General features: G+C 42.9%; 4 protein-coding genes across 11 annotated transcripts in view; all 4 read left to right on the plus strand.

Annotated features, from left to right (window-relative positions):
• Positions 1-999: 999 nt before the first annotated feature.
• On the plus strand, positions 1,000-12,916 carry fhdc1 (FH2 domain containing 1). Its single transcript, XM_034540366.1, has 11 exons — positions 1,000-1,482; positions 3,046-3,107; positions 5,528-5,630; positions 5,772-5,857; positions 6,554-6,654; positions 7,631-7,701; positions 8,204-8,311; positions 8,956-9,026; positions 9,641-9,758; positions 9,907-10,071; positions 10,703-12,916. The coding sequence occupies exons 1-11, from the start codon at positions 1,000-1,002 to the stop codon at positions 12,914-12,916; spliced, it is 3,582 nt and encodes a 1,193-aa protein (XP_034396257.1).
• A 16,146-nt stretch (positions 12,917-29,062) lies between these two features.
• trim2a (tripartite motif containing 2a) lies at positions 29,063-46,866 on the plus strand. Of its 6 annotated transcripts, XM_034543431.1 has the most exons (14): positions 29,645-29,863; positions 34,688-34,837; positions 34,981-35,159; positions 37,246-37,424; positions 38,237-38,474; positions 38,867-39,018; positions 39,122-39,302; positions 40,536-41,259; positions 41,718-41,821; positions 42,029-42,196; positions 42,693-42,873; positions 43,282-43,352; positions 43,512-43,652; positions 45,348-46,866. In XM_034543431.1, exons 4-14 carry the CDS (start codon positions 37,291-37,293, stop codon positions 45,498-45,500), a joined length of 2,247 nt encoding a protein of 748 aa, XP_034399322.1. In that variant the 5' UTR covers positions 29,645-29,863; positions 34,688-34,837; positions 34,981-35,159; positions 37,246-37,290; the 3' UTR covers positions 45,501-46,866. The 6 variants fall into 6 exon arrangements, with proteins under 6 accessions (XP_034399339.1, XP_034399322.1, XP_034399314.1 ...); XM_034543423.1 differs by lacking the exon at positions 34,688-34,837; XM_034543440.1 differs by lacking the exon at positions 34,688-34,837 and having other exon boundaries at positions 35,039-35,159.
• A 409-nt stretch (positions 46,867-47,275) lies between these two features.
• mnd1 (meiotic nuclear divisions 1 homolog (S. cerevisiae)) lies at positions 47,276-59,027 on the plus strand. 2 transcript variants are annotated; one of them, XM_034538779.1, is made up of 8 exons: positions 47,276-47,637; positions 48,226-48,291; positions 48,911-48,968; positions 51,398-51,546; positions 52,686-52,760; positions 52,873-52,987; positions 56,218-56,262; positions 58,655-59,027. In XM_034538779.1, the coding sequence occupies exons 1-8, from the start codon at positions 47,635-47,637 to the stop codon at positions 58,759-58,761; spliced, it is 618 nt and encodes a 205-aa protein (XP_034394670.1). In that variant the 5' UTR covers positions 47,276-47,634; the 3' UTR covers positions 58,762-59,027. The 2 variants fall into 2 exon arrangements, with proteins under 2 accessions (XP_034394670.1, XP_034394661.1); XM_034538770.1 differs by lacking the exon at positions 58,655-59,027 and adding an exon at positions 56,374-58,636 and having other exon boundaries at positions 56,218-56,282.
• A 2,312-nt stretch (positions 59,028-61,339) lies between these two features.
• The window catches only part of tmem131l (transmembrane 131 like), a 30,060-nt gene continuing 20,396 nt past the window's right edge, over positions 61,340-71,003 (plus strand). The window contains exons 1-3 of one of the 2 annotated variants that reach the window (XM_034555957.1): positions 61,340-61,699; positions 62,524-62,597; positions 65,780-65,823. In XM_034555957.1, coding sequence (XP_034411848.1) covers positions 61,576-61,699; positions 62,524-62,597; positions 65,780-65,823 — 242 coding nt within the window. In that variant the 5' untranslated portion in view covers positions 61,340-61,575. The remainder of the gene's footprint in view (positions 61,700-62,523; positions 62,598-65,779; positions 65,824-71,003) is intronic. The other variant, XM_034556032.1, reaches the window with a different exon arrangement.

Consider the following 71,003-nt stretch of genomic DNA (forward strand, 5'->3'; position numbering starts at 1 on the left):
TGGTGCCCTTTGTTGTTTGTGAATAGTGTTATTACGTGAGCGGCTCCTATGGCAACAGATGATGTTGATGACAATAGTTGAGTTTTTAAGTAATTGTTGTTTTTCACTTGGTTACACCTATACGGAAATAAGTTAATTCAATTAATTAGATTAACACTGAAGAGTCAACAGACAGAAATAATTCAACAGACAGACATTTTATTGAGAATTTATTTACATTTAATTAATTAATTTGACAAGTTCACTGATGCAAGAGCGGTAGAGATCCTTTGCGCTGCATAACATTTTAAAACGAGACTTCTCGTTGTAACCTGCAGTAACGTGGTATCTCTCTGAGTGGCCCGCTACGTGAGAACTCCTGAAGAAGGAAAATGAAACCAAACTGTGTAACAGAAGCTAAGCTGTGGGTGTAATGTCTCATGACCATTACACACTCCAGAGCCCCACTTCAAAGCCTTTCAACAATAGAAAAAAAATAAAATAGGATTTGCCATTTCCCTCATTGTGAGCCCCTTTGACTGGGGACCCCTTCGCTTTTGATCTGTTGCACCCCTTAATTTCTCCTAATTTCAGATTGTCCAGGACAACACGCATGACTGCCTCCCTGTATAATCCTATCCGATGTGTGTTTTTTTTCTTCTTTCCGCTCTCGTAGCTCCATGGCCGTCGCCGTCGTCGCCGCCCGCCCTCTCCCCCTGGGAGGGGACCTTCAAAGGCTCTGCTCCGCACGGTGGATGACCAGCTGAGTGATGGAGATGGACGGAATCAAAGGACGCGCTCCCGTCATTGTGACCAGATGAAGGGACGTCTACCTTCCTCCAGCAGCGAGGGGACGTACACTGCAGCATTTTGATGTTCTTCAGAGCAAATTGACGCACATCCTCTTTGGAAATATATATATATTTTTTTAATTAAAAGAAAGAGGAACCGCAGTTGAGATATATTCACTTTGTGCACTACTTCGGCATAGAGCTCATATGCTGACGGCTCATCCCCGTGATGCTTGTTATGAGTTGTCCGTCCACAACCGATGAGCCAGAGAGCTGCAGCAGCGAGGGAAGCGGCTGCACCGCCTCCTCCATCACCACCTCTGACCCGTCCCCTATGTCCGGACACACTCGCGCCGCCCTACCTTCCGTCGGCGACGCCCCTCACACCTCGAAGCATGAAGCGCCCCCGCCTCCTCCCCTGCCGCCCCCGCCCCCGGCGACCACCCCCACCAACCACAACGCGCGGAAGAAGCGCCGCGTCCGCAGCTTCTTCTGGAAGCCCATACCGGAGGAGAAGGTGCGCGGGAAGCCCAACATCTGGACGATGGCGGTGCGGCAGCAGCAGTATCAGATCGACGTCCGCTCCGTGGAGGAGCTGTTCGGGCAGCAGGAGGACGGGGCGACGGGCGCGCGCGGCGGGGGGGCGCCGGCCTCTGGAGCCTCAACCCGTGTCTCCAGGACTCGCTCCTTCAAGGAGAGCAGCAAAGACGAGGTGAGTCTGCTGACACCAGCAACACTGGAGCATTTTGACTCAATCAGAGGTGACGTTGAGAGTTAAGAGTGCGGACACATCCATCCTCTTAAGAGTTGAAGTGGCCCGAGTCTGTTATAACAAATTCCCTGGATTTACTTTAGACCAATAAGATGACGAGATAAATGCTCTTATTTGCGTTGTGTGCCAAGTTTCAGGAAAGTGTTTTCCAGATTTAGGGTTTATATTATCTTCTTTTTGCACACCATTAAGTCTTATTGTCTCTTGAAAACTCTGAAAAACTGAGAAGAAACCACAAATCATACACAGTCTGGCCTGAATCTTACCTTGATGAAGGTCTGCCAACTAGAAATGCTTTAAATCTTGTAACGGACAATATTATATTATTGTAATTCTGCTTCAGTCTCTCATGCTGTCATTACACAACTCTGCATACGGAGTCCCACTGCCATTGTTTTTGCGATCATGTGCATAACGTGCTGCTTACCTCTGGTCCCCGAACTCACCACTGACAGGATCAGGAAGTCCCCGATTCATAACCATCCAATGCATGCAGTACAAAACTCGACCCCGCTCCCACTGCATTAAGATATCCCAGCGGGGACAAGTCATAGGCAGTCGTGCTCTTCTGCGAGTGTAAGAAATGATTTGTGTTCATAAACGCAACAAAAACATCCTTGCGCCATATTGGACTCCTGGGAAGTAACATGTGAACTGTAACTCAATACGATGCGTGAGGCGAAGGGAGATTCATGTCACACAATAACTCACGATGAGCGGGCTGCAGCCGGTCAGACCTCAAAGTGAGCAACTGTTACTAAACTCTCCTTTGGGAGTTTGAGATGATGCACAAAGAAGCACACTGTGTCTCCAGTTGCTGCTCTTTGTGTATTATATATATATATATAGGAAGTATATTGTCCCAAACTGTGCAAAGGGAAGAAGATCGATATTCAATATATTGGGTCAAAAAGTCCTCATAACTTGTTTTGTCCCGCCAACAGTCCAAAACCCGAAGATATTCCATTTTTAATGATGATGAAAAGCAGCAAAATCTTCACACCGCAGAAATAGTTGGCATTTTTGTTTGATAAATGACTTTATGAATGAATTGTTTGTATTATCGTGTATGTACATACAACAGTTTATATTGTCGGGAATCAACTCATCATTTCATTCAGCTCTATATTACATATCTTCAGGTATGTTGAAGGTAATTCTTCCGCCTCTTCACCCCTTACTTACAAAAGTGTCAAATTGCTATTTAAAATCCATAATTGTGTCTTGTCGGGGAGCCTTTTTTAGGAATGTACATACTGTACTGTCGCCTGTTGCCATTGTTGATGGAGGCTCGGTGGAGTTTCAGTGTCCCATAGTGGGACTATGGGGAGGGGGGTGTAGGTGTACTGCAGGCAACACAAGCAACAACAACCAGGAGTGGTTAAAAGAAGAGAGGGGTGTGTGTGTGTGTGTGTGTGTGTGTGTGTGTGTGTGTGTTTCATTGTGTGTTTGACCACGACTACACAGCACATTCATCAATCACTTCTCTCATTTGTTTTTCAGATCAACATCCTCGACTCCAAGAGGGGGATGAATGTGGGCATTTTCCTGAAGCAGTTCAAGAAGTAAGTCTTCCACCATGAAGCTTCAGTGGAGTATTTACAGATTTACAGACAAAATAAAATAAAAAAAACATCCTGAAACGTCTCGGTAACAGCTTCAGAAACAGCTTCGATGCTCCTCGTTATAGAGTCTCCGTGGAATAAGACTTGTTATTCCCTCGCTGGTGTTTTAATGACGGGCGCGGGGAGTGCAGACGGAAAACGTAGTCATGGTACAGATGCTGGTAGAGCAAAATATGATCACATTGCTTTTGCTTTCATTCATTTTACCCGCTGACGGTCTGAGCTCTGGAATGTGAGTGCACTTTATCAATTCGATGGGAAATGCCACTGTTCTGTTCGGTGTTATTTACACAGCCCAATATCACACATCTGACATTTACCTGTGTGGGCTTTACAATCTGTACGGCATACGACACCCTCTGTCCTCTGAACAAACATGAAAGCTAACTTCAATAAAAAAACAAACTTATTCTCATTTCTGCTTACATCCCAGACAGCAATCTGTGAAAAACTCGGGTTCCTCGGCCTCTTTTAGGTGCTTTCAACGGCCCCGGAGAAAACCAACCAATCAGAGTGGTCGTGTCTCTAAAGCAGCTGTCAATCACTGTTTGAGTAGTGGGGTTGTGGATGTGTATACAGCTCGGCTAACGGTGCTCACTGAGGAGAGAGATGTTTGAGGAGGGCAGTCAGGAACCTTTGTTTCTTCATCACGCATCACGAGGAGTAAAAAAGGACTTAAGAGCGATTTAAATAGATTGGTTTTGTTCATCCTACTTCATGTAACACATTATTATTTCTGAGCTCTCAATCGTTAATAGTTAATTGGTTCTGAAAATATCGAGATGTGTTTGTTTTCTGTCTGTCGTGAGGAGCGGAGAACAAAAAGTGTGTTGTGTGTCTTTTCTTTTTTTTTTTTTTGCATGCCCGTGTATTTGCATAGCTCCCCACTGTATTTTAATGACATTTGAATGGCAGCCATACAGGACCTCATCACTGGGAGTGTTTATTTTTGTGCGTTTATATATATATTGTAGTGTCACGGGCTGTCGCTAGGACAGGCTAGCCTGGGGCGGTGCCAAGAGAGAGATGAACACAGGCACGTCCGAGGGTATTTAACAAAAGTCCAGGTTTATTTCCCATCCCACCAGCAAGGTAACATTCAAAAACAACAAAGTATCAAAAAAAAAGGTCCCGTTAGATAACACAAAACATCCCGGAGGAGAAAGTGGTTAATTAACCAAACAAAAACTCAATCCTGGTGAATCCAGGCTACGAGGTCCTCTCCCTTGTTGTCCTCTTCCAGGTGCTCGTGGGTTCACCTTCCGCTCTCCCTTCTCCTTCCCAGGTGCTCTCCCTTAAGTCTCCCAGCCCTGCCTCAATCAGGTGCCTTAAGCAGCTGCAGCTGGGTGAGCGGTGAGGCAGGCTGGGAGATGTAGTTTTTGCACTGGTGGCCACTCTGTAGCGCCCATCCACTACCTGTCCCCTTGTGATGCCACAATATATATATATATATATATATATATATATATATATATATATATATATATATATATATATATATCCAAATGCATTTTTCTTTCATCTGTTCAGCAGTGTGTTGATCAAGGGGTGTTTATTGGAAGAAATGGAATACAATACCCATGGCTGTTATCATTTAAAGTGCATTCACCTTACATGAACATTAATATCGTATCCTCTCATATGAGTGCTGAATCAATCATGCAACAATCCCTGGATTTAAGCTAAAAAGTATGCAACTCTTGTGTCGTAACAACAGATTTTTCACGCTTTCCCAGTTTGCAAATCCATAATGTCCCAAATGTCTGTTCTACTGTTACAACTACAAAGAGTGTTGACGCCACTGTGGCCTGAAGAGTTGGACGAACGTGTATCTGATGCAACAAAGGATGAATGTTATGAGCCTCCTCGTCGTTGAGCTACTGCGTTGGGTTACATCACGTGTGTGTGTGTGTGTGTGTGTGTGTGTGTGTGTGTGTGTGTGTGTGTGTGTGTGTGTGTGTGTGTGTGTGTGTGTGTGTGTGTGTGTGTGTGTGTGTGTGTGTGTGTGTGTGTGTGTGTGTGTGTGTGTGTGTGTGTGTGTGTGTGTGTGTGAGAGAGTGTCGGCTTACTGGATGTTGTCAACGACGGCTTTTTTTGTTGATAGCAGTGGTGTAATTGGGATTGTGTTGCGGCACGAGTGACTTGGGTGTGTCACAGATCAATGTCACCGCAAAATAATGAGACGGGATTGATAATACGTGTTGAACTGTGAATATGGGAACGCTCACACACGCGGTTGAACATTGTCAACGTCAGCCTTTGGGATTTTCGGGGGAGGGTGGGGGTGGGCTTTTAAAAAGAGGGCACCTGTGCATTTTTTATCATTGAGTTTAATTGAAATAAACGTGAATGCGTTTCAGGTCCAACCGCTCCATTGTCGAAGACATCCGACAGGGAGACGGAAAGATGTACGGAGCGGAGCTGCTTCGGGACCTGCTGAAGCTCCTGCCCGACGTCGAGGAGGTCTGTGTCCACGAACGTCAACGCGGCTTTCAGCAAATCCTGAAGAGTGTGACGGGTTTATGAATCAAAAGACACAAAAACTGATGATAACAGACTGTGAATGCTGAGCTTTCTCTCTCTCGCTCTGCTTCCCCTCAACAGATCAGGAAGCTTCAGGCGTTTAAAGGAGACCCGGACAAGCTGACACTGGTGGATTCCTTTATGTTCCTCTTGATCCAGGTGCCTCGGTGAGTTGGTTTCACCGCCGTGTGTGTGTGTGTGTGTGTGTGTGTGTGTGTGTGTGTGTACTCGTAGCTTCCTTTTCAGTCAAAGGGAGAGTCGAGGAGAGAAGAAAAGGGGGTTGCGGGATACATTTTGTGAGTCAGGATTTGCATTTTGTAGGAACTTTCCACGTAAATTGTCTCTCGTTCACATGTGTTCATACCAAAGTGTTGCATCTGTCTTCGTGCATTCATGTGGCTGGGACAGTGCATTTAAAAATGTAATGCACCACAATTGGCAAAGATTGCTAATTTGTAATGTCCAAAAATGTTAAAATGACCTGCAGTCATTGGATGCACCTCCTCACTATCATGTGAATTGGAATTATATGATATGATATATTATATTGTATTATATTATATAGTTGGCCTGTGACCATTTAAAAAAAAAACATTTTTATTAACATGTGACTCAGAGGATCGGTTGGAGTCAATAAAAGAAAAAGATATTTTAATCCACTCACAACCTGTAAACGTATGTGAGGGTCACTCATAGATAATGTTCCACTAACAATCCCGCCTGTTTCCCCATCCATCATCCTGAAAATTGAACAGTGGACATAATGTTTCGGCTTCTCTGCAGAAACGTAGCCAGTTTTTGAAAAGACGTCACGTCACATCTCAACCTCCCGGGTTTAAAGCTCTCTGCTTCGCCTCCGACAGGTTCGATGTTCGGATCGAGGCCATCGTCCTCCGCGAAGAGTTCTCCCCTTCATGCGCCGTGATGAGCCGCGAGATCGATGTGGTCCGCGTCGCCACTAAAGGTAATAACGCACACACACACACACACACACACACACACACACACACACACACACACACAAGCTCAGACAGGTGACCCAGATACTTGAGCTGGGGATGTGGCGACAGAATGGAAAGACGAGTCTGTGTCATATTTGTACTGTTGATTTGTTCTCATACAGATAAATGATACATTCTCTCTGATTATTCTGTCTACGACTATATCTTCTTTTATTATTTATTTATATTTGTATTTATTATATCTTAACTGTTTATATACTCAATTATTGTATACTGTTTCTTTGTTGTTTTTTTACCGATGCCTCTTGTGGCCGCACTGTCCCATTTGCTGCTGTAATACTGCAAATCTATTAAATTCTAAATATTTACAATGAAAGTTTGCAAAAATGACCCCAATTGTTGTTTTAATTTCAGTGGACACCTGTGTGTTACCTCCGTCTTCATCTATCGCGTCGCTAATGTTGTCCTGCACATTAAACGTGACTCACACGACCCCTTGGTTGCATCTTGTTAAATGTAAAATGTAAAATGACACGCAGAGCACATATACCAAACATATTCTGGGTGTTTTATAAACTGACCAGGAAACTGTGAAAGAAATACTTAAGCCCCTTTTTTTCTTCTTCACCTGAGCCTGTGTCCTTTTAGCTGAGTCATGCTGTGCTGCCGCTCTGTGGTTTATTGGATTCTTCTTAAACCCTCTTCTACAGTACCGTGACCTTTCCACTGCAATGCAGAGCCATCTGCTAACACACCGCATGGGACAAATTAAATGACACTTTAGTGACACCGTTTAATTAAAACTTTTACCGGTATGGACTTATTTACTTTCTGTTCCTAAACGGGCAGCTGGTTGAAATGCAAAAACCCATTCATGTCAACTTTCTATGAGTAGGAGTCATTCTTCCTGCCGGCACTCCTGAGATCTGCTCCGCATTCTCTTTATTAAGTGAGTTTATATTGATCTATATCACACAGAGCTGATGAGCTGCGAGGAGCTTCATGCCATCCTGCATCTGGTGCTGCAAGCTGGAAACATCATGAACGCCGTGAGTCCAGCAGTTATGATCACTTGATACACGAACATCGTCTGATTTTAAAGGCTTTTTTACAGATATTTCACTTTCCTTAATCAGCTGGGCGCTGCAGTTTTCGTTAATTGTTTCTCAAACAGGAGTAAATTGTGCATTTGTTAGGGGTGTTTTAGCTGAGCTCAGCATAAAGACCACACTCTGAAGGTGAGGACTCACTTCTTTTAAAGCTCACTAATGTTCATGTTATTTCTGGTTCGTTCATTGTGTTGACGAATACTGCATTTTAGACAAAGACAGTCTTTTTTCTGCACCCTCAAGTCGTTAAGCTAATTGGTATAGACGGATACAAAAAAATTATGCTTATTTAACTCCTGAGAAGAAAGCAAATGTCAACATATTCCCATAAATCTGTGTATCTTTGGCACAGACAATAAATCCAGAATATCAGCGGCCTTATTCTTCAGCGTCTTGCTCTGGTCTCTGTGAGCTCTCTGATTGGTCCTTCTGTGCTCCTCAGGGCGGTTACGCCGGCAACGCCGTGGGCTTCAAGCTGTCGTCCCTCCTCTCGTTGGCCGACACCAAGGCCAACAAGCCGGGGATGAACCTGCTGCACTTTGTCGCCATGGTTAGTGAAGCGATACAATATGACGCACACAATACCTTTTTTTTTTAAGAGCTGCACTATCTTCTGTAACACGATACCGCAGAGTGGGGCGTCAGAAAATTACCATGCCAACACTTCTCTGGCACAATGTCAACATGAAATGTAACGTTGAAAGCTTCCCAGTGTTATTGATTGCTGCAGGTTTACTTAGCGAGTTGCATTACGTCAAACCTCTACTCTATATACTTTAGTAGAATGAATATTATACCTTCTATTGTGTTTTATGAAGCCGTTATCGTGTATATTTAGCACAGTTTTCACATGTGAAGAATGCATTCTTTATCTCAGGTTACTCATTATAATAGCACATTTAAATAATGCTCTGTACTATAGGAACTCTTTGCTGAGAGAACCAGACATTGATTTCATCCTATTAATATTTCATAGGCACTTAAAACACACACAACTTCAAATATGTGAAGTCAAAGTAAAGTGAGACACAGATTCTGGTCCAATAGTCACACGTTCATATTCGCATTGATGCCGAGTCATCATGCTCAGCAACAACTCAGTGTGGACATAAACCCTGTTATCTGTCTCTCTCTCTCTCTCTCTCTCTCTCTCTCTCTCTCTCTCTCTCTCTCTCTCTCTCTCTCTCTACGCAGGAGGCAAAGAAAAAAGACGAGAATCTGCTCAAGTTTCCAGAGAAACTTCAGGATGTCCAGAGCGCAGCCAGGTGAACGTCAAACTAAGTCGCAAACGTAGTCGGAAAAAACAACAAAAAGGGACATTACGTGGCGTAATTTGGTTTGTGGTATCGTTAATAAACAAAAATATGCGGTTAACTTGCAGCACGACTCGTCCCGTCACATTTAAAACCGCTTCATATAATATTAAATGACATATTATTCTAACACTTACAAGTTTCCACTTCTCCACTTCTTCCAGTTCTCCATGATAGCCTCTCTTTAATGTTTTTACATGCAGTGACCGTCATTTTTAAGTACCTATCGTTCTTTTATGTTTTATTATTGTGTTCTGTAAATGGCCAAAAGTCTGTTTGATCAAATAGTTTGACAACAATATCCGGCCTGTTTTAAGCAAGCGGACATAGTGAGTCATGAAGTTCAGAAGGCCGTGTGTTGCTGGTGGCTGTCGGGCTCTGTCAGCTTCACAAGGTCCCCCCCCCCCCCCTCACTCCGGACATGTGAATGTTTTTCTCACAGTGGTCATATCTTCACCGTAAGCCGAAGACAGCCTGTCAAACATCGTCATGCTCAGCGGTATTAAAAGGACAATGTGAACATGTTCCTGACTTGTGTGTCCCTGCTGTGATGTTTTTTCACGCAGAATCTCAGTGGAAAACATCGAGGTGGAGTTCTCCTCCTTATATGTTCGGATTAAAACCCTGGAGGTGAAAGTTCAAGGAGACCAGGAGCTTCTGCAGCAGCTGGAGCCCTTTCTGCAGGTGAAGCAGCAGTAATGAAATACTTTACATACACACACGTACAGAAAGTTGGCTCCAGGCCAATTTCTGGCACTGCTGACTCGAGGGCTGGAGACGATGACACCCGTAAAAGTGTAACGTTGTAAAATGCATGTGGCCGATGTCTCAGAGTTCGGCGCGGACGCTGCAGGACCTGAAGACACGCAGGCTGGATCTGCGTAAGGAGGGGAACGCGCTCATCGACTTCTTCTGCGAAGACACGGACACCTTCAAGCTGGACGAGTGCTTCCGCATCTTTCAGGACTTCTGCATCAAGTTCAAGAAAGCTGTGAAGGTCAGCTTTAGAGAAATCATCATTCTGGTTTAGTTCACAACTTTTTGTAGAGCCGTGCCCCATCCTAGCAGGTAATCATAGCATTGAAATGGTCTCACAGCCCGGTAACGTACAGAACTACTTCCAGATTCAATCAACGTATTACGGATTCTTACTGATATTTCGTGAGGGCTCATTTTAGGTTTTAATTCCAAATGATACTGTCTAAAGTTAGTTATTTACAACCTGTCTAATCACACTTTGACGTCATTCAAACACAAAATGTTTGGGCTTGTTTAGTCAAAAGAAAACTTTTCCACAGCAACAACTTTAATGATGATGTAAATGATGAATAGGATGTAACATTAGTTCTCCTTCAACATGTATCTTATTTGGGGGGCTTTGATGCACTTTGTCTTGTTGGATTATGTCATTAATCATAAGAAATAAGTTCCTATTCTGTCAACCAAAGCACTGTGTTGTGATAAATCATGGATAAATCTACAAAAATAGCTATTACAATGAGTGAGTTCCAGGTAAAAAGGTGCTTGAAATGCGGATTTCTTACGGTCCAATTTGATAATAAGATGCATTTGTTTTCCTTTCTTCCTGCTTGCCTCTGAACATTTCTCCACCTTCCTCTTTTTCTCAGGACAACGCGGACCGCGAGTTAAAGGAAGCGGCCCGGCAGCGTCGCCTGCGAGAGCTGGAGGAGAAGCGCTTCGCCTGGTCGGGAGCGGACCAGAGCGCCGGGTTTGGTCGGAGCAGCAGTGAGAACGACGTGGAGATGCTCACCAAGGAAGGCCTGCTGGACTTCTTCCAGCAGAGGTCTCAGAGTCCACAGAGTCCGCTGGGACGCTCCGCCAGCGCCCGCCGCCACCGCCACACCATGCCCACCATCGCGGACCGAGAACTCCAGGGGTACCTGGAGCTATTCGGAGGCGCCGGGAATCCCACCGACTATTCCAAGTACAACAGCCTACCTCGGTCGGGCCGCGCCGCGCAGCGGAGGACCAACCCCTGGATCTCGGACCAGGACGACAACCGCGAGCTGGGAGGTGACAGGCAGGTGACGTCTCCACGTGCGGAAACTGAGCCCATCAGCCCGCTGGCCAGGTTTTCCTCCTCTGGGCTAAATGACAACGAACCATACCACAACAACAATTACTCCTCTGTGTCAGAGGGCAGCGCTCTGCCTCGTCCCTTTTGTGTCTTTCAGAAGTCCTCCCTGCTCCCCAACCCAACGGTTAGCGGCCACATGAACGTCAGTGTCGAGGCGCACACTTTAGTTCGAGGCCCTCAAGCTTTTGACCTCCCTAGTCCGAACAATAACAGTAATCCTATGCACTTTGTCAACCAGGGGGATGTCGTGGTGACCGATTTGGAAAAGGACCGGCAGTCACTTCCTGTAAGTCTGGACATCCTTCTACATGAGAACGTTTTAGAAAGAGAAGCAGGTCCCAAGGTGGCCTGGGGAGGGAAAATAGATCCTCTCACACCAGCTGGCGTCTCTCCTGAGAGAGAAGAAGAGGACAACAGCACAGTTTCATCAACAACCTGCGATACACCCCTCCCACTAGATCCATCTGTATCCAGTAAGAAACCAACGGTTTGTGTACGCGACTGCACAGAAACGGACTGCTCCGTCACCTCTGATTACTCTGAGGTTGAAAGCTTGTCTCTAACGAGAGAGGGACTTCATTTCAGAGCGACTGGCCGCAGGAGATCCGATCGGGAGAGCAAGCAAGAGTCGAGCTCTCTGTCCTCTGATTTGGAGTCCATGTTGCCCAACGACCAGTCCGTCTCGACCAATGAGCTTTCGGCGCCCAAATCTGCGGACGCGGCGTCCATGGCCCCGTCCGCTGCACAAGAAGAGTGGGACACGGAGAGCTGTGACACGGCCGAGGGGAAGCAAGGTGCGGAGAAAGATGCACAGCGAAGCAGCCGAAAAGCAGCGCAAACAAAGATCAAAGTCAACAAAGCGCCCAAGGGCAGCGGAGGTCGCGGTGTGCGAACGCTGACCAGCAGCGAGAGCCAGGCCATGAGGAAAGTGGTGCCCATAACCAAGCTCACAAGGACGGGGGGCAGCAAGGCAGCAGAGAGGCCGTTGGCGCACGGCGGCGGAGAGTCGCTCCGGCCTCTCCGTGACCAAAGCACCCCGGCGAGAGGGAGGAGCGAGAGGACCACGAGACCTCCTCGACACTCCAGTCTGCCTCCGGAAGAGTCCAAGGATCAGAGGGGCAGCCTCGCGGGCGGCGTGTCGAGGTGGGCACGCGACGCGACTCCGAGGAAGGCCTCCATCAGCAAGCCGAGCGCCAAACCGCTGAGGAACATCCCCAAGCCTGCGCCCGAGGAGAAGATGTGTCGCTCCACCATGAGAGCGCTGGCCCGGGCCCAGGCCCAGGCTCAGGCTCAGGGTGGCGCTTCCTCTGAGAACAGCAGCTGCCACACGCTCAGCGCCAAGAACGCCTCCGATGTCCCCGGCTTCGCCCGCAACACCGTGGCTTCGACCTCCAGGACCAAGAGGGAGCTGGCCGTCCCGTCCGTCCCCTCCGACCCCGCCGTCCCGTCCCTCCCCTCCACCCCGTCTCGCAGCCCGTCGCTTCCAGGTCGACAAAGCCCGGCGAAGCAGAACAAGTTGGCGCCCGCGGTTCACAACACCGGCGAGGAGCGGCCGCAGGGGACAACAAACCTGCGACGGGTGCAAAGCGGGAAAGCGACCAGTCGCAGCGCCTACCGCAGCGGGACCCCCCCGCCGCCCGCAGCGCGGGAAGATGTTCGCAAGGCCAGTAGCATTTCTGAGAAGTCCGTCTATTCCAGAGACCTGGTGACGGCCAGCAGAGGCGCTAAACCAAGCTGGAAATAAAGCTGACGTGGCGGAAACCGGAGAAAGAGACACTCTGATGTGCACTTTTTATATTTCGCTCTTCTGTCGCCTCCCTCGAATATCCTCTCATATCACGCAAGGAGACGGGAATCTGAAAACAAGTTTTAAGCTATTCAGTAGAGGAAGAGCAAGATGCAATGAACTGCTCCACGTGCTCCGGGTTTTGTTGCTGTTGTTTTTCTCAACTTCCCTGACAAATGGCAAGTTGTTTTTACCCAGAAGCCTCTTTGCCTGCTTAGCCTTCTAGCTACTGTATACGCTCGTGTCTGTGACGATGTCGTCGTCGAACACCACTGACTCTATGCTGCTGCTAATTAGCGCCGACAATTTGAGACGGAGCGTGCTTGTCCGTTTCCGTTCAGGGTTTCAGGATGTGTTGAACGTCGTCTTGCTGCTGTTACGACGTCTTCTAGTGTCGTCGCGTCGTCCTCCTCCTCCTGCGGAGAATCGCTTTTTGCTTTTTGGTTCCTTTGCTTGATACCTCATAAAGATCTCAGTGGCCTTGTACAAGCAGAAACACTTAGAGTTCCTCCATTCGGCTCTGCATGATGAAGATGTAGGTCTGATAAACTGCAATGTCACTTTCTTTTCTTTTTTTTTTACAAATCCCCCCGTTATATAAATATTACTACAATATATATATAAAGTCACAGATTATAAGCCAGTGTGTACCGACTGTGGTACTCGTTGTACCTTGTGTATGTAAAAGTAGTTTGTAAATGTGTTAGAACTCCTCCATAATCTCGTGGAGTAGACGTGCGCGTAGGAACCTACGCTTCCTGTTTCCTGTTAGGCTAACACACGAGCAGCGCTAACGCTCGGAGAGAAAAGCATCTGAAACGACACGGAGACGATCGTCAGTCATGTGATTTTATTTTTGACAGCCCCAGTTTTTGCCTCTCGTGTATCACATTACGAGTCACAGAGCAACTGTTATTCTGAATAATAATGAACAACCCAGAAGGCTGTTTAACAGCATTTAGCACTGGTTTCAAGGTCATTACAGAATCTCTTTTAATCACGTGGAGGAAAATATATTTTCTATTAAAAAATATATATATATATATATATTTACGCAGGTAGCTGGAAAATACTCATTTTGTATGTCACAAGAGTAACACTAACCATTTATTTTGTATGAAAATAACGAAATAATGGTTAAAGATTTCGTAGAAATTGGGCATGAACATTTGCGTAAATGTTCCCCAATCCAAAGATGGTAGCCGGAACGAAATTGAATGTATTTATTATCAGTTGTATTTGTGCATATTGATGTTCCATTGTATTGTTTTATATTTTCATACAAAATAACTGGTTTACGTCTGTCACGATAACCCAGATATGATGTCCCAGATAATAATATTGCCATTTTACTGATGTAATGATAATATAATGGCACAAAAAGGCAAGTACACCCTGTGAAAGAGCAATGAACTTTTAATTCTTGAAGAATTTGGAATTGCAACGTGAAAGAATAGAATATTCTACATAAATTAAATAAAACAACCAAAACGATAAATAAAATTGATTCACGTGAGTCTGATAATGATGAAGGAGTTTATTCTGGCATCATGTAAACAACGGGCAATATCGAGGTCAGCAGAAATTATCACGGTCAAATATTCGGCTACCTGGATGGGAAATATATTATAGATTATAGATTTTATTTATGATGTTCAGCTCCATTGCTCGTATGTTATAGTTTGACATGAGATTCACAAACTGCAGCTACAGTTCAGCCCTGCTGACCATTTCCCACCACCTGCCTTTCAAACTGCATTGCGTTGCCTTGCTGGCAGCAACATTCACCACAGTGCGTTGCCTTGCTGGCAGCAACATTCACCACAGTGCGTTGCCTTGCTGGCAGCAACATTCACCACAGTGCGTTGCCTAGCTTGCAGCAACACTCACCACAGTGCGTTGCCTAGCTGGCAGCAACATTCACCACAGTGCGTTGCCTTGCTGGCAGCAACATTCACCACAGTGCGTTGCCTAGCTGGCAGCAACATTCACCACAGTGCGTTGCCTTGCTGGCAGCAACAGTCACCACAGTGCGGTGCCTAGCTGGCAGCAACATTCACCACAGTGCGTTGCGTTGCCTTGCTGGCAGCAACATTCACCACAGTGCGTTGCCTAGCTTGCAGCAACACTCACCACAGTGCGTTGCCTAGCTGGCAGCAACATTCACCACAGTGCGTTGCCTAGCTGGCAGCAACATTCACCACAGTGCGTTGCCTAGCTGGCAGCAACACTCACCACAGTGCGTTGCCTAGCTGGCAGCAACATTCACCACAGTGCGTTGCCTAGCTGGCAGCAACATTCACCACAGTGCGTTGCCTTGCTGGCAGCAACATTCACCACAGTGCGTTGCCTAGCTGGCAGCAACATTCACCACAGTGCGTTGCCTAGCTGGCAGCAACATTCACCACAGTGCGTTGCCTAGCTGGCAGCAACATTCACCACAGTGCGTTGCCTTGCTGGCAGCAACATTCACCACAGTGCGTTGCCTTGCTGGCAGCAACATTCACCACAGTGCGTTGCCTAGCTTGCAGCAACACTCACCACAGTGTGTTGCGTTGCCTTGCTGGCAGCAACATTCACCACAGTGCGTTGCCTAGCTTGCAGCAACACTCACCACAGTGTGTTGCGTTGCCTTGCTGGCAGCAACATTCACCACAGTGCGTTGCCTAGCTGGCAGCAACATTCACCACAGTGCGTTGCCTTGCTGGCAGCAACATTCACCACAATGCGTTGCCTAGCTTGCAGCAACACTCACCACAGTGTGTTGCGTTGCCTTGCTGGCAGCAACATTCACCACAGTGCGTTGCCTTGCTGGCAGCAACCCTCACCACAGTGCATTAACGGCCTTACAGCTTCATGTAGCCGACCCGTCACCAGTAGAAACTTCTCGATTGTAAATAGAGAGTCGTAGAAACTTTTCCTACATTGCATCGCACGGAGCTGCAACTTCGCTGGTTCGTAATACACCTTGTACATAATGTAAAGACATAGTATTTTTCTGACTATCGATATGTTTACATAGCATTAAAACATGAAGGGTAAAAGAGTGAAACGTGTGCGTGTGTGTGTGTGTGTGTGTGTGTGTGTGTGTGTGTGTGTGTGTGTGTGTGTGTGTGTGTGTGTGTGTGTGTGTGTGTGTGTGTGTGTGTGTGTGTGTGTGTGTGTGTGTGTGTGTGTGTGTGTGTGTGTGTGTGTGTGTGTGTGTGTGTGTGTGTGTGTGTGTGTGTGTGTGTGTGTGTGTGTGTGTGTGTGTGTGTGTGTGTGTGTGTGTGTGTGTGTGTGTGTGTGTGTGTGTGTTTGTGTGTGTGAAGCACACAGAGGTTTTAAAATGGTCCAAGTATCGGTGTGTTGACAGGCGGCCGGTGTCTTCCTGTTCCTTGTGATGCAAATGAAGGTGATGAGCCGATGACACAAAAGGCCCAGTGTGTGTGTGTGTGGCCTAAATGTCCCGCTTCTCCATAAATCTGACCAATACTTCATGGTTGGGTCAACAAAATAAACAGTGAAAAATGCCCGTCACAGAATAACATCTCGAAGCCCAAGTAGACTCAAAATGTTTATTTTGTAAAAACTCAAAGGGTATTCACATTGTTGTTGTTTTTATTATGTTTGCAGAAAAAAAAAGAAATCACTGGCATGATTGTTGGAAATTCACACTTTTTTTTCCCTGCAGAGTGACACATTTATTAAACTATTTCAGCCCTCACAAATTGAAGTAATGACTTTTACTTGGCCTGAAATAAAGACGTCTTTTAATTTGAGCATGAATATATATATATATATATATATATATATATATTATAAGATGGCCAAGTGGACCACAGGAAAAGACTTCCTGGAAACTTTAAGATCACAAACATTGTTTAAAAAAAAAAAATGTTTACGCATAAATAACTCAACATTTGTCTTGAGGTTTAAGGACTCACAACGTGTAACACAACTGCCCCACAATGCCCCCTGCTGCCGCCTCCTCCACAGCGTTACAATGGCCGCTGCCCTTTTTTTTTTACTGCTCATCCGACCGGCCTGCAGCAGGAGAGCTGCTGAGGAATTTGAATACGCACTCGCCCTTCGCACCACAGCTTCCTTGTTACGGGGCGGATACCGTGGTTACCGTCGCTCACTGGAGGCTCTCTGTAAACCCCGAAAGGTCAACGGCGTCCGCCAACCTTTGTCACGTGACATTGTTTTCCTGACCCTGCAGGCCCAAAAGAATCTGCTCACAATCCTGCTGAATCTTTTCTGTAATTATTACCTGCAGAGTTTCTGAATTTCCAGTAGAGTAAACATGTATTCCTCCAATTATCCATCACCAAATGATTCAATGTGTCTCATTTACCCCACAAGGAGGTCTTTTGTACACTGAGAAGGAGAAATGAGCGTTATTTTGTACTGAAGAGAATGGTTGACGTGTCCGCTGTCGTTGTCACACCTGAGGAAAGACATGCAGGTGTGTGTCTCCCCCCCCCCCCACACTGATCAGTTCGATCATCTCTGATCAATAGGACCACAGCAGTGCAAATTGTGACGTTGCTTCTCTGTATTTCTGATGATGACGTCTAATAAATTAATAAAAATCACATGTTGCTGTGTAAACATAAAACTTGTTTGTTGGTCCCATTATTTTTTTTTAGAATATAGTCATTATTTTACAAATTATAATGGCCTTAAATCGCAAGTCGTCTGTATTTTTCTTCTTTTTAAAAAAAAATAAAATTAATATGTCAAACATAAATAAATTATTAATACAGAAAAATACTGTTTATTTTAAGGGAGGTTTTTTGAAGTGTCATCCAGATTATTGTCAACTAAGATTTATTATTAAAAAGATAATATATTTTTGGAAAATATTTAAAGAAAGTAACACACACGCACACAATTATTGAGCCTCTGCCTCTAAACCACCAGAGTGCAGCAGAGCATCTCGTGTGTCAGCCGTCCTCAAAGACTCATCCAGTTCCACTTTACTGTAATTTGTCATTTTGTCGTTTTTGGATACGGTTTTTTGACACAAGGACCACATTTTAGGTTTGATCTGGGACTTCACACCCAGTGTGTTTACTGTATGTTTATGCTGTATGTAACTTAAAGGCGAGTTTACCACTTTTAACTACAAAAACAGTCCCTCTGGGCTTTTTTTGTAGTTTCTTTATAATATTGCAGCACATAACATTATCTTACATTCTCTCTTGAGCTTGTTCATTCAGCCATGTCGAGTACAATCTCTTAATCTTTAATAAATAATTAATAATTGAGATTTTTTCTTCCAGAAACAGAATTAATGTCTCCAGAGAGAGCGAGTGAGAGAGAGATAATCCTATAAATAATCATTTTGTGATGTGATATAACAGAATTGAGATTATTTGAGAGCCCGAAAACTACGAGCAGACCAGTGAGCCTCAAGGAACACATGTGCTTTCTTACTAACTATTATAAATAAATTATGACCATAATGGACAACAATCTGGAATACCAAACCTACTGTTTTATGATATTTCTACTATTATATTATGTGTGCCAGAGGCTAGATTGACCAGCATGTAGCGTACGGCACGAGACGTCAGCCGGCTCGTGACTCGTTTATCTCCAGGTCAAAGTTGCCGTCAGGAGATTAAGCTCCTCTCAATCCTTCCTTATCCCGCAGCTCAACCCGACACCTGAGGAGCAGGATCTCTACTTTCACGGGTTCTCCTCCTGTTTCTTTTACATCCACGACATACATCTCCTCGTTTTGTTTAGTTTTTTTTTATGGATAAAAGAGCGACCGTAGCGCGTTCTCCTGCTCGTCGCCAAGCAGACCGGAGGGTTCGGGCGACACCGTGGACCTGGAGGGAGGCCTCAGCAGCAGCATTCCTAGAAAGAGTGAGTCTGTTGAGCAACTTTCACACATCCTCCTGCTCTGAATGTGTGTGTGTGTGTGAGTGTGTGTGTTTGCAACCAAAAATACTTCAATTGTAAAAAAATAATGATAAAAATGAGGCCGTGACCTCTTGCTTTTGCATTTTATTTACGTTTTTTCAAGCGTGCAATCTTGTTCCTCTCTTCAGAGAACTGGGTCTGTTGTGTAACATCAGGTGACCTTAACTCCCTGACCTTAACTTCCTGTCTCATCAAATCTCTCTGACCTTTACCAAATAACACAACACACGTAGATTAATATATGCCAACCATGCTGGCGTTTCTTAGACTCATCCTACTACAGCTTCAGGGATTATCAGCGCGAGATCAACACAAGAATCACTGAGATTAGCAGCCAATTTAAATACAACGGCCTATTTGTAGAGACCAACGCATGAGGTCCGATACAAACACTTTCAAAATACTTGTCTTCTCCCTTCTGTCTCCAGGTCTACGAGGCAGTGAGCGCTCGGTGAGTCACGACCCCGAACTGACTCCACGGACGGCGGGCGAGAGGACACTGGAGGAAGGAGACATGGGGTGAGACACACACACGGTTGTATTTAACCGTGATGAACCGCTTCCCTCTCCTCGTGTTGGATTAGAGTGCTGCAGAGGTCGTCTGCTTCTTCGGTTCAGTAACATTAAGTATTGCAACTATTCAAACTATTTCAAAAAATCGTTTCAGTCCTTTTTGTTGTTGTTGTTGTTGTCTGGCTTGAGAAATGCAATGTTTTTACTATTTTACGTTGTTGTGTATAATATACACAATATGATAGTTCAAGGTTCAAGGTTTTTTATTTGCCATCTGTGCCTAGACCAGCAGTCCAGACACATCGGAAATTATTTTTGCAGGTTTCTCCGAGTCAACAGAGGTACAAAACAAACACACTATAATAATAATAGAAATATGAAGAATGAAAAATATATTTTAAAAAAACACTGTACATAGTGGTAAAGTGTATGCAGTATTAACAGTATTAAGTACAGGAACAGGTTATCAAAAATAAACATAAGAAAGGAAAGGAGAGTGCAGAGATAATAAGTAGGTAAGTAGTACATCCGTAGTAGTAAATAGTAGGCTAGTGCTGTACCTAGCTTGTAAAGAGAAAGGGGGAAGGGGACAGTTATATGGGGATATTGCACATGTTCAGATGTTGGTGGAAGGTTGTGGTATTGCACATTTTTCACACTTTCAAGGAGTGCGCATTTCTCAGTAGTTCTGTTGTGCCATCAGTCTGACTGTGGCAGGGAAGAAGCTGTTAAAGAAGCGTGTCCTGTGGGTGACGATGCTGTCCGCTCTGCTGTGTCTCAGGTTGGATGTGCAGTGTTTGTGTCTGAGCAGAGAGTGAGCTGGATGAAGTGAGTCTCCAATGATTCCCTCTGCTCTTTTACTACAGCGCTGCACACACATAGAGTCCATGGACGGAAGTTGTGTCCCTGTGATCCTCTCCGCAGTCCTCATGACTCTTTGCAGAGCCTTCCTCTCTGCCTGTGTGGTGTTCCCATGCCACACAGTGATGCCTGTGGTGAGGATGCTCTCTATCAGTCCTCTATAGGCCTGGGTGAGAGGACGACGGTTCAGACCAGCTTTCCTGAGCATCCTGATGAAATAAAGCCTTTTCTGGGCCGTTTTCACTGTGGCTGTGGTGTGAAGAGTCCAGCTCAGGTCACCTGCATTCCCAGGAATCTGTACCCGTCAGCCCTCTCCACCTCCGTCCCTTCAATGATGAGAGGCTGTAGAGGGGGAGGGTTCTTCCTGAAGTCCAGTATTATTTCCTTGGTCTTGTTTGTGTTGAGGATGAGGTCGTTCTCCTCTCCGTAGACCAGGATGTTGTTCACCAGGGTCCTGTAGCCCGACTCATCCCCGCTCCCCTTGATGAGCCCCAGGACGGTGGTGTCATCGGCGTATTTGATGAGGGTGGTTGTCCTGGGTGGAGGTGCAGTCATGGGTGTACAGGGTGAATAGTTTGGGGCTAAGGCAGCAGCCCTGTGGGGATCCTGTGCTGACTGTGAGCTCGGTAGACACCCGTCTAATCAGCAGATAATCAGAATACTTGTGTAAGTGTAATTATTGTCACTTCAGTCCACACATTATCACTGCTGCTATTTAAATGAAATATTGAAGTACCAATAACTGCATCACACGTGGTTTCTGAACGCACGTATAGGAGCCGGTATACGGTTTGAAGACAGGATTTATTTTATACATGAATTTCTTTAAAGCGTCTTATACTCAATTATTCTTAAAAGTTAAAGAAAGCCTCTCTTATCAGCGCATTCTCTGAGTCAAGGTCCAATTTTATAATAAGTTCCATGTACACGTTCCTGTTCTTCTCACTCACATCACATGGAAATTAAGATTTCTGGTTACAGTCGCTTCATTGGTGTAATATTTACCAGCAGCCTTCCTCCCAACTGTTTTAATATCAAAGGTCCCTCTTATGACCGTTCCCACATCAAACTCTCACTGTGCGAAGCGAACGAGACAATAGAAGGTGGTCAATTATTCAGCCGCCACTCACAGGACTGTCTCTGCTAATCCCGCCTTGCTCGGCTGGACTAACGACAGCTGCAGCTGCGACCGGAGCAGCGTGAAACCGGTCAAATCCTGGTCTGAACGCTCTGGTTCTGCCCTTGAACTCTGGAGTAGGTCGCAGCCGGGTTTACTGGATCAGCACACATCTGTGAAACTGGAGGGAAAGGATTCTTCGACTGTTTACATCTTTGTTTCTCTGACGCTCTGATTTCTTCATCTAATTCACTCGAGGCAAAAAACATTGTGTGAAGTTAAAGTATATATAGGTATCGTCTCTTCATGGCTTCATTTATTGGGTTTCGTTCTCAAAACTACAGCAAACTGTGGATCTAAACTGTTTGAATTGAGTCTAAGTTTGAGTTTTATAGCAGTTAGTGTACCTGTTATTGAAGTTATTTAAAGAAAAAAAGAAATCTATGCAGCGAGTCTGTGATTGTGCACTGCATGCTAAGCAGGTGTCCTTTGACTGTGTTTTTGACACACACACACACACACACACACACACACGTACGTACGCACACACACAGAGTGAGGCCCTCAGATGAATCCCCCACACATCCAAACAATAAACCTTGCCGAATTCTTTCTATCTGCAGACAATTTGTAATGGAAAAGGAATGCAAATAACTTGCTTCTGTCTTTCATTTCTTTTCTCTTTTTTTTTTTTTTTTTTTTATCTGAAAAGAGTCTTTCATGGACTGCTGCATAATCTAGGGTTGTCGTGGCAACATCATCCCTTGGAGCTTGACTGGAAACCAGAGTTACTATACTGGTGTTGGGATGTCCCGAGTAGAGATCTTCAACAATTTTGTCATTAAATAATTTTTTTAATATATTCTTGTTTATAAAAGATATTTGTGTAATTATATTTTTTACACCATGCAAAAGTTTGACATTTTAAGAAGTAATATTTTTCACTGTCTGATACACTAATAATAATAATAATAATACACTTTACTCATAGTGCATCGTTCATAAAATAAATGTGGCACAAAGTGCTTTACAATAAGGGGAAATATACTTAGAACTAGAAGAATAAACATTAAAAATTGACAGAATAAGATGGAAAATAAAACCCACTGAATAATAATAATAACGATAATAAAACCAGTACCCATATTTGCAGCATGCACATAAACTATACAATAAACATGGCAGCATCATCAAAAGGTTTAAATTTCTAAGACAACAACTATTTTCATCTTGAGATCACAATCATCCAGTGGGTTAATTATCCTGGAGGGAAAAAGAGGTCAAGATCAACAGACAGATCACCTTGAAGAGGCGTGTCAGTCAAGACAGCATGTCAGGGCGGATCTCATCCACCACTGGCGCCTTGCCATCAAGGAGCTTTTTGGACAACCTTAGCGTCCTCTGCCAGGGATATGGAGCCCCCCCAAGTCTTCAGGCGCTGCCCCCTCTCCAGTGGACCATGTTGGCCGGATTTAGGAGTTCCTGGGGTAGGCCCTGCTTTCCCTTCCTGAGCAGTCGGATGGTTTGCCAGAAACTCCTTGAGGCCAACCGAGACTATATTATTTGCTTAAAACAGTGCATGGATTTACAAAAACAAATCACATGTATATCTTATGTCCTCATCAATTAGACATGTTTAAACCATCTATTTAGTGGTCACTCCTTGTAATAAAGTTTTATTTTCTTCACAAAACCATATATTAAAAAAAGTATCTATTAAAATCATTAACATTCTTAAATATCCCTTTTAAAAATAGTAATATGTATTTTAGGTTGTAGGGTACTATAACTAGGAACCATAATCCAGTATTTTCTCCCTCTTCTGTGACGTCACACAAACCGCCTGCATAACCACTGAAGGGAAAAAGCAGAAATAATTTACGACGGCTATTTTTACACGTGAATATAATATTGAGGAGTTGTTTGCTTTCCTCCCTGACTGGATGAGCTCTGACTGCATCCGGCTGCCGGGTTGCCTTTCCCCTTTTATTGTCGGCCGGTCGCATCTCCTTTAATGAGTGAGGCGCCTCTCCGCTCGGCTTCAGTTGGTGCGTGCAGAGCAGCGGGCAGCGCGGCGGAGGAAGACGCGACCAACAGCAGCTACAACTGGGGCGGGGGGGGAAAAGGTCCGGGAAGGATCACCGTCGCCTGTCATCGGATGCATCCGCGTGCGTCGCCGTAGTTTTTCCAACAGATAAAATAACACTTGGGTGAGTGCGTCGCATCTCTGGTGCGTTTCTTCCTTCAGAAAACGTGAGCCGAGATTGAATGAACGTCCACTTGATGCTATGTGAGACTTTTGCACGAGGCAGAAGGAGCTTTATTAAAAAAAAAAAAAAATTACATTTCAGTATTAACATTAAATATGCATCCGATCGTGCAAAGTGCTACACTTTCTGTTTTTGTGTGCTAATTGATGAGTTCAATAATCCAATTTACAGCAACAGCGTGTCTGCAGCTTGATAAACAGCAGGCTCTTGTGTGTGTGTGCGCGTGCGCGTGTGTCGACATTTAAAATCAATAGAAAACCTGAATGGACCTCTGTGCTGGTGCACCTCCTGACTTCTGAGTCCAACTGGATCTTGTGGGCATCACGTGGCTTTGGTGGTTTTATGTTTCATGTGCAAACGCTCTGCATCAATACACATTTCGATTTAGTGTCAGAAAAGGAGACTTTGGCTCTAAAGTTGTGCAAATAACGTGGAAGTGAAATAATATGACTAATTAGTGCATTTCATAAATACTTAAATAGAGCCATCATGAATATTGCTTGATGCACATGTGATTTGTTTGGCACCCAGAGGTCAAAATGTCTGCTAAGAATCTGATTTTATTCTGGAAAATAAGTGCTCTGGTGTTTGCAAGGCTAGCAAGATCCAACCAATCAAGATTTATTCCTGAAATATATATTTTAAATCCAAGATGGACAAACTTGACAGGTGAGAAAAGAGCGTTGGTTGATGCTCGTCAATAAACATTCAAATCGACTACATTGACTTCACGATCAATATCCATTAGCAGCAGAGTGCAGAGGATGTTCTTGAGGATGTTGACTCGATCCGTTTCAGATAGTTTTGTTATTAGTTTCTGCTCTATTGTTATGGTCAGCATTGTTCAGAGTCTTTTCCACTTCCAAAAGGGTGAGCAAGCTTTAGGAACCACCAGTGCTTTTTAAAAAAAGCCGTTGACGGGAATTAGTAGACGTGTTGGTTGATACGCTCGGGTACTCTCTTTCTGGCCTAGCGTTGGATGAACGGATCGATTCCACTCTTCCACCTGTACGCCCGTGCAGAGCAGATGCAACACGTTATTTACTGAACTTTAGAGGCTTTTTTTTTTTATCTTGAAGGGCACCAGGCGAGTTGTTTCAACCCCATTTAGCTTAGCTTAGCATAAAGACTGGAAGCGGACAAGAAGGACTCTTCCTACTAGCGCCTCTAAAGGTCACCGCTTGTATTATAACAGCAATGTAAAATTGGCACATCTTTGACTCTCGTGCTTTGTTCTGCTCAGGTTGGCTCATCAACTCCTGGTTCTTGCTTCGTAGGTAAATATGAAAGTGGTGCCTTCTCATCTAACTTTTCGCAAGAAAGCCATTAGAAACATTTCCCAAAACGTTCATCTTGAACACTTTTGAATCAAGTGAAAACATCTAAAGATGATTTCTAGACGGGATAATGATTCGATAACCGTGATTTAATTGATGCGACTCGAGAAAGACGATGTCTAGTTGCAGTTGCCGTTGACATCACTTTATGCGACACCGTTCCAGCTCCGAGCCCGTGTTCTCACAATGAAATGGCTCCATTCATCCTCACAGATGCACTTAAAGTGGATTAACGTCTCGTTACTTTTGGCTTCTCGCTCCATCGGCCTCCATCTCCGTGTGCGAGTGTCCGTCTCCTCCTTTTTTGTAGTCATTGTGACATTGGAGGTGCTTGAGCGTGATTCTGTGAACAGGAAGTGGAGGTGATTCAGTGAATCCCCACTGCAGTACGCTTGTGCTGCAGCCGAAGTGATGCAACGTATCCATTTAAACCTCACTGTTGCACACGATGCTCGTCTAATTTGTCACAAAGCATTACGTGTCCTACATGAAGGCTGCTCGGGGTCTTTAATTAAACATGTGCGGTCTTATGTAACACCTTTTTTTTTTTTTTTTTTTTTTTTAGTTGGTACTATAGTCCATCTTGTCTGGTTAGAGATGTTTTTGACAAATTGCAAACAAATACTAAACATTTCAAGCTTGACGAAGGTCGGGTGTGTCGCAGCTTTCGAGTATCGGAATCGGGCGCTGAACGCATCCTACCGATTTTATCTCTTTACATCTTTGATTATTTTTTGCAAAGTTTTTGTATGGTTTGGGACATTTTAACTATCTTAATAAAAAATAAAAAAACTCTTGTAGAATATCAAGTTATATAAAGATATGAGAAAAACAACAAATCGCGGGTATCATATCAGCAATAGTATTGCGATGGGTCTCGGTTTGGTTTCTTCCAGGGCTCAATAAATGACAACTGAGTGAACGCTGTAAAAGGAAAATCTATACCGATCACCTTGAAAAAAGGTAATTGAATGTATTAGTCTGAAGTTTTGTTTCCTTAATATCTACTTGTTAAGTTTACTTTCATTTAGTTGTGTTTTACGTATCTTTGTGAAGTTAATCCATCTTAAAAATGGCATGTTTCTTTCCAAGTGTATGAAGATTTGTGACCGTCGTCTAGGTGTGTATTTTAATGTCACCGTCTCTCCTGGAGTAACCTGTTTTTGTTTTGTGTACAGTAAGGCCAGAGTGTTTATTGATGTTTTCATTCAGCTTGTCCAGTGACTGGAGGCCCTGCGGGCTACTACCCTGTGACCCTTTAACCTCTCAGGATCAATGGGGCTGTGAGCTCTACGCCGACCCTACAGTAGGTCTGGTTAAAGCTAATTGATTAGCGGTGGCCAGTTTAGCGAATCGCGACTGAATCGTAGCGCAGAGTATTTGACTGTGAAGGATTGGGAGAAGCCGCCGTGGTTTGTGTGTTCAGGGTCGTCACAGTTCCTGCAAAACGCAGGCAGGAACTTCAGGGCTTCACTCAGACAGCTTTTTAATCAGAGGACACTGCACCGACTGTAGCAAAGCTCACAAAGTCTGATTAAAACCCCCGAGGGCCTCAAAGCATGCAGCGTTAATCTGGATAGCCAAGAAATTACTGGACAATCACAAGGACAAGGTTAGGGGTTATTTTCTGTTTTTACTTTTGTCTTTTTTTTCTTCTTCTTTTTAGCTTATTCTGACTGGAACTGAGGCTGCGATTAAGCGAGTTCTGATTCATTTAGCTTTAAATTAAGACTTCCTACCTTCCTGTGCTCTCCGGCTCAGTGAACTTGTATCTGGCGTTCTCTAACGAGCACCGTCATCATGCAAAAGTGCACGTCGTGCTCCAGCCAGCAGAGGATATCGCGTTGCACAAAAGGAACATGGCCCACCCAAATAATTACCATAAAGCACACGCCGATGCTTCTTAACTGTGTGTAGAAAATTAGACGACAGGTTTGTGGATTTCTGAGTGTTGTTATGGCGACCGCTTCACTCGTTCCCCGGAGCAAAGAACACAAAGACAAGTTGACCGACCTCGATGCAAAAGAACTGAAATGCAAACAATAATTCTGAAGGACAAACGGAGGTCAGCCGGGACACAAACACACTTGTGCTGGACTCCCTTTTAGTTATTAGTTTTAGTAATTTATCCCAAAACATCACAAGCCATGTCGCATTTAGGCACTGGAAAAGCTTTTCTGTTTACTTTTAGTTGGTTAGTTGTCTGTGCTTTTCACATGTTTCTTTTTTAATATATATATATATATATATATATATATATATATATATAACATGTTATATATTTTTTTTATATATATCTAAAAAAATAAATAAATATATATATATATATATATATATATATAATGTGTATTATATATAAAGGCCATGATATATATATATATATATATATATATATATATATATATATATATATATAATTATTTATTTATCACTTCTTCATGGCCTTAGAGCATGAAAAGCTCTAAAGCTCGCACCCCAGTTTGGGAACCACTGATCTAAGGGATCAGAGTGAAGAGTGTGTGAGTGTGTGTGTGAGATTCAGCTGGTTTAAATTGATTCCTAGTTTGCCTGTGTCCACATAGAGCGATGTCCTCTGCTGTAAGTAATCCAGTTAAGTGAGAGTGGAGGCAGAGAGAGAAAACAGATGCATTTAGATAATTACTTCAAACGTGGCTGGTGGCCTGCCAATAAGATTAAAGCTCTCAAGAAACGGGGAAGCCCTCGAGGGGCTTACGTCTGTGTTTTGTAATGTGTGTGTGTGTGTGTGTGTTGTTGGGTGTGTACAACCTTAACAGACAGAATGGTGTTATTGTTTCTCTGCCAAGATGGAAGTATGAACAATGTGGTAACAATGAGGGGAGCTGCTCTCCTGGCAGCAGGGGTCCGAACAGGATGCTCAAATTAATATTTTGTAAGTCTCCAAACATTCAGTAATGAGGTACTAATATCAACACTATGTTGCAAAAAGGCCCAAACTTCAATACTGTTTGACCACAATGTTTCCGTGGTATGGAAATGTTTTTGATGCTTCTTGAATTGTGAAAAGCTGTTTTGGAGATTTTGATCCTTTCACAATATTTCCCCCAACAAACAGTTTGCTCAGTTTTTGTGGAATTGTTCTGAGCACTTCAGTCCTTTTTTAAAAAATAAAATAAATGTAAGTGCTCCGATAATATCCCCACAAGGATCTGATTACAATCACTTGGACCTTTTTGGTGACATTGTTTGCTCAACTTCTGTTTCCAAGGTCGAGAAACCACTTTAACACACACCGGTTTATGTTCTGAAGATAAAGCTCTGGCTCGACTGCCTTTTTGGAAAACAATTAACATTGTCGAAAAGTGTTAAATTATAAGATGACTGAGTCCGCAGGCTTGATTTAAGTTGTACTGAGCTCAAAGCACAGCTGGGCCTAACTTCAGCAAGTTAACATGTTGACGATAATAAGCAATGTTTAATGCGTTAGCATCCGAACGTTTGCTTATTGGCAACTAAATACAGCTGAGACTTGAGTTCTGTAGGTATTTGGCCATAAACCAAAGTGTGATGCCGGAAAACTCACCAGATCAGCAGCGAGCTGAAATGAAAAGTTGGGGATGGTTTAGCTTTTAGCGTCAAAGTGTGGCCGCCAGAGAGAAACCTGCAGCCTATCGGTATACAGAATCCTGGGACTGTTTTAAGATGTTGAGTTATGCTACAAAGAATTTATTCGCAAGAATTTAAACGCAAGAACACGCCTCCCAGACGCAGAAACATTTAATAATTGCAGCTTGCCGCACTGGGTTGTGGGCTAGCGTGTTTTTTGGCCTTTCGAACATGTTGACCTTGAGTTTAGAGGTAAATGAAGAGTTAAAGGGATCACCAGAGTCATTGGGTATCATCCTCTGGGGACACTGAATGTCTGTACAAAATTGCAGGGCGATCCATCCAATAGTTTTTGAAGTCTGGACCGATGTTTTTAAATGTTAATGTTAAAAAAAAGTGTTGTTTTGGTTCATCCTGGTGATTTGTGGGTGGTGTCGTAGTCAAAGAGTGTTTTGCTTCTGCTGCGTCATCGCTGTCTTGTTTACCAGCTTTGCTTCAGTGCTCCGGGGTGATGGGACAGTAACGTTGCTTGTTTAGCTGCTGGAGAACTGCAGTTTGAATCTTTGAACTCTCACGTTGTGCGTATGACTCATTATTCAGAGGATTGTTATGGTTATTGTGGCTTTCGTTGTGGACCATCTTGTTTACATTTCTGTGACTTTGGCAAACTCTCAGGAATGGCTGTTTTGCAGTAGATTATGCAAATTGTCAACTCTTCATGGACAGTGTGTGTTTCTAGCTTTGACAATTTGGACCTCTGCCTTTTTTAAAAAAAAAAAAAAAAAAAATGATGTCATTGTAGCTCATGGGGCCTTTCTTGGAAATGGAGTTAAAATGGTGTTCATGACATCAGGTTTCTGAACTCTTCAACTGAATCCATCCTTATTTTACACATAATTTAAATGGCATTAAGCGTCTGATGCTTATTGTATGACAGTCGATGAAATAATTCGGCCCCTGTTTGAAAGTTTCTCTTCAGCCACTCTCCTCGTTGTGCCTCTGGGACTCTTGCCCTCACTGGCCCCGCCTCCCCTAGCCTCACTAAACCCTCTGATTGGTCCGCGCTTCCCCTCTACATCCCCCCTGGGGCCTCCCCCTTTCTTTCTCCGTCCACCCAGTGGCTCCCTGTCGGTCTGTTTGGATTATTGTAGCAGCTCAGGCCTCTCACATGCGCTGCCCTCACTGCCCACTGCACACACTACTACAGTTCATCAGAGATGGGAAGGCGGAGCTGACGGAGAGAGCGGCGTTTGTTTTCACCCCAGAGAAGAGAGGAGGAGAGGGGAGCAGCCATGGAGCTGAGGTAAGTCGGGTGTTTGGGGATTTAAAGATGGAGAGGAGGATTGGAAAGAGTGAGTGAGTGATGGATGGAACGAGAAAAGGAAAACGTTTATAGTTGGAGGAAGGGGAGAAACTGTAAATGTGTTGTTTTTGGGGAAATCCTTATTTAGAGCACTGTGTTGATGAATTTGATTTATTTATTTTCCGTCTGCAGCAGGAAAATATTACTATCCAAAGATGCTTACAGATATTCCAGGTTAGTTCCCTAGAAGAGAGCTAGAAATAGGTTTACTAGATGTGCTTTACGTGTGCAGGTGTCTACTTTACTGTATCCCTGTTTGTCGTGCCCAGTGGCCTCCGCGGGTCTGCCTTGAAACCAAGAAGGTGCATTGGTCAAGTCATGCTAATTATGTAATCCATATAGATATTTCTCCTAGGGCTTTAAAATGTGGACAACGTACCAGAGGAGACCCTCCGTGTGGTTAAACGGCAGTTATCTGATCCGCTGCATATCAAAGTGTACATACATTGATGATGCAATATAACGGATATAACTGTCAAGACGATATGAATCGACTTATTTATCATATTGTAACGCTAGTTACCGTTTCACTACTTGCTATCCAGGTATAAATACAAACCTTCGTCCACTTTAATCACCAAGAAAGTTGAAAAATAACTCTTAAAAACAAACCTGATACGACTGCTAACGCAAAGTGTTACGTTTCTCCTAGTTAAACACAGAGTTAGTGAATTTATAGACTGAATATATTTTATAATCATTAACTTTTTTTAGTGCCATGCAAGCGGATTACGGATCAACTCAATGACAAACTGAAACCCTTGATGGTGCATTTTGCCTGGAGGTGTTTTTGCTTTATTGGACGGCCGGTGGACAGAAAGCTCCACGGCAGCACATCTGTTGGCCTGAATTAGAAGTCGGTAGTTAACATGCGTGCGCTAACACACTCGGACACCCAGACAGGACGTCGCCTTATCTCGTGTCACCAGAATGCACGGTTGACAGATATATAGCCCGGTGACGCGGTGGCAATAATTATATTCACTCTGAGAAACAGCCCTTCTCTCTACAACGATGACATTTTAAAGAACGAGAGGGAATATCATCGTTTTTCAACAGGAATAGCACAAATCTCCTCTTTTTTTCTTTTTTCTTTTTAATATAGTTTGTTAATCCCAACAATCTCTTTTTTTTTTTAAAGCTTCCCAAACAAAATGGCTAAAACAGTGCTGACTAAATTGCTTTTGAGGTCTTATGTCACCCTCTCCAGCATTGAAGGCATGTGAAAGCGCTCCATATACGGTCCACTGGCGGCCTTTTAATTATTCATTCATTTACTGGAGAATGGTATAGTCTCAGTATTTTGTTATGAAACGGTGTCGGCGCTGATGGAAATGTGCGACTACCGCGATCACCGTGGACATAATAAGCCTTCTAGACGCACCATCTGGCTTTTGGCGCTGAGAGGATTGAACATATAATAACTGCTGACAACAAAACAAACCGGCTGTAATGATTCTAAAGTGCGTTTCTGTGGCCTTTGGTCAGTGTAGCGTTCAGTTCGTGTTGTCCTCTCCTGAGCGTGGGGCATTTTATGTGTAATGAATGTCTGTCTCGTGATAGGAAAAGTCATTTTAAGTCTTATCTTGTGCACCCAGAATGGTTCACTTGGCAGATAAACAGCCAAGTGAACCATCGGGCATCCTTATTCGTTCAGAGTGCAGCTTTTTCTTTTCTCCGATGCCTGTAAAATGTGAGCACGCTGTCAAATAAGGACATTGATGGCACTCTCATGCTTGTGCTTTTAAATTTGAGGAATGCAGTTAGCCTAGCTTAGCATAACAACCCCCTGAAGCTACAAATCGTAGCCATGACAGCAGAATCAGTCTGGGTTTCCCTTCGACCTGAATCCACGGCGACTTTGCTGATCACCTGACGTTTCATCCATTATGCATCTCTAGGTCAACATTTGTGCTTTTTTATTTTATTTGAAATGTCTCCAAAACTATGGGATGGATTGACAAACATTATAGCCTACTTGTGAGTTTATCTTCATTGAAGACACTTACTTGTGCAAAGGAGAACAACAACAACATGACTCACTCTAGTAAGGTGTGCATCACATACAGTAACTGTATAAAAGTGCAATGAAAACAATTTAAAAAAAACAGACGGAAGAGAAGAGCAGCCATAAACTGTCATGTGACTGGACTTGGAAACGCAGCAGTGGGACCTGCATGTGACTGGACTCACAAAATAATGAGTCCTCATCATAAAACATCATCATGTTTGATACTGAGATACCCCCCCCCCCCCTCTGTTTGTCTTCACTCTGATTGTTGACATTTTGAATGCGGCCGTTCTAACTGGACCGTGTCAGTGTGTGTGTGTGTGTGTGTGTGTGTGTGTGTGTGTGTGTGTGTGTGTGTGTGTGTGTGTGTGTGTGTGTGTGTGTGTGTGTGTGTGTGTGTGTGTGTGTGTGTGTGTGTGTGTGTGTGTGTGTGTGTGTGTGTGTGTGTGTGTGTGTGTGTGTGTGTGTGTGTGTGTGTGTGTGTGTGTGTGTGTGTGTGTGTGGTGTGTGTGTGTGTGTGGTGTGTGTGTGTGTGTGTGTGTGTGGTGTGTGTGTGTGTGTGTGTGTGTGTGTGTGTGTGTATAAACGGAGAGGTGGTGAAAACCGCTGAGGTCGGGGCTCTGGAAAGATGATGGACACCAGAGGGAGACCCAGAGTAACAAACGAGCAACGGCAGCCGCAATGTAAACCAGAATATAACCTAAAAGAGTGGTTTGAAAACTGAAACAAGATGGTTGTAAAGTAACCGCCTGCCCTAGATTCTCCACAAAGTTTAATGTCGGTTAACGTTGTGCTTTCTTTGTTGGTCGAGTGGAGAGAGACGTTTTGTTTTTGTTTGACAGCGACCAAGTCGGTTGGAAATTCTGTTTTTGCTGCAGTCTTTGAAGTGTCCTCTTGCATCAGTGAGTGTGTGTGTGTGTGTGTGTGTGCGCGCTTCTGGGAAAGTAAGGGACTTGACGTAGGCAATATATTTTTGCCATTATTGGGCAAAAACTCATAACTCTTCATTATATTTTCATTAAATCTATCTTAGAGAAAGTTTGACCTCTGCGACCCCCCCCCCCTCTGTGTTTTCTGGCTTTACCCCGGCTTTAAGGCACCGACCTTTTTATCTTTTAGCCGTGCGGCGCTCTAAGAATGGCAATGTCGACCCCCACTCAAATATCTCAACAACTATTTGATAGATTGCCTGTAGAAACATTCATGGTCCCCAGTGGATGAATCCTATTGCTTTTGTGATTGTCTGACTTTTGTGGTTTTGGGTAAAATGTCCCCACAACTATTGGATGGATTGCCATGAAACGTGGTGCACATGTTCTTCTCCCCTTGAGGATGACCTGTACTAACATTGTTGGGTTGACTTTTCCTGTGGCGACATCAGCAGGTCCACGTTTTCTATCACACATGTACAATTAGTATAATATTTAGTTTACGATCAAAAAGCCTACAATACTGACTCCCAGCAACTGAGATGGTGAACATGATTAATTTATAGGCTACTATAATGACCGTTTAGCTTTGTTTTAGTGTATTTATATACAAAAGTGAAGCCGCAGTGAACTGATTCAGTGAAGTACTGAGTCAGCTGTTTTTTTTTTTATTGTAAACAAAGCAGGAAAAAAGATTGTAACCTTCAACAGCATCAGCAAACACTAAAATCTGCGCTGTAGCCGTTTCTAATGTTATCATTGTCCATCAGTTTGGAAGTCGGAGCAGCTTCCAGTCCTGTGTTTTCATGTGTTTTGGTGGCATTTAGTTCACATTCTGATTGCAGACTGCCTTCAACGCATCCGAAACAAAGTCATGAAGCTGGCGCCTCAGAAACCTTTCATTTAAAAGCAATGTTTTTTTGTTCAAAAGGGCACACCTTTTTTTTTTTTTAAGAGCATAATATGTTATATATTTGCGACTGATGACGAATCCCATGAAAAGACCCGAACCCACAACGTGATGGTCCCGTCTCTCTGTGCGCATTCATCCGAGTCGATTGTGCATCTGCATGTTAATGTGAATGCCTCGTCTTGTTTGTGTGTCCCGCTCCTCTGACTGAGTTTGGCAGACGCTGACATGAGATCACTGGAACGGCCTCCAAGCTGCCGGGCGTAATGAAACGTGTGAACGACTGAGGTTGTTTTTGTGTGACGGATGGAGAGGAGCGTTTCCTCGGCATATGAAAAGTTAAGATCATTCAAATCAAGCAACAAAATTCCGGCCTTAGAATCTGGAGGCAATATTTTCCGGTGTGGTGTTACCGATGAAGGAAATCCCAAAGAACGGCAGACAGTCCGGTCATGTGTTTCCTTTTCTTTCCGAAAGAATGCATTTAAATTATATATTATTTTTCTCAAACTATTGAAGCCAATTGGTGAGACGGTTAAAGCTTTTGTTTCGTGGTGCATGTGTTCTAAATGTAGAAAGCGTTATAGCTTATGGTATGACACCCCGGAGGCCTTCATCTTTTATCCTTTTCATCAAAATAACAAGAGTTTCATCTTTCACATCTGTGTTTTTCTTTTTTTTGCTCCGTCACTGCGAGTACAGTGAGTCAGCAGCATGCGTGCGCACCCACCCACACACACACACACACACACACACACACACACACACACACACACACACATATGCACTCAGAAAGAAAGATCCCCTTGGATTTAACTATATTGGTCGTGGCGGAGACCCATTACTGCTGTCCCTTCTTTTTTTTCTTCTTTTTTTTCTCTCTCTTTTTTTCTCTCTCTCTTTCCGTTTGTTAGCTCCCCATCCGTCAGCCAGCATTCGCTCACACACTCCTGATGCTGCACATGCTCTCTGCACTGCAGTGAGCCAGCATTTATTTCAGAGAGAGAGAGAGAGATGAATGGATGAGATGAGACAGACTGAGCCAACAATGCAAGTGATGGGAGGTGAGGGAGAGCAAAGGAAGGAGGGGTTGGAAGAGATGATGTAAAAACTGAAAGGCAATCTGGCTAAATCGCCTCCCTCGACTTCTCTCTCGTGTGTGTGTGTGTGTGTGTGTGTGTGTGTGTGTGTGTGTGTGCGCACCGAGGAATCAAACGCCTCCCGTTGCCTCCCGCTTGGGAGTGGAGCATCCTTTTTCCCGTCAGAGCTGACATGGAGGCCGCTTCAGAGGAATCTTTAGTGGCCGTTTCAGTCACATGGTGCCAGTGTATCGGTCTGTGTACTGGAGTGGATGACGCCTGTTGATCGGCCTCTCGACGCAGCACTGTAAGTCCTAATTAATAGTCAAACATTTGGAATATCCGGTGTTGTTTTCAAGCTCAAACTCGTGGATGGTTACAACTTATTTTCTCTCGCAGTCTCCACGTGCTAAAAAGGGTCAAATTCCAGTCAGTATTTGCCTTTTCTTTCCTCTTCTTTTTCTTCCGCTGCGTGTTTGGCGTCAGGAGTCATTCAACCCTGATTACGTAAGAGCTTCTGTTGTGTTCTGTCTGCAGGATTGTATTCATTTCACTTTCATAATCGGTGTCGTGTTTGATGCTTTTTGTTAATCTGACGTGCAGCCAGAGACCTGAGCTGGTGTGTTTTTTTTAATTTTTTTTATGGCATACATCTATATCTCGTCATTGAAATCTCTCCTTTATGACACGTTAAGCTCTGCGCTGCTCAACTGTTGTGATTGTTGATCTTTTGTTGTTGTTGTTAAAGTCATTACTCTGCTTCTACAGTCTCTTTGTTTCTGCTTCACCAGCGTTGTGGAGCAGACCTGAGCTGCTCGACACATAACTGTGTCAGCTGGCAAGCAAACACATTACGCACCAGCCACGTGACGCGTTGGACATGTGGGTAACGACCCGCTGACGGCATCGCCGCTTCATTATGACACCGCTCTAATTACAGGCTCACCATATCACAACATGGGGGTCGGAGCCTCTCGTAGCTGCTTCCAGAGAGGGTGGAAAAGAGGAGGAAGCTTGTGTAAGAAAGATTAAGAAAAAAGGCAGAAGTAGAGAATGAGAGCACGAAGTTCAGTCCCTTGGGGGGCGAAGGGACAATAAAAGCACTGACACACTTTATGTGTCTAAGTTATCTGCCAGAGAACATCCAACTATAAAACACTGGAGCGCAGTAAAATGGATGTTTTGGATATAAAAACTGGAGCGCAAGTTGCAGAATCTGTGTAAATATGCTTTCTGGTGGTATTAAAGTGTTTTTCTTTTTGTAGGTTCGGTGTGTTTCCGTCTCTCACCGATGAGTGCTGAGCACGGGGTGCTTTGCTGTGCTTTCACTTCATAATCAAATATTTATCAACTCAAAGTGCCCTTTTTTTTTTTTTATGAGGCACATCCTGCCGCAGCTCTGCTTTCCTCTGACAGTCTGCCACTGCCCTGGTTCGGTTCCCCGTTTATTCTCTCAGACTTTCCTCTTCTCGTGTCGGATGGTTTTTTACCTCTTTTAGGCCTCCAACACAGATTAGACTTATTATTATTATTATTATTATTATTATTATTATTATTATTATTACCGGTGCTGACACTTCAAATGCTGCAGCTTTGTAACAAATGTGCAATTAAATGAGTCACCAAACCCAAACTGGCACATGACTCATGGGAGATGAAGCCAATGGACGAAGCCAATGTGTGGATGCCAGGTATTTCCTCAGGCTGTGAGACTCCTCCTCATCCTCCACACTCCATCATAAAATAGTTTTGTTTTTCTTGTGTAGCATAAAGGGACTGAAACTGCATTTTAGTTTGTGTGCTGCACAACGGCAATAAATGAAACGTTTAACTGGATACGAGAGGTGGTTAGAGCTCATACCGCATGGGCGAAACATGCCTTAGCAGTGAGTCCTTCCCCCTCACTCTCTCTCTCCACATATCCTCTCTCTCTCTCCACCTCCACTATTAACACCGTATCCAGCTCTCTTTATGGTCACAGTGGATGCTGAACTCGCCGTGAGCCAAGAGGTTTGGGAAGAAGCGCTATCCTGTGTCCTTTTTAAAAAGGGTTTCAGAGGAATAGAAATCTGTAAAGATGGTGTGACTTTGTGGTGAGTTTATTGGTTTCAAAGTGCGAGAATGGACTTTCAATCTCAAACGTTTGACCTCTCACTCTCTTCACAGACGTATTCCCAGGCTCTTGGTCCCACTGACGGATGAGAGTGAAATTATCATATGTAAATAAAACATGGCAGTCTGTAACTTCAATACTTCTGCGTTTTATGAGTTTGAGTTGAAGCCTGTCGCCACAGGCGCTGATCGGTGTGTGTCGGCTGTCCTCCCCCCCACCCCCTCACACGTCGTGTCTTTTGGCGCCACCGCCTCATCCTCCCCTCTGTTTCTCTCCGCAGGGTGCTGGGTAAGAGGAAGAGGGACTCCTATGTCAGAGTTTTAGGATGGCCACTGAAGGATCCACTATTCCCAACCCTGTGGTCCGCCAGATTGACAAGCAGTTCTTGATCTGCAGCATATGTCTGGACCGCTACGAAAACCCCAAAGTACTGCCCTGCCTGCACACCTTCTGTGAGAGGTGAGTGGAGTTACCATGACGATTTTAAGGTGTGTGTGTGTGGCTTTAAATGCAACTTGATCAGGTCTCAAACTCTAAAGTACGATTAGCATGTTTTCTGCGATGGATGCAGCATCAATACACACTCGATAGTGTTGTGCTTTTGTCCATTTTGAGTATTGTTTCACCCGAGACGCGTCTCCGCTGTTGGCGTGGGGGTGTTGGTGCCATCCTTCTCTGACAACCCGGCCTTTTGTTGCTGACACAAAAGAGAAAACTGTGGCCCTTGTCTGTCGCTTTAACTCTGGCTGATTCTGGAGAGCCATGAAGTTGCCGGATGGAACGACACAGCAATAAAAAAAAATTTAAAAATCTCTCTTTCTGTCCTTGGCTCCAATTTCTTTTATCTGCCTGATAACAACGACCACTGCCAGAAAGCATTTCTGACCACACTGTTCACCACTGTAATGTTGCTCCACGTTGACTTTATAAAATGCACGTGTACAGGTACTGGTTGATTGTGTTTCTGTCCAATTTTTATTTTTTATTTAAGGGTAGTTGTGTAAATGGAGGGCATAAAAAAAAATGACCGCATCTGCAATTCTGACCAAGTATCTTGTGGAGGAAAAAAAAGAGGCTTCCTCGTTCAAAAATGTCTAAATTAACATAGTAAAAACTATTTTATCTACATCAACACAAACGTTATTATGTCTTCTCAATGCAACACACACTAACACTAACACTACTGTACACCACCCACACCTTTCTCCAGACGTTAACATTCAACAGGATGCTCCCACTCTCTAACAACCCCCCTCGTTCTCCTCCTCCAGGTGCCTGCAGAATTACATCCCGGCTCACAGCCTCACACTGTCGTGCCCCGTGTGCCGCCAGACCTCGATCCTGCCGGAGAAAGGTGTGGCGGCATTGCAGAATAACTTCTTCATCACCAACCTGATGGACGTGCTGCAGCGGGCGCCGGACAGCTGCAGCCAGGAGGCCGCCGCCCTCAACAACATCACCACTGTGGCTACAGGCCAACCGCTCTCCTGCCCCAACCATGGAGGCAACGTGAGACTCACGCATTCATAATGAATAATCATTGTCTAAAAAATGCTTGATGTTAGCATGCTAATATCGGCTAGTTAACACTGAAGACGCAGTACAGCTGAGGCTGATGGGAACGCCCTTCGAGTTATTTGGTCATAAACCAAAGCATTGGACACATTCAAAATCTGACCTGGAGATGGCGCTACATGAAATGTTAAAGGATCACCAAAGTTATTAAAATGCATCTCGTGTGGAACATAAATGTGCGTAGCAAATTCCATGGCAAATCCATCCCATTGGTGGGCTTCATCCTCTGGGGAACATGAAAAGAGACCGACGAGGCTGCAACAAGGCTAAACATGTCCTCAACCCCATATTTTAAGTTTTAATCTTTACTTTTTCCTGTTCCTCAGGTCATGGAATTTTACTGTCCGCCCTGCGAGACGGCCATGTGTCAGGAGTGTACGAGTGGCGAACACGGAGAACACCCCACTGTTCCCCTCAAGGACGTCGTGGAACAGCACAAGGCCTCGTTACAGGACCAGCTCGACGCCGTCAAGAAGAGGTACAACGGCAGCATTGTGGAGACTTAATTCATAATCGACACTATCCTCTTTCATGTGCACGTCATGTGACCGTCGGTATGTGATTCCTCCGGTTCCTCCCAGGTTGCCAGAGATCGACTCGTCCCTGCAGACGCTGTCAGAGATCCTGCAGCAGCTGACCAATCAAAAGAGCTCCATCGAGGCCGGCATCCACACCACCTTCGACGAGTTGCAGAAGACCCTGAACGTCCGCAAGAGCGTTTTACTGATGGAGCTGGAGGTCAACTACGGCCTCAAGCAGAAGGTGAGGTAACGCGGCCTGTAGCAGTCAGTCGGTTGACACATGCAGAGTGTTGTGTGTCGAGCCTTTTTTGTTCAGTTTTAGGCAACGTTTTTATTTCTTTTTTTATTGCCGTAAAGCACTTTTGCGTTCGCTATTGACTTCTAAACGGGCTTTATAAACTGGAGGCTCTGATTTATTCTCATAAAGACTTCTTTGAATAGATAACAAAAGGAAATAATACACAAAGAGACAATAGAAATGGCCATTAACCTAATTATAGGTGCACCACCCCCATCCAAACAATCCCCAGGTGCCTGCTGCCCCCCCCCCCCCCCCCCCCCCCCCCACACAGGGAGCTCCATCACACGGGTTGCTAATGATTTCCAATTCGCGGGCTGGCGAGCAGTCAAAACACTGGCGCCCAGGGGAACGTGGCGTGACTAGACGGAGGCAGTGCACTGTGTGCTCTCTCTGGGTGTGTCGCGTGCAGCGTGAGGGAACGCCGTACAGCACTTTCCTCTTCCTCCGAAGATCGAGCTTTATTTTCTCAGCGTCAGAGTGGGAATACAGAGAAAGTGGAGGGCGAAGCGTTTGACTCTCTCTAGGCTCAATGGCCTCTCTTGTTGGAGGAGAAGAGGAGTTTGACGGCCAGATGAGGGTGAGTCTGTTTTGGGTGCTCTAAAGAGGGCGTGGCAGTCCCAGTAATGAATCTGCTCAAAAAGCATTGAAGCAACAAAGAACTTCTTTTCAAAACACCCAACGCATGGCGTACTGAGGGAGTTCATGATCTAAATGCGACACGTATTAAAAAGCTCAGTGTTCACTGAAATCATACTTTGTACATTGGTTTACGAGTATAACATGTGTTTATGTCAATATAAATAACGCTTCTCTACAAGTCAGACACAGGATGGTGTAACAATATGGGAACGAGATATTCATCCGTCTTCACGGTCACAATTCGCTGCGTCTGAAAACTGTTGTTTTTGCAGAATCGCATGAAGTGGTGTTTTTGTTTACGTCAACAGAAAACGAAGTGAGCAAAGATCACACCTTCTGTAACGAAGCCACGTCATGCAGTATGCTTTGTTCTGTTTTTCACTTTCCCTCTGTACTTGATTTGCTTGTTTTTTTAAAGTTTTTTTTCTTTTTAGAAGTGCCTTTTGGAAGTGTCCCTAACCACAAGGTCACCCTGCTGCCCCCTGGTGTGTGTGTGTGTGTGTGTGTGTGTGTGTGTGTGTGTGTGTGTATTAGGTGCTCCAAGCCCAGCTGGATACTCTGCTCCAGGGCCAGGAGGGCATCAACAGCAGCTGTGACTTCACACAGCAGGCCCTGAGCCACGGCTCCGAGGCCGAGGTGCTGCTGGTGAAGAAGCAGATGAGCGAGCGTCTCGTGGAGCTGGCCAGCCAGGAGCTTCCTCTGCAGCCGGAGGAGAACGACCAGCTGGACTTCATCGTGGAGACGGAGGGACTGAAGAAGTCCGTCCACAACCTGGGCACCATCCTGACGACCAACGCGGTGGCCTCCGAGACCGTGGCGACGGGCGAAGGGTTGCGACGCTGCGTCGTGGCCGTCCCCACCTCCATCACCATCACCACCAAGGACAAAGACGGAGAGCTGTGTAAGATGGGCAACGCGGTCATCACCGCGGAGATGTCCTCGCCGGACGGGAGCAGAGGCGGAGGGGACATACTGGACAACAAGAACGGCACTTACGAGTACCTGTTCGCGGCTCCCGAAGAGGGGACTTTTAATCTGTCGCTGCGTTTGTACGACCAACACATCAAAGGAAGCCCCTTTAAGATAAAGGCCACCAAATCCATCGATCTGTCGCTGACTTCCAAAGGCGTCAAGAAGAGGCTGAAGTCTCCGGGCAGTGCACACGTCAAGCAGAAGGCCATCAAGAGGCCGGCCAGCATGTACAGCACAGGGAGGAGGAAAGAGAACCCCATCGAGGACGACCTCATCTTCAGGATCGGTAAGAAGCATTTAAGGTCACATATGCACTCTTATTATATATATATATATATATATATATATATATATATATATATATATATATATATATATATATATATATTGTTTGTGTGTGTCTTTTAAGATCCTTAATACCAGATTTTAAAAAACATGCCCTTGTTATTATCTTTATATTAGTGCCGAAAATACAAGTTAAAATACAGAAGCATGATGTCACCTCTTTGCATACTGTTGCATCATGCATGCAACTTAAATAACAAGTTTAAAGTTTTAAATATAAGATGGACACACACACATTGTATAAGTGGTTCAATCTAATATATATATATATATATATTATATATATATATTATATATATTATATTATTTATATATATATTTTATATAAATATATATATATATTATATTTATATATATATATTTATATATAATCCACAAATAAATGTCATGTTTTTTAAGGCACAAAAGGAAGAAACAAAGGGGAGTTCACTAACCTGCAGGGAGTGGCTGCCTCTTCTCTGGGGAAGGTGCTGATAGCAGACAGCAACAACCAGTGTGTGCAGGTACAAAAGTGTGTGTGTGTGTGTGTGTGTGTGTGTGTGTGTGACTTTAAAGTGTCATTGCTCAGTTACATTACAGTGCTTCCTATGCACTTAACTGCAGAAGGCCTTTTGTAGAGCCTTGTTAGTTTTAAAATGATGAAAACCAACGCATGCATTTTAAAATCTCCTGTTTTTTTTTTTTATTTCAACATCTTTAACATTTGCCAGATTTTCTCCAATGACGGCCACTTCAAAAGCCGATTCGGCGTGCGCGGCAGGACTCCGGGTCAACTGCAGCGGCCGACCGGAGTGGCCCTCCACCCGAACGGTGACATCATCATCGCGGACTACGACAACAAATGGGTCAGCATCTTTTCCAGTGAAGGCAAGTTCAAGGTAAGTCGGGGGTTGAATGTTTTACCCTAACTTGGTTCTAAGGCGGTCAATGGGACAAAGTGTTATAATAAGTGATGTATATAGTTATTGATCTGTCCGTGCACCCCTCACTGAAATTCGATGATTCAGCTAAAGCTGAATGATAAAGCTAAAGCTGAATCATCGAAGAAAGTGCATATTTAATAGTGAAAATCCACAGTTCTAGCCTCGTGCTTTGGATAGACTCCTTCTTATAGTCACTTCAGGGCTGAAATAACTAAATGTGAAACATACACACACACACACTGCCATCTTCCATTGAGGTCTGTGTGTGTGTGTGTGTGTGTGTGTGCGCGCTGTTAAAGTACACACATACAAACCTTTTATTTATTAACAACTCTTCACTACATCTTGGGTTAAAATACACACATACTTTACTCTGGCCATTCTCGCCATGAACTATGTGAATAAATAATAAATAAAAAGTACAGAAATGTCAAATCTGCGATGTCTCCAGAACAAGATCGGCTCGGGGAAGCTGATGGGCCCTAAAGGCGTGTCGGTGGACAGGAACGGCCACGTCATCGTGGTGGACAACAAGGCCTGCTGCGTCTTCCTCTTCCAGCTCAACGGCAAGCTGGTCACCAAGTTCGGTAACCGAGGCAACGGCGACAGGCAGTTTGCAGGTACACTCAATGGTAATACGTGCACTTGCCCCGCTACAGACTCACTCCAACCAGCTCATACCTGCATGTGGAATGAAGACGAATGGCGAACCGGGAACCATAAAGTTCCCATTATGCTTTGACTTCTGAGGTTTTTTAAAAAAAATTTATAATAATAATTGGATGAAACAGGATTCTGCTTTGCCTCAATATCACTTAAAAACATAAAATAGACTTTAAAATACTAATAACTCAACTGTCCTAAAAAAAAAAGCATGTCGTACCACTCTTCATGGTCCAAATAGTTTTTTTTTTAAACATTCTTGTTTAGTCATTAAATGAGAAATAATTAATTTGCGTGTCAAAAAGGAAAATCATCCATTGTTTCGGTTGTTTTCTAAACCGAAGTGACTTGAGACTTTGCTGTCTGTTCTTTTTAAGGGCCCCACTTTGCTGCCGTCAACAACAACAATGAAATAATTGTGACAGATTTCCACAACCACTCGGTCAAGGTGAGCGGCGGGAGTGTATTAATGTATTAGTTCATACTGTAGTGCTAGAAATGGAGGCTTGTGTGATATTTTTCACACTTTCCTCTTCTATTGTAAATTCTTACTAGATTTTCCCCTCTGATCAAATTTTTTTTTTGGGGGGGGGAAACCAAAATGTAGGTGTTCAACACAGAAGGTGAATTCTTGCTGAAGTTTGGTTCGAACGGCGAGGGCAACGGCCAGTTCAACGCCCCCACGGGCGTGGCAGTGGATGTCAATGGAAACATCATCGTAGCGGACTGGGGCAACAGCCGGATACAGGTCAGTACAGACAGTAGTAGTAGTAATAATAATAATAATAATAATAATAATAATAACCGTAACAAGACTTTTACCCCCTGCTGCATTACCAGTTGTTTGGATTTCAGTACGGGTCTTTGTGGCAGATTTCTACACAACACAAATGTAATGTGATGTCTTACAAATATTATTTTACATTTTTTATTCATAAACTTTATAAATCTTTTTAAAAGTTTCTCTGATGTCCAAAAGGAACACACATGATTAAATGAAAATAATAACTAAGGATGGGTCAAATGCAGAGAAGAATTTCCCCACTGTGGGATCAAGAGAGGATGCATACAAAAAATATTAATTAAACAAACTCATAATACAGGAGCGATGCCCCTACTGGATACCAGGGGAATGACATGTATGACGTATTTGTAGGCCAAACTTGAGAAAATAGGTTCAATCTGTTGTTAAAATAGTAAAAACAAATACAATTTTAAAGCCAGGACTCCAGAATGAAAGCTCGATGTAATACAATGCGTGTTGTAATACTGTAATGGCCGTGGGATCAAAAAGTGTTGTTATTATAAACTTAACAAAGGGAGCTGAGGTTGAACTTCCAAGATTTTAAAAAAAGACTCCAAAATGTACATCATATGCTTTCACACAGACAAAATGATCAAAAAAGAAGGAAAAAAAAGACACAAATGTCCCTCATCCTTATTTATTGAAATTATTTGTATTATCCTTTTGTAGAAACGAACCAGATGATCAAATACTTCCTTTTTACGCAATGGATAAAGTAAACGCCCTTCCAAAGTAGTGCACTTATAGTAATTATATTAAATAGTGTGTGGCGCTGATTACTGATTAATTATTTGCTGTTCCTTGTGTAACTGAGCCTTCTGGGTTCGTGTGTGAGGTGCACTTAGAACCTGTTAATAAACGGAGTCGGCCCACGGCTTCCCTCCTTTTATTTATTTTTAACCCCCAATTCAAGCTACTTCTTTCTCTACGGCAACCTTGAAGGGACATATCTTCTCCAATACAACACACATGAGACGGTAAATGTTACACTAGTTTAGTTTATTAACTGGATCCCCGTTAGCTGACGGCTTAGCGCACGCTAATCTTCCTCAGGAAGGACAAAATGTAATGCATGCAAAACATCACGTGAAACAAACAGTTCAAAATTAGTACAAACAGAATAATAAAAAAAATAAAATAAAGTGCAGTCGAGGAGTAGGATGCATATTGTGCAGTACATCAGTAATTTATACAAAGAAAGATCAGATGACTACAATAGTGATGGAAACCGTCAAGTAGTTCATGTCAACTGGTCGATGCCCCGACATACGCCTTTAATTGTTTTTTAAATGACAAATTATTACCTGTATGAGATACATGATGAGGTAGTAAATTCCAAGCACGAAAAGTAACTGTACATTTGAGGAGGTTTGTTCTTGGGGTTGGAGGCGTCAAGTGACCTAAACTAGCGTTCCTTGTGTGACGGTTATGTCTGTTACAGGCATATTGTAACGGATTGAAGAAATATTAGCATTGCGATACACGACATTCAACGATTGAGTAACTTTATTGTCACTAGAAACTGCTAATGAAGTGGCAGGCAAAGCATCTTGTGGTGCAAATAAAAAGAGAACACTGACTTTGTATTTCTCTCTCTCTCTCTCTCTCTCTCTCTCTCTCTCTCTCTCTCTCTTCCAGGTGTTCGATGGCAGCGGCTCCTTCCTGTCCTACATCAACACATCCGCAGACCCGCTGTACGGCCCGCAGGGTCTGGCTCTCACCTCTGACGGACATGTCGTGGTCGCAGATTCTGGCAACCACTGCTTCAAAGTCTACCGCTACCTGCAGTAGCCCTTTTCCCTCTCGACGCACACACACACACACACACACACACACACACACACACACATACACACACACACAGTACAGTGTATAGACGCACACACGCATTATGAGTACGGAGCGACCGGCAGATTTGCACTCACCCACTCACACGTTCGCCCCTTGAATCACATAACAGAGAAGTCATTTTAGTTTGAATGAAGTGAGACGATGTGTCATGTTCACAGGTGGCTGCAGCTGATTGGCTTTTCGTCCTTCACATGTTCACATTCCATCTTAATTACACTGATTTATAAAAAAAACAAAAAGCTTTAGTATTGTACATGTGTTAGAGCTTTTTATTTGCTGTGATGTGGCAGGAAAACTGGAACAAAATTAAGCTATTGCACAAAAAAATACTGATTTGACACTGTTAAGTGAGATGGAAATTAAAGTAAAGACGTATCGAAGTCTCCTGAAAACTAACTGGGAATTCTAGTTCCGGTGACTGCAGCTTCCTGTTTAATGCTCTTATGCGTCCTCACATTTTGCCTGTTCACTGTATAAGAAAAATATTCCACCCACTGTAGGTAGCATGGTATTTTAGAGCATGATTAGGCGTCCCCGTGCATGTTGTTTTTACTAATAAACACCAGAAAAGCTGCTGTGCACAATTATATGAATATGTTTTAAGCTGACAAAAATCACTCAAAGAAACGTTGAATGGAAGAACTGTTTCGATTGCAATACATCTATCTACTATGTGAAAAGCACTGGTCGATGTAATTCGGAAATATTTTTAATTAATAAATGTGGTAAGCTGATAACTTCTGCTCAATTATTTTTTTTTTATAAAACCACCCGGTGCGTTTGTATGTGCAAGACCAGTGTGATTGTGTTGTGATCAATTAAGGTATCAAGCAAAAGCCTCTTGATATGTTGACTTAAAAAAATCTGGAGTGACAGATTTTAACCGCAGAAATGCTGAAAATATAGTCAGTACATCCGTGAAATGCTTTGTTCATCATGCTGCAATGCAGCTTTACTCCATTATCAGACGTGTGATCACCTTCACCCCTTTCCATGAGCTCTTATGTCTTTACGAAAAACTAATCTGTAGAACTAACACGTTGTATTTCGATAATAAACACACACAAAAAGGGGCTGTCATAAAAAAAATGCAATATGTAGTTCAACAGTTGAGGTGTGTTGTAAAAGATGCACTTTGCTTTTGTTAGAAAGCCTCCGTCAAATTGAATTCATCCTCACGCACACAGTTTCCAGTACTAAATTTGTTCATTCATTTTCTACAAAATCCTGTTAAATCCTTTTTGTTTTCCATTGTCTTGTTTATATTTGTAATGCCAAATGTAATTAAAGTGTCCACAGGAAATACTATTGTGTTTGTAATTGATTTTGTGGTGTACTTGCCGAATTTTGTAATACATTGCATTCATTCTTAGCTGCTGAAAACACTGCGTTGTAATATAAAGTGTTAAAAAAAAAAAAAAAAGAGAAGAGCTGAAGAGCGACAATAATCATGTCAGTAATGCAATTTGCATTAATAACCACATATTTCTGATGATTATTCACTATTTTCAATATAGTTGCAGAAAAAGAAGTTCCTGAAACTAATAACGTTTTAACCTAGATCATACGGGTATTTTTATTATGTCCTGTCGCTCTATGAGCAATGCATGTTTTTGGTCAGCAGGGGGCGTCAGAAAATCAAAAGGGGAACTCAAACAAAATCGCTCCTCCCCGTTAAAATAGTGCTGCCTTCACTTACAGTCGGATATTGACGACTCGCGCGAACACGACACTAACGACCGAAAACGGTGGCTGTTTTTTCTGCGTTACACCCTGTCATGTAACATTGCGGCACAAATAATCCACGTGCCTATTATATAAAACGGCACATTCACCGGGGCGATAACAGTTTTGTTATAAACTTACATCCCCATGTTCAAGACGGAAACTTCGGCATTTACAAGGATCCACGAAGGCATCAGAAACCCCGTGACAGCCTTCCGCGGGAATTTCAGTACTGGACGAATTATTTATTTCCTATTTGGACTACAAACATAAAGACAGCGCTATAAAACATATTTTAAATCAAACCATTAATGCCAGTGGACGTTGCTGGCACAGCCAACGCAATAAAATGGTAAGCAGATGTTCACCTTTACCCGCTTCGGATGTGATAGTCCCGAGTGAAACCGACGCTCATTATCAAGCTAGCTCCAAGCTAACGGTCAATGACGTTGATAGTTAGAGTTATACACTTAGCTACTTAATTAATCAATCGTATCAATAACCTCCCATTCATTCACGTTATTGCCAACCTAGTGACTTTAATCAATCACTGAATTGCGTCCATTAATGGAGGTGAACTTTTCTTTCTACGAACTGGAGAGAAAATGACTCCATCGGGCAGTTGTCAGTTAATATTATTAAAAATAAATTTAAAAAAGCATTCTGGTAAAAGTCCATCAGGCTGCAGCATTAAAAAAAATACAATATAAGTCATAATGTCTTCCTCGCCTTGTGGTCCAGGGCTATCTGTGGTGGCCGGAAGCTGTATTGCAAAAACAATGAGCTCAAAGCAAATCAATCCCTCATACAGCGTTTACTGCCACTTGCATAGGCTTTATTGCTGCGTAATATAGGCTATATTTCTGTGAAATAGAGACTTTATTGGCATATTGGTAGCTGAAATTGTCCGCGCCTTATGTTACTTTTACATCTGTTCCAGTCAAAGAAGAAAGGACTTAGTTTGGAGGAGAAGAGGACTCGCATGATGGAGATTTTCTTTGAAACGGTGAGTTTTTCTTTTTCTTCCTTTGCAGGTTTAAAGTTATTATCAATAGCGTGATCAATATAATGTGAGGCCTCCATGTGTGCTGTGTCCGATACACTGTGACTGCATGGGGTTAAAAGCTAACTTACTATACTCACTATTCAGTGGTGTTATGCATTTTATTTTCTTTAACGTTTTTTGAAAAAGTATTGATTTAATGTCACTATTATTATTATTATTATTATTATTATTATTATTCAAGCAGCCCTCTTTTTGTGGGTGAGACAAACGCCAACATGCAAACAGCTACTAAAATATAAATATAGCTGTAATGACTCCATACTTGAGTGACACAAGGAGGTTTTTGTGTTCTAATTTTAAAAACCTGCAACAGATACAGAAGGACTTGGTCACGGTCATCTGTACACAAATATAGTTCTAGTTATAACTACAGAAATATACTATTCTATTTTATTTTAGGATGCCTAAAATAAGTTCGGAATGAATGCAAATACTTGGAAAGCCATATTCCATTACAGACTTACAGATATGATGAGAAACAAGTTAAATAGTTCCTTTTTGTATGATACTATGATAAATATATATATATTTTTAATTTGTTCTCCTATTCTTTTTGTAGAAAGATGTGTTTCAGCTGAAAGACATTGAGAAGATCGCCCCGAAGACAAAGGGAATAAGTAAGTAATGATCAACCGTTTTAGTCGAAAATGCATATCTGAGACGGAATTTGTAAATAGTCCGTTAACTTTGGTGCAGCTCGTTTGGTGTTCAGGTTGGCTGCCTGTTTAAAAAGATACGGGTCTTTTTATGTGTGTTTCCCCCACTGGCTTCTATTAAATAGATGGAATAATTCTAAAGGTTAGAAGAGACATCGCTCTATTTTAAGAAAAGCAAAACAAGAATGTGGGAGCTGAGTCTGAACAGAAGACACTCAGGGGATTTCTAAGGAAAAAGCATAATTCACTAAACAAAATATTATTTTTTTTGCTGCCAGTTTTTATCCCACTTACCACACTGGTCTCATGTCATCCCGTCAATCAGCAGATATCTGAGTTTGAGTGGTTATTGACAGTGAACGGAGCCTTTTTATTGTTGCTAGTTGTTGAACACGAACGTTGATGTGAAAAGTCTGCAGTCGTCCACCCTGAACTGTCAGCCACAACAAAGGATTTTGAGGCACCTCCTAGTGAGGCATCAGATTGTTTCCAACTAAGAAACACTCACACTTCCCTTTCCAAGAATGTGGGAGAACTAGCGTGGCTTCCAGGTAATGTAGCGCCACAGTTTGGTTTGTTTATTCTGGGCTACTGTTGAAACATTACAGGCACCTACTCCCTATGTAGATATGAAGGGCTCAATCCAACACAACAATTCTTAGTTTCAGGTATACATGAAAGAAAACACACTCAATAATATTATATTCCATTTCTGCCAATAAATACCTCTAATTCCTACACAGTGATTATTTTAGACAACTCATGCATAAGAATGTATGACAATAATTATTCTTTTTAAAAAAATCTCTATATATAATTTTTTTGTAGCATGAAGAAAAGCATAAAACAATGATTACTTGGCTAAATAAATCTTTGTTGATTAACACCAAAGCAACACATTAGTCAACTAATGGACTAAGAGGCTGCAGCCCTACACAATATGGACTACATAAAATCATTCAGGACTAATAAACATAGGCATGAATGTTAGTGAGACCAGCAGAGAAGTTAGTTCATTTTGTTACCTCAATAGGTGAACATTCAAAGATATAACAAGTACATTATAAATAGAACTGCAGTGTGTAAAACATTGATGAACACCAGCAATGGTCTTGTAAGTAAAATACCATCCGTTTTATTTCCAAAGACCGTACAGTGTCAACTCTCTGGAAGAGTTCTTGAAAACATTGTGGGGACATGCTTGCAGCATGACCATGGCAACCAGGATTAACTGTTGCCATCTTAACCGTATTTAGTCTGCATAAGCAGAACCAGACGTATCAATGTCAGCAACCTCATCGTGCGCAACAGTTTAAAAGCTTTTGGTTTAAAAGAAAATGCATTCCCTCAATGTCAACACGGAGCCCGACATTATGAGTATCGAGGGAACATTTATATTAAAAAAATGCGAAACGGGGCTTTTAAAAATCTGCAAGAGGACCAAAGTTGTGGTGTGTGTGTGTTCTGTGTGAACTACGTTTTTTGTTTTGTTTTACACATTAATCTGGAGAAACTGGATCGTGTTGCTGTGATTAAAAGCACATGTTTTTGTCCCCCCTTACTTGGGCATGATGTAGTTACTGAGTGATGGGGGAAGGGGGGGATGGGGGGGACAAGAGTTCTGTGTTATGGGCACATTTTTCTGTTGAAGGGGAGCACATGTGAGAAAAGGGGCCAAGGAAGTGATCTGGGCTAAATGAAATAAAGAGTCGTAATAACACACTGGCAAACCATTAGAAAGGCCAACGTTGAAAAGGGGCAACGAGCTATTTCAATCCCATGAAAAGACTGAAGTCATGCACACACAGAGTTTAGTTGATCCATCCAGAGTGTTTTTCCATTTTCAACCCTCGTCTTTTGCTGCTGCTGCTGCTGCTGTCCAACATCCTCTCAGGACTACACAGCTCAGCCCCTCAACACAGCAGCGACGCTCCTTTCAGTTTCGCAGTGGACCGGCTGAGCAAAACGTGTGGGAGTATCACATTTCACCGCCGACACTGTTCAAGATGGAGCTCCTGCTCCATTACATCCTCTCATGCAGCGTCCTCTCAGATACACATAACACGGACAGAAAAGGTGCGGATGTGTGGGTTCAGTCGTGTGAACGTTTGAGCGGTATGCTCTGCCAGTAAAAAGGAGACCTTTTCGCTGACTTGTCATTTTTTTAAAATCCTCACTCGAATGCGATATTGTATCCAAAACCAGATACATCGCCTACGCTTTAAGCTTGTAACAATCATACCTCTGCCATAACTCAGTCCTCCACAAAATCCAATCAATAATCCACAAATGGCATCAACTGCTGGGAAGGCAGTGTAATAATAGAAACTGAAGGATTGTGGGTCTTTTCAATGTGGGAGGTGTGCTTTAAATCTCTCTGCTGCTTTCAGCTCCCATGTCTGTGAAGGACGTGCTGCAGAGCCTGGTGGATGACAACATGGTGGACTGTGAACGAGTGGGGACATCGAACTACTACTGGGCCTTTCCCAGCAAGGCCCTGAACGCTCGCAAGCACAAACTGGACGAGCTGCAAAGCCAGGTGACGCTCCGTGTTAGGTTGGAAACAACTCGTTTCTCAAAAGCTGCAGATGTTTCCAAACAAGACACAATCAATGCAGATCGTGATGTACAGCGTATGCACAGCATATATATATATATATATATATATATTTATTTTTTTTGGAAAGACAGATATGAACAGATATAACAGATGGATGTGTTTTTAGTTTTAAGAAGTTTACAGTAAATGAGGTCAGCATATGATGAGCACGGATCAAAAAGTGCTTCTGGTAATAGAAAGCGAAGAGAACAATGGGATGGAGTGCCGTGGTTAAATAATAGATGGATTCTTTTTTTTTTATTGTAGCGTCTTCATTTTATTTCATTTTCACATTTTTTATATTTAAAATTCAGAGAGAAAAAATCCCAAATCTCCCCCCCCAAAAAAAAGAACGATCACTATTTCTGACTTAAAGAACTGAGAATCTGTCATTGTCGTCACTGAGAGAGAAACGCTGCTCGCCCCTCGAGTTCCTCGGTGTCTGTCTGGCAGATGGCGTGAGGGTGGCGGCTCCTCGGGGGAATGACGGCCACCGGATTTCTGGGACAGAAGTTAAATGTGCGATGATACCATAAGCACTAAAATATTACCCGGCACGTTGACGAGCCACAGCAGATGATCATTAGATGTGAACCGTAGACTCCTAACGTGGAATTATGTTATCCGTTAACACAGCAATGTCAATTTGTACGCTTTATGTTATTACTGTCGGTCCTGTTGGCTCTATAGGAACGCGATATGGAAAAGGATGGAGTGTAATTCACAAACAAATAACACAGCTTCCTCTCTTTCTGCCGTTATAAATCATAGAGCATTTTTAACTGTACAATTTACTGGCTATCAATAAAACCATTGGCCTCGAATGCACTGGTCAGGCAGTCATGAACGATTCATATTTTCCGGTTGTCTCTGGCTTTAAAGATGGCTTTTGCTCGCCGGTCGGAGACCTGCGAACCAGTTCAGGAGGTTATTGGTTGTAACTGTTTTAACCTCAAGCGTTGTATTCATTTTATGGCAGAATACAGGAAAACCTCTTATGGGCTATGTATTTATCCTGGGTAGAAGTTAAATAAGAGTGTATGACTGATGTAAGACTCTTTTCCTTTTTTAAAAAAAAGATTTCTGAAGCAAAGCAGCGGAAAAAGTCCGTAGAGAAAGGGGTTGAAAAGGCGAAAGTAGGACGTCAAGATACAGTAAGAATATTTTCACATTGCTTCCACACTTTTTTTTCCTTACATCAAGTTATAACATGATAAATCTGTGTTAATTGCACTGATAAATCACATATCTGTGTAATGTGTGTAGAAGGAGAGAAGCTCTCTGCTGAAGGAGTTGGAGGCTCTGAGAGAGGAGCGGACTCAGCTGCAGGCCGAGTTGAACAAGTACAGAGAGTGTGACCCGGAGGTCATTGAAGACATGAGTAAGTACGGATGCAGCGTGGCCGTTTTTTGTTTTTGAGCTGCGGCATCGATCAAGTCACCTGTGATCGCTGACCAGAGAAGTCTAGCTCTGATTTCTCAGGGCCGATTTGGTCTGGTGCCGATCTAACAAGGTGGAATCGAACGTAACATGTGTTTCGTGTGAGGGTTTGACCATCGATGGAATCAGCACCAAAAAAAAGAGAACATTGATGGAGACCGGATTCCAACATCAGGTGGCTCACAAAGGCAGATGGTGCCTGCAGTGAGGATATCTCTTATTCAGAGGAGAGGCAGAGGAAAGTGCTGGGCAACGGCCAAGAAACGGAACAACTTGAGCGTGACTCAAACTACCTTGATTAAGTAGTTTCACACCCGATCATGAATACAGAATTAGGAGCTGGTCTATTTCGGTGAAGCCTCCAACAAACTGTCAAATATAGGAGTGATAAACATAAGAGTTTGGCACAAGGCGGACGTTAACAATCTTTTATTTTTAATTAAAGTATTCAGCACATTAATCATACAACTCTGACATGTACTCCTCAGAGGATTAATGAAAAGGATAACAGGAGAAAAAAAAACTCCAATAGCCAGTGCTTGGCAACCAATCAAAATTGCCTAGTTATAGTGCTAAAAAAAACTTAAGCAGAGTGTGGAGAAAGAAAAAAAAAAAAAATCAAATTCACACCTCACATGTTTAGACGGCTCTAAATAAGGTGCATTAAAGAGATGCCGGGATGCAATTGCTTTAGCGGAAAACATTATGCAGTACCACACAAATGCTACAGTTTCTCACGGTTCAAAACGAACGTATCGTAAGTGGTCACCCACGATGTCTGTTTTGAACTGACGGCTTGAACCACAAACTGGTTACATGTTGATACAAGGCTGGTGTGACTAGTGTGAGCCTTCCTGCTGACACACGGACGTGGTTTCTTTTTTTTTCTTTTCTTTTTTTCTCCTTCTGGTGTGATCTTTAGTTTTAATGAACCGGGTAGCCTCTGACCTCCTCGGCTTAAAGGGTTTTGAGTGTAAAGTTTATAAAAAGACGACAGCAAGGTCACTGGCCATCACTTATTGACACACCTCTTCCTAAGTATGCGCACACAATGCACACAGCGAGGTGTGGAATTACAAAAACTCCTGTGGTAGGTGTGTTACTTTGTGTACACACGACATGTGTCAGAAAAGTATCTGGTGTGTTTACCTGCAGCTCCTAATGTCACACCAGACATGTTTTCCACATGACACACAGACACGAGGGTAAGAAGTCCTGACTAATTCAATTGTAGCCCAAATCAGATATTTGGGCTTTGTCAAATCATTTGGAAATCAAGTTCAATTTTAGATAAATGTCACAGTAAAAAAAATAATAAAAGCTCTATGAAGACTCATCTAGGTTTTAGTCCAGTCTGTAAGTACAACACTGGAGGCAGCTGGACTTAAGGATGAATGTCCAGTATACGGAGCATTTGTCCCAGTACATCTCTATTATTATGGACAAATTTCTTCTAGAATTTAGCCTTAAAAGTTCTCTGATTTAGGTGTGAATGAAAAGTGAACCTAGATCACAGCGGAGCAACCCAGAAAAGAATTACGGCTGCTGCCGCATCCTGTGGCGACTAAATATGATCTACACTGTACGGTCGTCATGATTAACCCAAAAAAAAATAAATAAAGGTTTTGTATTTTTTGGCTTGGTGTGAAACCGCCAGAGAAATAACTTCATGAACACATTGTCAGACCCTCTGCAGTAACGCTGGTGCCTGTGATAAACGTATTACCAAGATTAATCACTGCAGCAGCTGTTGGGTTCCCAATCCCATCCCCCCGGAAAGTTGGGTTTTTTTTTTCCCACAAAAACATTTATTTCCCTTCTTGAAAATATTGTAGATGAAACATTTAAATGATGATAATAAATTGTAATTTAAAGGTGCTTTTCGAAGGACACCTCACAGGCACAGTTTAAAAACACGCAGCAAAGTAGCAAGACATATCTAATCAAACAAAACCGTAGTATATAATAATATGTGAACACAATAGCCGGGTATACAATATTCCATGTGGTTGTGGCCATTGCCGACAGAATCGGCATTAGTCACGAGTGGACAAACAACGCTTTGATTTATCAAAATGTTTGGCAATGGTTGCCACGCCCATCGATACCAATAAGTGTGGTAGAAAGGTGTGGTTAAAAAAAAATTTAAAAAACACCTCAGCCCCAGGCATGTGCATTGCAGGTATGACACTAAGTTGGACATGAATCATGTAATATCTACAACCGTATGAAAAGGAACTTACTTGTTTATTGAAGAAAAATATTGTTTGTGATCATCTTTCCCTCCCTTGGGTCGTAGTGAACTATCCTGTGTTGCACGGGGGCATTATTTATTGGTCGATGAGTACTACAGTATTTTTTGCATGATATTTATTCAGTTGTCTGTGTTGATTTTACAGGATTACGTAACATCGGACGACAGATTATAAAATTAGTCATCTCGGCTCATGCAGGTCCATGAGTCAGAAGCTATTTAACTCGGTCCTGCCCACTTGCAGCTGCTATTTAGTGTTGTGGTCATCATTGTGCGTTTTCATTGTTTACATTCTCAATAAATGCTCAAAATGACTGTTGCCGAGAGTCAATGACATAATCACTGATCATGTCCTTGGACCAGAACGACCAGTCTTTGTGGCGCAGCAGCCAAATGAGAGGTAAAGGGGAGTCAACAAAAGGTTATATATCCTAAAGTGGTTGTTTCCAGGTGCCTGGCAACTTAATTTGTTACCTGCTGGTGTTCTACGATCCAGTTTGAGCGCATTGTTCAGCTCTCTGTGAGGTTTCTCGATGGGCCACAGCTGCAGGGGCAGAAGATGTAACCTTCATTTCTGTCCATTTTCCCAGGATGTCGTGTGTTGGTCAAAAAACACACACGTGCTGTAGATTTGGAACACAAACGTTGATGTTCTGTGTCTCATCTGGAACACGATTATTTTCAGTCTTTACTCACAGAGAAACGTCGTGCAACTCATTTTGTTGATCTTTTAAAAGGCCGTTGTTGTTGTTTTCTACGTTTTGATCACGTAACTGAGTCGAAGCCTTGTTTTGAGCAACAATGTAAAACTACATGTATCTGATAAAATCCATCGGTGTAAATAATATTTTTTTACGCTTGCACGTTGCAGACAGAATGTGTAATGCACATATTGATCATGCATTTTGTTTTTGCAGGAAAGTCAAATGTTGTAGCAAAGGAAGCTGTTTCCAGGTGGACAGGTGAGTCCTCTTATCTTTTTTTTTTAATGCATGCACTTTCAATAAGTCTGGAATCGAGCTGCAACAATTAGTTGAATAATCAATAAGTTGATCAACAGAAGAAGTGGCAACTATTTTGATCATCGGTTAATCATTTTAGTCCTTTCTCATGCCAAACATGTGATGTCACAGCTTCTCAAATGTGAGAATGTATTATTATTATGGTCAATTGAATAATTTGGGATTTTTGACTGAGGTTTTGTCGACCAAACAGTTGATTAATCAAGAAAATATTAAGGCAGATAAATCAATACGGAAAATAATATTTACTAGTGTATTTACTAATCGACTTTACTAATCTACTTTACTTTTTAAATCTATTTACTAATAGTTGTTTCGATTGAGCGATTAATCATTTCGCAAATAAAATGTCAGTAAAATGTGAAAACATTAAACATCGACAATAAGAGGTTTGCAGATTCCTTCATCGATCGTTTATTATTGCATATGACAAACAAACCCATCAAATCGTCTCATTTGATAAGCTGGAACTAGTGAACATTTAACATGTTTGCTTGCGAAAGACCTAAAACAAATTTATTAATGATCTTTGCAGCTCTGATCAATATGAATATTCATGACAGAAATAGCTTGAGAACCCCTGGCAGGTCTTATTCCATTGATGACTCTTTAAAGCGCTCACTCTGTAAGGGCACTTTGTGTCCAAAATGTCACCTGCCTGCCACACTTAGGCGCTCTGTGTGCGTTCATTGACCTGAGCAGTAACCTTGGAGACAGCTGACGTTTTCGGCCTGCCGGGCCGGTGGTGTTTTTCGACTCTTTGGGGTCAACCTTGCCTCTAACTGCACAACGTAGTCAGTTTTCTTTTCAGAATTTCACTCATTTCAAGAAACTGAGTCATACCGGCCTCTTCCTCTTCCCTATATATCTCATACTTCCCTCGTCTGGGGTGGGAAGCGGCTCAACAGATACATGAAGCGTTTTCCTCACAGTGCATTGTGCAACAGCTGTCGCAGAGTGTACAATTATTAACGTAACGTCCTCAGCTGTCTTGTCAGCACTAAAAAAAAGCCCAATGTCAATCAGGTGCATTTCTAGCGCATTTGTTGCTCTGCTGCATTCTCGCCCAGAATCAACACGGCGGAGCCTAATCTCCTGCGTACGGAGGAGACATTTCTACGGCTATAATTGCTACGTAGCTGGCGTTATTTCAGCTCCTCTCAACAGACAACCGCAGGAACAACCCCACGAAACCTGTTGACTTGTTTGTCGCTGCAACAAAACAAAAAAAAGAAAAGAAAAATGAAGTTGGGTGGCTTCAACCCCGTCTCCTCGTCGCACTGAGACAAGCCCACACAGAAGCACTGGCACAGTTAATGACTCGCACTTGAACTGTGTTCCCGCACATCCAAACTGGATTACCGTGATCCAACGGGACTCCAGTGAAAGGACAAGGACTGAACGGCATGATTCCGAGTTTATTGACTTAAGATGTTGATAAGACTCGTGTTAATCTCCAGGATGCTATTCGATGTATCGGGTGGCGCGTCCGACAGCTTTCAGCTCGTCTCCTGACGCGCTCTCCTCAACGGCTCTTTCCTTCAATTCAGAGGAACTCGTGGCGGACAGAAACTTATGAACTGCGATTGTTATTTCTGATATCAGCCACGATGAAGGTTATCTAGGCTACTTGTCGACGTGATAGACTGATATGTGAATGGAGTGCAGTCAGATTGGGTATGCACTTAGCATACTGATAAGTTTGAATGTGTGTATGACCTGACTCGCGTTCGACCATCGAGCTAAATTCACCATCAGACTCAAGAAATATTGTGCTCTGAATGATCGGCTTTTAAAACGGTTCATACTTTATACAGGTGATAAGGAAAGGGCCTTAGCAGATTTGTAATGCATTCGTCATTAAGGATATTAATTGAGTCAAAGGAATGGCAGATATTAGAGTGAAGTTAATAAATAGATATCATCAAACTTGTTAAACTAAAGTTTATTATTGTACGGTTTTTACAAATGTTTCACCTCAATGTTTAGATTGACTAAATAAAGACAATTAAACCACAATTCAGTCTCAAACAGGAATCTTTTCTCCTTTGTCTGCACTGAGCAAGATGTTCATGCAAACTCCTGGTGCTCAATGCCCCCCAATCTCCTAAAGGCCTTCGACCAGATTCACCCCCAATTGCTCAATTGATCTCTAAAATGATGACTGGTGGGAAACGCTCCGTGCTCAGGAAGCAGTAATCCAATCTTCAGCCCAAATGAGTCGGCTTTCACCAAAGGAGCGAGAGCTCCGATGGTTTCTTGAAGAGTCTGTCCATCATACTAAAACACTATTTTGTCTCATTAAACAAAAGAATTTCATTTCTGTTTTCAGACAATGTATTTGCCATCAAGTCATGGACGAAGAAGAAGTTCTCCTTTGATGACAGCCGCATTGATAAAGCCTTTGGGATCCCAGAGGATTTTGACTACATGGACTAAAAGCTGCATCTTTTTTTTCCTTTTCATTTTTTTGTTTTACCTCTTTGGTCACAGTTTGCCAAATAATAAGTGTTGACGCTTGAAGCCGGTGTAGCTGGTCTCAGCCGTTTATGTTCTGTGTATTAGGGTGAAATGACATGCACCAGGACCAGGCCTTGTATGAGCTGTGAATAAGGACGGATATCAGTCATTTTGCTGCGGCAGATGGACTTTATGTTGCGTCGGTGCAACCAGAGAAGAGCGGCACCAAGCACTGGTGGCTGCGAGGGGGGGGGGGGGGGGGGGGGGGTGGGGGGGGGGGGGGGGGGGCTTCTGCGACGAACACAACCCAGTAGCCTGACTTTTGGGACACCTGTTTGCATGAAAACTGAGAGGCCCCGCTTTGATGATGGAAAGTAATCAACACTTCACACATCTGTGTCGCCAATGGTCTCATGTCAATGGTTCAAACAGATGGTTTAAAAACTCTTTTTGACGTCCAGTCCTCTTTGTATACAAAATGTGAACAGGAAGCTGACGGGAGAATTTAGTTACAGAGGATATGTTCAGGATATGTTTATGTGTACAAATGCTGTAAATATTTAAAGTACGTTGACTTTTTTTTTGTTGCGTTTCCTTTTTTTACGGCGCCGCAAATAAAAATGTCCCTTTTGAGTTGTACGAGCCGTTTTCTGCATTTTGTATTCATTCTAAAACTTGTGTCACACACGTATTTACACCGGGACTCCTCTCTTTTGTGCTCGCAAAGTCTTTAGAAAAATTACCCCTGAAACATGACAAAATCTGTCACAAAAGCACATTCTTTTCAGAGCTATGCACTATGAACAAAAAAAAAAAAGGAACGCTTGTTGTCATGACATGTCGAGAATGACTATCGCCTTGCTTATTTCCCTCCCTCTTGTTCTCTCTCTCAAATCAGATGCAAAGCGGGTAGTTGTGTGTTCTGTGCGTGGTGTTTACTCGGTGACCTAGTTGACAAGTCCAGCGTGTCTGGCTTTGTTGATTTTAAGTCTACAATGCGCTCGTCTCGTCTTACTCACCAGTTAAGTTGTCTTTCCAGAAGACGAAAGATATGCGGATGTATGGTTAGTTCTCGGTTGCGTCATGCCTTTCTTTTATTTATAATGTTTTTTTGCTTTGTGCACGTTATCTTTTTTATCTGTAGGCCATCAAAGAAGATGTTTGTATTAAGTGACAAATGTTCCCGTGAAATAGATAACGTACTGCAGTGTACTAAATGCAGAAGATCAGTTCTCTTTCCTGATAAGGATAATCTACTAATAACACGTGCAGTGTTCTTAACACTGCGTGTTGTCCTCAGCTCCTCGTCAGACATGTTGCTGGGGACTGAAGCAACAGTGATCCAGCAAAACAAAGACAAAATATAAAAAGTGCCTAGCTGCAGTTTTCTCAGCTGGAACTGCCACACCCACAGGAGGCTAACCTGAGCGTGTGTTCAATGTGTGTACCTGCCCAACCCGTCCTCAGTGTTCATGTGTTCGACATGGCCGAGTGTCAAAGCGCTCCTAGAGGGGGCTGCGCAGACATGTGATTACGTAACACTGAAATGATGCATACACATTGCATGCAAGGTATGTGCAAAGTTTAATTAAGGTAAACAAATATTTCTTTAAAATATATATATATATATGCGTAAAAGTCCTGCTTTCAAAACCCCACTATTGTAAAAGTCTTGTGAGCCATTTGTTCTTTAAAACCTCAAATACTCCATTAGAACTAAAGGTCCTGAAAAGTACAGTATTATTTTCAGCTAAATGTACTTTAAGTGTCGAAAAAGTAAAAGTTGTCCTTACGCAGAATGACTTCTTTCAAAGTGTAAGTGTAGAATATTAGTAGCGTATATGTTTGTATATGTAAAAGGTGACAAAGTACATTTTACTGATGTACTGATATATGAATTCTGCTACTTTATACTTCTACTTTAGTACATTTCAGATGAAAATATTGTACTTTTTGTTACAACTAGTAACATCCTGGCTTCACCCAACGTCAGCTGGGATCAACTCCTGCGACCATGAATAAGATAAATGGTTAAAGATGATGGAGGGATGGATAGTAACTATAAATATATCACACTTATATACATAGTTACTAGGATCATTTGACAAAAAAAGCATGATATTCTAATAGCGTTTACCGTTGGTACTTTAAGTATATTTGTATGTTCTTACTATAGCCCTTTTTGTGGGGGACTTACACTTGTAACAAAGTATTTATACACTTTTTTTTGACAGTAGAAATATATAAGTTTGAGTAAAACGTACAATATATCCTTCTGAAATGTTGTGGAGTATAAGAATAAAGTATAATGGAAAGTATGTCAAAAGTGTCCTTTATTAATGGTAGTAGGTGGAAATACTCAAGGAGCATTAGCATTATAGTAATGTATATATATAATACAGGCATCTCATGTGTATTTGAGTAAAAAGTAACTATACTAAGTGTCAAAAAGTGTAATATTTTCCGTGTCAGTAACTTCCCACCCTTGTAGGGTACATTATACTTTTAATTTGTATTAATTGTTTTGCTCAACTTGTTTTGTTTTACCTTCAGAAACAGACACGGTAAAAGTCGCAGGTGTCGGTGCTTGTCTGTCCACCCCGTCCACTGTGTTTGAGCGGGCGGGGAGGGACAGAGGAGAGGAAGGGAAGGAAGGAAGGAAGGAAGGAATGAGTGGAGGAGGGAGGGAGGGAGCTGCTGCGGCTGCTGCTGCTGCTGCTGGGTGAGAGAGAGAGAGAGAGAAAAAAACTAACACAGCGAAAACACAAGGTAGCTGCTAGCTGAGAGGGCAGCATGGCGGGGCTTCAGGACTTCCAACCAGGCAGCCACTGTCACAGGAAAACGTGGATCAATATACTACTCGGAATACTTCAATTACTTTTACCCTGCGTCCAGCACGGAGGGGCTCAGCTGCAAGGTTTGGGTTCACCTTTTTTATTTTGTCCTGCTTTCGAGGAGGAGGAGGAGGGGGGGTGGGGGTGTAACGTTAACGCGACCGTTGCAACAAAAACCGTTAAAACCGTTCATGTATTCACACTGACTTGACAGCGACTTAACAGTTTGTTATTTAAAAAGGACGAAAAAAAAAAATGTAATAATTAATTTTCAAGTAGCGAGAAAAGCATATTTTGATTTTTTTCTTTTTTTTTTTTGGGGGGAGAGCTAATATTTTTTGTCAGCTTGCTAGTTCATGCTAGCTCCCGGTTCCCCCTTTTTTTTTTTTTGCAGTTTTTTTTGGTGAAAACACTCGTTCGGGCGCCAGAGACGTTTTACCGGGGACTTTAAACGGTTCCCGCCGCCTCCTGCGATAAAGCGACATGTTGTTGTCCGCTCGGTTCACTGGACTGCAGCGGCGAGATGTTGCCCGAGAGCCCGTTAGCCGCGCGGCTAAGCTAAATGAAAGCTAGCTCCAGCCTTTTGTGAGCCCGAGTCCATTTCCTCACTTGTCTGTGTGATTATCGTCCGCTTCAGTGTATTCATGTGTTACAACCCGGAGTGAAACAAATAAACAAGAGACTGTGTGTGGTGTGTGTGTGTGTGTGTGTGTGCTGGGGGGGGGGGGGGGGGGGGGGGGGGGGGGGGGGGGGGGGGGGGGGGGGGGGGGGGGGGGGGGGGGGGGGGGGGATGGTGGTGGTGCATTTGCAAGCGTTTTTTCTTCTTCTCCTCTTCCTCCCCAATGTTGCACAGTTTTTCAACCCAACATCACATTGAACACATTTTGTATTTCTTGCTCCCACAAAGCCATGAGTCAGATGTCCACCAACGTGGTCGAGGTCTGGCAAGCAGAGGACGCAGATCCCTTAGTCCATCTTCAGGTAATCATCGTTTTATTTCGTTTTTTTGTATGCGTGTGTGTGTGTGTGTGTGTGTGTGTGTGTGTGTGTGTGTGTGTGTGTGTGTGTGTGTGTGTGTGTGGAGAAGGAGGATTTATGTATAAAAACACACAGTGTCGGCTCAACAAATACAACTGCAGCCAGATGCACGAGCACGTGTGGGTAGTGCGTCCCCCATTGTGTTTTGGCTCCACTTTGGCAGCCACTGCAGCTGTGCATATTGCCTTCATTTACATGGGGGGGGGGGGGGATATCAGTAAATATACATCGCAGTGTGGTTGTACTATTGTGCACATGTTGTAGTTGTCGAACTAGTTTACACTCTTGTGAAGTAAAAAACTAGAGCGGGAGGCCACCTGCCATGTGGCTCCTCCTTATTTTCTTTGGTACATAGTGTCCATTGTAGGGTTCAGTCAGTACAACACTGAGCGCGTGTTGGACCAGGAGGTCTTTTGGTACTACTTGGCAGTTCTTTCCTGCACGCTACTTGTACAATTATTTCCTCCTTTATCTTTCATGTCATGCTTTTTTGTTGTGTTTTTATTAAAAAAAACATATATATTAGGATATGTTACAATTTTGCTGAACTTTTTCAGGTAGGCAGCTGTGAGGGTTACATAATCATGGAGCAAGACAGACACAAACAGCTCAGTGCTTACTGATAGCCTGTCATGAGGTCACCAGCACCAGCTGACAGTCGTGTTATACCTGAGGGGGGTGTGGCATTGTTTGCAGTCGATTGTAAACAAAGGTGAACAACTTTTATAATTAGGCTACTTTAAAAAAAAAAAAGAAGTTAAACCAATATTATGCTCGTTATTCCAAAGTAGCTTTGATTTTAAAGTTGTTTTTTTTTTGTGATGAATGGTAGGCTTTTTAAAAGAAGATAGAAATGTATAAAATAAATAAAAATCTTTTTTGTGATTTTCGTTTGCTAATGTTTCGCCCAGGTTTTTTTTTGAAACACTCATTTTGCAATCTGCAGTAATTACCGTCAGACATGCCCAGACCAGAGAGGACAGACACATCCTTAAATTCAACATTGAGGATCCTTCTTATTTGTTGGCTTGATTTAAAACAGCAAGATAGTTTAAATAAAGGGGATTATGACAGTGTCTGGGCATGTTTCCCCCCCCACCCCTCCCAACTAATTTCTGTTGATTTGATAGATGGCATAATTGTTGACATTGTGTGGTATTATGTTTAGATAGGCAGTGGTGAATGGCGTAATCGTCTGTTACATGGGCTGTGTGAAATAGAGCATGACATGGATGTCTTTTATCTGCATCCCAGTGCTGCTGGTCAGCTGGATAAGTAGGGTACTGTAAGTTGCTGCAGGCCCGCTGAAGTGGTGAGGCAGGAGGCAGTTACAGTGTCACAGTATGCCACGGGGGATGGTATCTGATTGTATTGGCTGTGAGTCTACACGGGTGAACTCCAGTCGCTTAGTGATTGTTGGATCACTGTAGTTCAGGTTTTCATCTCTTTCTTCCGCATATGTGAGCACCCTGTCTTGTATACAGGGCCCTTGCATTGGGTTTCCAGTCCCTGCTTTGACTTTAAAGTCCCCGCAGCTAGAATCCAATTAATTTTCAAATGGTGCTTGCTTTTGAATATTCCTTGTGCTTTAATGGCTCACCTGCGGCAACAGCAGGCGTCCTGTCATTGTTGTGCTCGATCAGCCGGACAATCTGTTTTTGTCTCATTCACTTAGAGGCCGTCGCCATGCCAAGCGTTGAAGCTGCTGGTGGCATTGTTGGACATGATGCAGAATAACACAAGCATAGATGCGTTGGAACTTTTTCGAGCCGCTATCCGTAACTTTTGACATGTTTAGACATCAGATGTGTGACTATGGATAGAATAATATATATGTTTTTATATTGCAGTATATATATGATTAAGTAAATGATCCTTACTTTAGATGCTGTTAATAGATCACAACTATAAATAAAGTGTCAGTTTTTGTCTAATTCAGCAAATGGATTGATACATCCTATAACATTTTTTTTTTGTAAATCCAACTTTTCCATTAACCAGTCCTGATCTTTTGATTTGTATCATTTTCTGCGATGGCTTAATTTAACCAATGCCATTTAAGGGGTTAGCTTCTGCCTTTTGTATAAACAAGCTCATCCTTTCTGGTTGACAAATCAGTATCATCATGAAGTCATGATGAAGCCAAAGCGCCCCAGTTGGTTCCTATGGAAACTGTATGTTCTGCATTTGAAGAGACCAAAGCTTATATCTCTGTAGACCGTGGTATGGTGCACATAACCTACTGCTCTGTGGTTAGCCGTGTTCGTACTGTTGTAATAGGTTAGGGGGTTTCATGCAGTCTTGCTGGTGGGTGTATTTTGTAATGTTCTGCTGTGTTTGAAAGGTTTTCCTCATTTTGCAGACTGGCCTCATTATGAAACCGTGGATAAGATTACAAATATCGCACAAATCAGGGTTTGAAGACGCGTCATTGCGGAGTCACAATGTCAGTCATTCAGTTGTCAATAATAACAATGATGCTGTGGTAGTTCTTATATACTATAAGTGGTGTATATTTTTTTAAATACAAGTGGCAAGTGTATTTAATAAGAGAAGAAAAAGATGTGCACGGGTGTTTTAAAACTGTCCTGGAGATGTGAGAGAATTGTATTTATATTGCTGCATCACAAGTTGTTTGTGTAGTCACTGATCTCCAGTCAGTTATCCTCAATGCACAGGGGGAGATCATGGACACCAAAATGGATGTTTTTATTCTGAGATCTACAATACACTGCTTGCTGTCTAAACTCTGGAGTTCGGATGGAAAAGATGAAATGGCGGTTTGGTTTCCCAAGGCTTGTTTACGTTTTCTGTTTGGATTCCCTGGTTTATTTTCAGTGAAATCAGAATTTATGCAAAATAATTGAATAAATTGACATTTCAAAAAATAAAATGCAGATGCACAGTAGTGTGTATCAGAACAGTTGGGGGGGATCAACATGCATCCATCCTTTTTCCTTATGAAAATCATCTTAGTAGTCAAAAGGCAGTTTGCCCCACCAGTAGACTTGCAACCCACAGAGCCCTCTTGATGTTCATCTTTCTAGGCCACCACGTGAACGTAGAATAAATAGGTTGCGGTTTGGACCGTATTGACTAAAAGTGTGTTTTTATTTCCGTTTCAGGTGGAGAAGGAACGAAGAAAAGATGTTCTTCCACTAGAAGAAGGGTAAGCGTTCTTTCTAGTTTCTACATCTTCTGTGGTGAAAGCGTTCAACAGATTCTCCTGTAAAGCATTACACATTCATTGCAGCAACCCAAGATGAAAAGGTGTCGTAAAAAAAGTCAAACCTCACTTTGTTAGTTCAAATATTGGTCGGAGAAAGTCACACATGCATCCAGCCGTTTCAAAAAGAATATTTAAGAGTCGTATGGAGTTAATTAAAGGTTTCCACCTGTTCATGGGTGGCACATGGGGTCGGAATATGTAGAGACATTTCCACCAAGCCACATAATTACCAACAAACCCCAAACCAGGATGCAGATTGCATCATACTGTGTTCTCGTGTCTGGTGTAGACTAGAATTATACCGTAAGACACAGAATGAAAGCAGGGCTGTGGCGTGGGCTTATGTCTCTATTACAGACGAGACGTTTTAATTCAAGGTGAACATATTCAACAAACTACAACTCGTAGCAGAGCTCCGTTAAGCGCCTTATTTGATTATGCACAGTTAAACTGTAGCTGTGGGGTGGCACGTTTTGGGTGTTCACACAGACAAACGGTGAGGTGCAGTTTCAGTTTAATGGGACTGAAAGCTTTCTAAAAAGGCTTTTAAAAGTCCTCCCGTGTGTGTGTGTGTGTGTGTGTAGGGAGAGAGTTTTGGGGGCGTGTGTTCGAGAGGCACAGGACCAAATTCCTGACTAATTTTAGAACTCCTTGAAAGAAAAAGGAGCGTAGGCTGTTCCTCTCCCAGCTGTTTTTGTTCCAGCAGAATAATTGTTTCGGAAAATAGACGTTTTGCAGCAAAACAAGAAAAAGTCATGGTGGTATTTAGTAAACGCTTGTTCAGAAACAGTGACCTTTTTAGGATTGTTTATCCATTGTTAAATGTGTTTTTTTTCCTGCTCCTCGTTTATCTTCTTTTTTTTTAAAGGCGCAGTGTGTGTGTGTTACGAGCTTCCACGTTCTTTGCTCACACACTGCGGTTACAGGTGATCACGGCGTCCCGACCGATTGCCGTTGACGCAAAAAACGTTGCGCCCACCTTCCAGTTCCCCCGACTGATGAACCCTGTCTGCACTTTTGAAGTTGTTTGCCGTAAGCCGCCATGTTGAGAGGCAATAGAAATGCTCCCAATCTCGTTGTGCAGCTTTCTCACAAATACCAGTATTAATGACTTGTTGTTGGTATGGCTGTGCTTGATTTTAATGGCATCTTACTACGTTGTTGTGCGATACACAATGTGAAAACCATGGTGTCGTATAACCCAACATGATGGTATCGCGCCGTTGCAATAGTAGGAAATTACTTCGATGCCCAAATTACAAGACGAGTGCTCGTGCAGCCGGACAAAACAACGTCATCCGCTCCTGCAGCCGCTTGTAAGAACTCCAAGACTCAATAAGTCTGAACAAGTCTGAATAAAATGATGGATCATCTACATTTTTGGCTTGGGTGCAGCGTTTAATGTGTTTTACTAGCCAGGTAGGATTTAAATGAATGTGATATGAAGTTGTGTTATTATTGGAAATGTAGAATTCTAGAGCTTGAACCATATCACAGAACAAAAGGGAGATTTTATTTATTATTTTTTTTACATGTATCTCTTGTTATTTCCCCAACTTCATGAAAGGGCAATACTAATTGCCAGAGTTCTCCTCCTGAAGTGGCAACGCTTTCAGTGTTGATGTGAAGTTCATCTGGGTCACATGCGGCCAACTGTTGCTGAACATTGTGGGAATACGGCTATTTTTAAGTCTAGGGAGGTGAGAAGCAAAGGAGGCTTCGTAGTGCTGGTTGACCTCAAGACCTGCCGAGCTGTGGGCTGTGAGGCGCCTCCTGCGAGGGTTATCAGGCACTTGACAGGCTTGCCATCACTCTCGCCCAGCCTAAAAAGCAAAGCCGATACAGAGATTAATGACCCCCCCCCCCCCCCCCCCCCGTCTGAGTCCAGTCTTCTGTCAAAATGGCTTAGCGCCACGTTTCTTTTGAGCTCTTTATTATTATTTTTTTACTTTACTCTCAGCCACAATATTTTTCTTGCTCCACCATTCTGTTGATTTTTAAAGAATATCTTCCTGACGCACACACCTCTTTACTGCAGTTTGGGTTTAATACTGTGGCCCATAATTCCACAGTTCCTCTTATTGTTTCCTTGTCTCCTCCTCCCGAAAACGCTTGTGGAACCAGTTGACCTTAACTCTCTTGCGGCCCTAACCTCTCCCCCGGACCACGGCTGAGGTCACTGCTAACATTGACTTTATTTGAGTTAGATCCAGGGGATCAAATGGCGCCAAACATAACTTGTTATGTTTGTGCTGTGGACAGAACCCCCGTTGGACCACAGCTCAGTGGCGTGCTTGTTCCGAGTCGAACATTTTCAGAAAGCCCAGCTGCTTTCTGGGACAACCGAGTTAGAAATACATCCCCTCCCCCCCAAGGTAAATGCCCTCTTCTGCCCTTTTTTTTTTTTAAAAAGAAGCACATCGGAACCTGACACTGGATATTGAAATCTAGTTGTGCACCTGCATTAAGCAGCGTGTGTATATTGGATGCCGTCTTTATATTTCGGATCATCATCGTAATGTGCTTTTTTATTGAGACAAGTAGCGCTGTGGTTGTTGAAACTGCTGACCTGTTTAGAGTTCAAACGTTGCCAGGTCTGCAAATATCAACTGTCTGCAGAGGCAGACGACCTCACTCGCCCTTCACACAAAATGTTTTACTGTTTGACAAGTTATGAATTAACAAACGGCTAGAATTGCAGAGACCTTGAGAGAGATCGATTAACTTGTGTAATAGAAAAGACGGTGTCCCTCTTATCAAGCCAAACACCACTCCCAGCCTATTTGTTCTCCGCGTTGTAGAATTGCATTTCTTATCGTGGTGCTAAATTCACTTTGCTTGCACGGCGTGCTGGATTTGGCCGGACTCGCGTGTCGCACAAACAATCTAGTCGGGCTTCAAGTAAATGGCTTTGTGATCAATAAGCGAAACCAGATTGTTAATTCCACGAGGCAGTAAAGCAAGCGAAACACTGAACGCTCTCCTCCTGCCGTCCCTACGGTCTCGCTAGTTGGTTGACCACAGTGAAACATCGCATTGGCATCATAAAAGGAAAGTGAAAGGATTCTTCATCTTTTATTTCTTTCAGTTTTAATGGGAATAAGAGCAAAATGGCATGCTTTTTATTTATTTATTTCTGCCGACTCATCGGCTGCCGCTCAGAAAGTGAGCTTTGGCACAGGTGGCGAGTTAACTATGTACGTATAGTTGGATGTAAATACAACCAGCAAACTGTTCGCCGTTTTTTAACTTTCCCCTGCAGAAATAAACCCTCGTCTGAAATCCACACCGCCACTAATTCAAGTCTTCACCAGTGGTAGTTTACAGAACCTCGCATCATTTATTGGGCTTGACGGAGGTCAAATTTGTAATTTTGTCTCTCCGCTGTAGACTATAAACACTGTCCTGTAAAGCACTAACCACATTAACCGAAACACAAGACGCATGTCTGTACAACACTCTCAGACCTTCCTGTAAACTGTGGCTGTCCCCATCGTTAACAGATTGAACTGAGATCAGTCTGATATCCTGCACATTGACTTCACACTGTGGGAACGTCTGCACTGGGCTAGCTTTTAGCAGTTCTGTCAACTGGTATCAAGCTGGAGTCAGTTTTATAATGTATGCAAACAAAGGTTATTGTATGTAAGGATGTTTTATTTGAGGGAATAAGATGGATAAACCGCAACAAATATTGTAAATAAGATTTGCAAATTGGATTTCTGCCCATTCAGAACATTGTATGATCGTGTGCACGCGACTCTCCCGTGTTGTGTGCGCTTTGTTAAAGCTTCTGTATTTGACATCTAGAGCATTAATGTAACATAAAACAACAATTTACTCTGTAAAGACTTAGTGGAGTAACGGCTACTCTTAGTGTGTTGTAATCCGAGCTCCGTCGTGCCTCGTAAACGTAGCCGACCCGGCCGCACATACCTTTTCTTTTTTTTTAGTGCACGTGAACGCAGCACTGCTGTCACCCACATTTAGAGTCTCGCAAATCCCACAGCTGCTTCCTCCGAGTTACTAGGAATGGCTCTTTTGGGACGTGTCTCGGCAGCGCGGGAGAGAGTGTGTTGGAAATTGTTTTTATTCGTGGTAGAAACTGTTAAAAACGCTCCATGAGAAACAAAAGGTACAGCTGATTTTCAAATCAAAAATAAATAAGCAAAACGAACATGTCAGTTGGATATGTCAAAGTAGGGTGGAAGAACGCATATTTCATCAATTAGTTGTGTTGTGTCAAGCGAGTTGCCTTAGGTCTTGACGAAATTCTTTATTGCTGATGTTCACGCGTGTTTTGAAATCATGCAGGACGAGGCCTGCACAGCTCGCATATCGTGTTACCAAACGCACAACAGAAGTTCTGTGTGAAGATCTAGTCTAATGAGAGAAACGTGTTGCACTTTAAGTGTAATTTGTTATCTAGTTGATTTAGAACATACTATTTAAAAGCAATGATACTTCGATCCAGACCTAGAAGTCGATCCAGACCTAGAAGTCGATGCCGACGGTCCTAATAACTTAAGTTTCTCACATGATATATTTATAATAGTTGGCAACAGAATCTCAGTTTTTGGGAACGTGTTACATCTGTCAGTCTTGATTTAAAACAATTTCACCGAAGTTTATTTTAATTTTCTTTTTCAAACCGAACAATAGAACAGACAAACCAGCTATTTGATGAATGCCAACATGTCATTTAAATAGCGATGTCGTTGCTGAAGAACACGTCGGTGGACCAACCGGTTGGTGCGCTTAGCAAATATTTGTATCATCCGTCAATGCCAAACTTTTATCATTAACTTTTCTTTGTGATAGTTTAGTGTCTTTTTTTTTCAATTTCAGCTGCTTGATATTTGTATTGATATTTCTTTCATTTTGCAATAGATTGTCTATTTTCTGGGCTGTTGTGGAGCAATTTAAAGATGTAGGCTCTGAGTAATATAATTAAATAAAACTCAAAAGAGCATATTGAATCCTGTGAAGCACAAGGGGGAAAAACCTCCAGAAAAATGATCCCCATGAACTCTTGATCTGAACTCCTTCAACTTGCTTTCGTCTGTTGGTCAACAGCTGTCTGAGTCTTCTGTCAACTGGGTCCAGTCTTGCTTTCACGC

Source organism: Cyclopterus lumpus, chromosome 1 (assembly GCF_009769545.1).
Source record: "Cyclopterus lumpus isolate fCycLum1 chromosome 1, fCycLum1.pri, whole genome shotgun sequence".
NCBI classification, from domain to species: Eukaryota; Metazoa; Chordata; class Actinopteri; order Perciformes; family Cyclopteridae; genus Cyclopterus; species Cyclopterus lumpus.

Bases quoted from the DNA above. Each gene is read 5' to 3' on its own strand.
- trim2a (XM_034543431.1), top strand. From the start codon at position 37,291: ATGGCCACTGAAGGATCCACTATTCCCAACCCTGTGGTCCGCCAGATT. The intron at 37,425-38,236 runs GTGAGTGGAGTT...CTCCTCCTCCAG, and splicing joins CTGCACACCTTCTGTGAGAG to GTGCCTGCAGAATTACATCC. The intron at 39,303-40,535 runs GTGAGGTAACGC...TGTGTGTATTAG, and splicing joins ACTACGGCCTCAAGCAGAAG to GTGCTCCAAGCCCAGCTGGA.
- mnd1 (XM_034538770.1), top strand. The intron at 48,292-48,910 runs GTGAGTTTTTCT...TTCTTTTTGTAG, and splicing joins TGGAGATTTTCTTTGAAACG to AAAGATGTGTTTCAGCTGAA. The intron at 48,969-51,397 runs GTAAGTAATGAT...TGCTGCTTTCAG, and splicing joins CCCGAAGACAAAGGGAATAA to CTCCCATGTCTGTGAAGGAC.
- fhdc1 (XM_034540366.1), top strand. From the start codon at position 1,000: ATGCTTGTTATGAGTTGTCCGTCCACAACCGATGAGCCAGAGAGCTGC. The intron at 3,108-5,527 runs GTAAGTCTTCCA...AATGCGTTTCAG, and splicing joins TTCCTGAAGCAGTTCAAGAA to GTCCAACCGCTCCATTGTCG. The intron at 5,858-6,553 runs GTGAGTTGGTTT...CGCCTCCGACAG, and splicing joins CTCTTGATCCAGGTGCCTCG to GTTCGATGTTCGGATCGAGG.